Source organism: Diadema setosum, chromosome 2, assembly GCF_964275005.1.
Source record: "Diadema setosum chromosome 2, eeDiaSeto1, whole genome shotgun sequence".
NCBI lineage: Eukaryota > Metazoa > Echinodermata > Echinoidea > Diadematoida > Diadematidae > Diadema > Diadema setosum.
Window position 1 is genome coordinate 35,300,574 of NC_092686.1, and position 70,576 is coordinate 35,371,149.

General features: G+C 38.8%; 3 protein-coding genes and 1 long non-coding RNA gene across 4 annotated transcripts; 2 read left to right on the forward strand and 2 right to left on the reverse strand.

The window, feature by feature from the left end:
* Positions 1–24,039: 24,039 nt before the first annotated feature.
* Positions 24,040–25,471, forward strand: LOC140246118 (uncharacterized). Its single transcript, XR_011902433.1, has 3 exons — positions 24,040–24,157; positions 24,552–24,645; positions 25,335–25,471. It is a non-coding gene; the product is annotated as an uncharacterized lncRNA (long non-coding RNA).
* A 14,979-nt stretch (positions 25,472–40,450) lies between these two features.
* On the forward strand, positions 40,451–42,332 carry LOC140244474 (uncharacterized). Its single transcript, XM_072324110.1, has 2 exons — positions 40,451–40,526; positions 40,996–42,332. The coding sequence occupies exons 1-2, from the start codon at positions 40,451–40,453 to the stop codon at positions 42,330–42,332; spliced, it is 1,413 nt and encodes a 470-aa protein (XP_072180211.1).
* Positions 42,333–45,761: 3,429 nt separating this feature from the next.
* Positions 45,762–58,877, reverse strand: LOC140244485 (G-protein coupled receptor moody-like). Its single transcript, XM_072324118.1, has 3 exons — positions 58,832–58,877; positions 53,268–53,313; positions 45,762–46,758 (listed from the first exon to the last, which is right to left on the reverse strand). The coding sequence occupies exons 1-3, from the start codon at positions 58,875–58,877 to the stop codon at positions 45,762–45,764; spliced, it is 1,089 nt and encodes a 362-aa protein (XP_072180219.1).
* Positions 58,878–62,548: 3,671 nt separating this feature from the next.
* LOC140242140 (uncharacterized) lies at positions 62,549–67,290 on the reverse strand. Its single transcript, XM_072321908.1, has 3 exons — positions 67,101–67,290; positions 65,774–66,026; positions 62,549–64,044 (listed from the first exon to the last, which is right to left on the reverse strand). Exons 2-3 carry the CDS (start codon positions 66,024–66,026, stop codon positions 63,725–63,727), a joined length of 573 nt encoding a protein of 190 aa, XP_072178009.1. The 5' UTR covers positions 67,101–67,290; the 3' UTR covers positions 62,549–63,724.
* Positions 67,291–70,576: the final 3,286 nt, after the last annotated feature.

Below are 70,576 nucleotides of genomic sequence, written 5' to 3' on the forward strand. Positions count from 1 at the left end.
TTTTTTTTTCAGTAAAATGCAGATGGATTTTCTGGTTGACTATTATTACCTTCATCATGTACATCAAACCCCCACCCCGCCATTAGATAGTGATGCAGTCAGAACTATGTTTAATCTAAGTAAGGCAAAATGAAGAAATGTTAAATTCGCTTTGGGCTCGCTTGGAATAATCAAAGATTAATTGGACGCGAGGGCGACGAAGTTTTAGAAGATCCACTTTGATTGATCCACGCAATTTCATTTGCCGAAATGATGTGACAGTTTTGTTACCGATTTCAGTTTTTGGGGTCTCTCCATTATCACGCTGACTTTTGGAAATATCATGTCTATGCTTCTACAGCTTGTTCCCAGTGCCCCCCTGACGTGGACGAAGTGTGTGGAACAGACAATGTGACGTATTCTAGTGAGTGCGCCCTCCAGCGTCGAGCCTGCCAAGAAAATACACCGAACCTCATGGTTGCCTACCGCGGAATGTGCCTCGCTGACCAAGGTAAAGGTGCAGAGAAACCGTGAACAAAATTTTGTTCTTGCATGCAATTACGACACTATCAATCATATCTATTCAGATATTTTATCATCATGAGCAAAGCTAAAATACATCGATTAGCAGACCTCCAGTGCATATCGGCAACCTATCTTTTATGGCGCTAAGCAACGACAGTATAACCAAGGAAGTGCCATAGTACATTTAGTACCTCCTTGGTATAACAGGGCTATCCAGATAGAGTACTCACAGTAACTAACTACTACAGCACAGCCATCGTAAAGTATAATAATAGGATAAGAGGATAATTATGTGAACCGCACTTAAGATATCACAGAATTGTCAATCGTTCACAGAGTGTGAAGTAATTGCTACATAAGTCCATTGTCGTGATTGTTGCCAAGAGCAGAATTTCAAAACAAAAAGTCGAAAGGACTGACTGGAGAGACTATTTGAAAAGTTTATTTAAGTATTCCTTATCATCTTATATTCAATATTCATTTTAGATTACATAAAAACGATGTGTTAGTACTTTGTGCTGTAGTTTTGCAATTTTCAACATTTATTGTAACCAATGTAAGTGTTTTAAAAACGGTGGACTCGTTTTTTCTTTGTATACGCATCATGTTTAGTACCTATTGTCTTGAGTTTGAATAAAGTCATGGAGTGCTTACAGGGTTATCAATTCTCTTCACATCATGCTTCACAACATTCCACAGAACATTCGTTGTGACATCTTAGTCCATTGTCTCTGTCAATTCCGCAGTATGCCCCGACATGTGCACCGGCGTTGTGGACCCTGTGTGCGCGACAAACGGCAAAACCTACATCTCGCTTTGCTCCCTCTCCGTCGAGGCGTGTCAGAATCCAGGAACCTCCATCACGGTCGCCTACAGAGGGCAGTGTGCAGGCGGTAAGTACTCGCGGAAGAATGTTTCTGTAGTGACTGAAAAGAAGAAACATTTACAACAATGAACGTAACTCCACTATTTGTCTACCACTGTCTTCAGGGAAAAAAACAGAGTCTAAAATATCATCTTCATAAACAGATGATAAATGCGTCTCAAACCTTTGGTTACGCATTGACATTTGTAGGTCTGTGGATGTAATCAAAATAATGTTTATGTGGGCCCGCTTGCTATACATGTTATGTCTAGTTTGATAAATGCTTGTAATGATTTTCGTATTTAGTCTGTATACTTGTCAAATTATCTTGAGGCTCTACACTATGTTGTTTGTTCTAGTCATTCGTACAGGAGGGGGGAGTTGGTTTGTCATTGTTTTGTTGATTTATCATAATTTTCCACGCTACCTTGTTAGTTATCACTGCATGCATTTTTTTATTTAGTTTTAGCTCTTTGCATCCGTCCTTTTTTCTTTTTTTATATTTGTGCGTAGTACAAGATCATTCAGGTATAATACTAATATGCAGAAATTATTTTGTTTGAAATCTGTATCTGTCCATTGTAGTTGAGCTGTTTTCAACTTCAAAAGCTCACGGGTTTACTTATGTTTATTTGCTTTCCTAAATTTTCCCGCACAGATGTGTGTAATGTCGAGTGTCCGGACACGTATGAGCCGCTGTGTGATAACAAAGGGACGACGTACCAAAATGCGTGTTTTCTATGGATCGCCATTTGTGAAGACCCGATGCTGACTAGAAAGTTGGACCAAGACGGCTGCAATCTAGCCATTCCGTAGAGGGGAACTGATCACTACTTGTCGCTGTTGATAGGGGTGTGCAATCTTGTTTTTACAGCAACGATAATGCCGAGAGCTGCTCAGGTTGTGCGGTGAGCATTATCACGTCGGAGGACTGACGAGATGTGAGAATTTAGTCTCAAACCTTGTGAAAAATGGTGGAAATCCGGCACTCGCTTGAAATCCTGTCCCTTGAACAGTCATGACTGATATTCTATCATTTTTTTTTTTTTGGCTTGTAGATGTGTGTATTCGAAGCATCTTGCATATGCATATGGATACATATGACTTGCAGTCTTACAACATGGATTAAAAAAAAAAAAAAAACATAAGTGGGTCTCCAGTCGGAGCTTACACTCCCATAGCTTTCAAAGGACTAGCAGCATTTTACCCACGCAAAGTTGGTGTGCGATGTCCGGAGACGATTTATCACTTTCACCACACTCGCCTACTCAATCTCCGCTTCATAGGATAATCACAAGCAAACTTTTCGCCCACACTCAACTCATTTTAGCTGAGATAATGTACAGCTCTCACAAGACTCACCCACTCAAACTCGACTTACGGGAGGAGAAAACATTTCGCCCACGTCGAAGTCGGTTGAAACACTGCAGAGATTGTTTCTAAATTTGCAATGCCATCTAAAGTACGGCCAACATGGATATCTCGCTGGACAGCCAAATTTCAGAAAGGATATTTGAGTTAGTAGTTGGCTTGGACACTACAAGAGAACAGCGTGAATGAGAGAGGAATGAGAAGTTGCGTAAAGCTTGACTACAAACTTGTGAAGTTCTACATTCATGACTGTGTGGCTAGGAAGTAGTACATTATAAAACATCATTGTCAAGAACTCCTTGTACAATGCATTCATTGACTCGAATCTTATGTTCTGACTAGCGTTCCCAATGATGTGTTGCTGAATATGCGCAATCTGTAATAATTCTAGTTTTCTCCCCATCTGTAGCAATGTATTTGCAGAGAAAAAAAAACACAAAAAAACTCATGGAACTATAGTCATGATATAAATGTTGCGTTCATTACAAAGAGGAAATCGGACACGTTTTGTTTTCATTTTGTTGACTGTGGGATCGATAAGTAATGTTGCAACATCTTAACGGCAAAACAACGTTATATAATAATTGCATTGTTTATCTTTTGTTGTTGTTTTTTTCTTTGTCAGCAATGTTCACAGAGACATGTTTCATATTTCCTTCCGTCTTCCACTGTTCTGATAACCAGCCATCTTTCGAGAGGTTAAACCGCCATGGTTGTATCCTGCCAGCATACTGTTGCCAGTCATGCATGGGTATAAGCGCATTTCATGTAATAGCTTTCATTTCTAGCGACATGTTACCTTTTCCAAGAGATGGTATAGAACACAATACCAGAGTGTGACAAATATTTCCCACAAATGGTTAATTGACTGAAAGATTGAAATATTTCCGAGTAAACACCCAAAAGAAAAAAATCTGTAGAAGTAGCCATTCGTAGACAGTAGCTCGATTTTGGTCACTTTGGTGTTGCGGTGTTGGTGTTAAGGGTAAGAATTTAATCTACAATTTGTATTACACAGATAGTGCAACTGGCGCGTGCATACACTTAAATTTATTTGGTTGTCATTCTGGTGTCTGCATGTCTGATATTGTGTAACCTATGCGTGTTGAGTGCAAACTTTTGATGAAACTTCTATTATACTTTTATGTATTTCTATGTACCATGACACTCCCATAATATTGCTATGAAGGAATACTTGTCTGTTCGTTTGGTGTGTGTTTTTTTCTTTTTTTCGAGACCACCGGAGCCTTATTTTGTATTAGACGGATAAACTTCAATACTGTGTCATATGGTACGTGGTTTATTCGACAATGTGCAATCATTCCTGTTTTGGCCTTCTCATGCTATTAAAGAATCGCAGTGCTAAATTAACAAAGATGTGGTGTTGCCCTGTACTGACAACAATATTTAAACACCATTAATTAGTGGCATGCATGCTCTTTTGTGCAAACGTCATTAAAATGCCAATGAATTTTTTCCAAGATTGATTAATGTTGTCGTCTCTTTTTGTCGGGTTTCTACTTCACAATATCATTTGCCTTCAGAGTTTTATCAGGGGAATTATTGATAGATAAAAGCATACGAATGTAAAGATATGTTTTTGTGGAAGGGGTGGGATGGTGCATGTGTGTGTGACCCGTCACAGAAAACTGAACAGAACACAGAACACAGTCGCCAAAAAATCGATTTTTCTAATTTTGAAAGTTACTCTTTCGTCAGCTATGACTAAAAAAGGTGAGACACAACATTATACACAAATTGAAGAAAAGTTTAAAGTTTGGATGCAGTCAAACGTGCTGAGGATTTAAAACATTTGGAAACAAGAAGTCAATTTAAAACGCCATTGAAACAACTGACATCAGAAAGAAATAGACTGACAAGATTACGCACTAATGTATATACTATGTAGACATTGCAAAGAACTTACTTTATGTGCAAACCCTTCCTTGTTGGAGTTTGAAACTCTTGTCAGAATGTTCATTAAACGAAGAACGTTACTGGCGTGTTGAAATCTGATGTTTATTGAGCGCGGAATTTTAACTAGTGCTTACGTCTTATCGTCGAAAAAGAAATAAAACTGCAGATGCAAGATTATAACCCGTTTTCTGCTGTAGACGTTATACGCAATCCCATTTCAATCGGCAAGGCAAAGTGAAGTGTAACATGCGCAGGGATACGAGAACTGAAAGTCATGCTTGTGTACTGAAAATAAGTCTGGATGAAAGTGAGATCTACAGGACGTGCGCGAAGACGTACGAGTAGTACCATTCACTTGTGCAGCAAGATCGTGACGAATCAAAACGCTCCATAGCTATCATGTGACTTCCACGGCGCATATTTATTGCTGTCGATCAAGGTCGGTGACGATGAGTCAAGTTCAAAACGGATGCGTCATGTATTAGCGTCAGAATGGAAGTCATAGGACGAGGAAAGGAAGGGGAGGGGAGGGGAGGGGACGTCACTTGTGCATCACTCGGGGCTCAGGGTGGATCAACTAGCGTGCCATTGGAATAAGGTCATCAGAACAGATGTGGATGAGGGGGAAGATCCCTATCTGTGGGGTCGCTCGAGGGTCAATGATGAAGAAAGAAGGATGCCGATTGGAGGCTGAATCAACTTTTTAGTTTGTTTTTATTTCTGCCGAATGTAAATATGTATCACTATAAAGTTGCCAAAGTGTAGGGCAAAGGAGAGCAACTTGTCACTTGAAAATCATCTTGAAGATGTGCATTTGTTGCAGAGTGAATGTTTAATAATTGATGATGTCTTGGTATATTTGTTGTGTGCACTAGCCATAAGACCCGTCTAAATAATTTCATGATCATTGTATGATATCTTTATGTGTTTTTTTCTTTCTGTTCAGTTTTGAGAATCTGACATTCCAAATTCAATTCAATAATTCAATCACTCAAAGGTAGAAAAGTATGTGTGAATTGATATGTGTATGTCTGTTTGCTGTTCGGTATGTTTGTGCCTGAGCAAATTGAATTATCTCGAATCATTTGATAGCAGTAAAAAAAAAACAGAGTTGATGAGAAACTTGCAAAAAAAAAATTATCATGCTGTTATACTTATCAAATAATTTCTATATTAAGTATTACTTGGATATTATACATTATTATGTAATAAATTATAAATTACATATACCGCACGTTTCGTACATGTATATAATGCATATATATATATATATATATATATATATATATATATATATATATATTATTTATATTAATATATACTTATATTCATAACAATTTCCACTTCCATAATCTACATTCATTTTATGTAATAAGCATAAACACATGCATATATCCATATATCTTTTAGTTCAGTAATCCATTAATATGTTACATGTACATGTAGGATGCACTGGAAAGGGCTGCTGTTTTAGAGGCTTCAAACTTCCATGATGTCTTGATAGCTCTGTCAGGGCTATTACATTATACATTTGGCCTTCTGCAGTTCTTAAACATCACTGATCGATATCAAAGAACTTGACCTTCAGTGAACCCTGGAATATTGTGATCACGCGCTGACGTCAGTGATGATCACGTGATGAATCGATGATCAACGTAACGAAACTAAAAGAAATATTCCTCATCTTCCTAGACGGCAACCGCCGTCTGTTCCACAGATGACCTAACTTAGTGTGGTATTGATTTGTCCCTCTCTGACACGAAATAAAGTGTTCACACTGCGCGTGCGCACACACACATTCACAAGCATACACACTCCACAACATATTTTAACATAAAATCACAATAATCGATAATGCATTATCATTATCACCTGTATATATATATATATATATATATATATATATATATATATATATATATATATATATATATATCATACGAAACAAAGAAAGGGAAAACTTACCGGAAACAACTGATCGAGTTTCTATCCCGAAGGAAACCCATTTTTTTGCTCAAAGTTTTCACTATATATATAAATATATATATACATATATATATATATATATATATAATATCGAGAACCTGGTTTATTATTCATCTGTGCTGAGGCTGAATGAAAAAGGAAGTATTGAGAAGAGTAGAATGTACATCATTTAGTCATAAAGAAAGCATACAGAATAAATCTAGTTAAACAGAGTATAATCTCAGAATAATAATACTTGGTAGTTTGCAACGCCTGGACCTCTTATTATGAAGAGATTCAGATTCAGATTCAGAGATTCAGATTCATTTTATTGTCCAATGTAGTAAATTCTGTCTGTCGGCATTTATACAAATAAGGACATCTACATGACTGTGTGGTTACAAGAGATGTATGGTGTCATCATAGAATCATACTTCATGCTATGGTTTATTTATTTTTCTGCTATTCTTAGGATTTTTTCGCATGTTTTTCTCCCCCCTCCCCCCCCCCAAAAAAAAAAGAAGAAGAAGAGAATATCATGTACGTCGGAATGTTTGTCACAAGTATAGTGAAATATACTTTGATGTGATGGATGAACTCTAGACTTACAAATAGATTTTTGGAAAAGCATTTTAGTGAAGACGTGAAAAGATCAATGGTGTTGCCATAATACAGTGCATACAACGTATAGCTACATTTAGTTTTTATCACCCAGGAAGACAGGTAGAATTTGCATATGCATTCTTGCAAAGTTTGAGACCGTTACAATTGGGTGCTGGTTCGTTTACAGTCACAAAGTGTTGTATTTCAGTCGTATCAAAATATCAAGGACGATTGGAAATGGGCTCTCGGTTAGAAAATAAAAGTCATGTGACAGTTGTTTGGACGATATCACAGCAATCTTATATATATATATATATATATATATATATATATATATATATATATATATGTATATATATATATATATATATATATATATATATATATATATATATACATACATGATTTCATTTATTAAGTTTTCCTCACAAGATTAAATTTGTAACATACATCTACAAACATTTGAAAAATGTATATCTATATATATTTGAATATCATATTTACGACGATAACCACATGATGTCTGCAGTTTGTCACAGCATTAGACGAGGCCTGTCGATGAAATAACACTATTTCACACCACTAAGTTTCTTGCAACTGTTCAGTACAACGTACAATAGAGAACACAATTCATTCTGAAATTTGCCAAACGTACATCGCCGTCAAAACTTTGTAGTTCACTGAGCCCCGCAGAGATATAACTTCACGGTCAACAGCTGTGAATCTTAGCTCAGTGCCTCGCAAGTTACGAAATCTTGCCTAAGCTCCCTTGCGTACGTCTCTAAATTAACTTCACAGAGCGATATTGCTCCGATAGAATCGCAGTTAAAACGGTTTGTTAACCTCTTTGCCTGAGTGTGCTTTGTGTTGATGAACAAATCGATATATAGATTCATTATTTATTATTATTATTGTTTTGTGCTGTAATGTTGTTCCGAGTGGAAACTGGTTTTTGTTCAAAAGTAAGAAACGTATAGGCGAAGCTAATCCTCACAATGGTATATATACAATGTATATATATATATATATATATATAAATACATCATCAATATTATTATTACATACATATATATATCATTTTATAATTTCTTATACGTCATTATATTACATCATACTATATTACATCATATTATATTACATTATATTATATCATACTATATTGTATTATATCATATTATATAGGTTTTCCCGGCCAATTTCGCACTTTTGTCAGTCCATTTGATAAAAGGTTCATTCAATTTAGCGAAAATCCTCGTCACTGCACATTCTGTCATTCAAAATTGCAACTTGTTCGTTCAATTTAGCATTTCAATCAATGATATTCGCACATGTGCCTTTCGAATTCGTAAAACGGGCATTCAAATTGGCACGTGCTCTTCAGTCATTCAAATTCGCCAGCACTCGCGGAAAATGGTAATTCAGTCATTCAATTTCGCGTATGGGCAGTCAAATTCCAAACATGTTCATTCGAATTGGCGTAATGCTATTTGAAAAGGTGAGAATCGTGATTTATTCGTATTTAAACGTGAATTTTTGTTTCATCCACACACTGTTAAGTATATAGTAAAGGTATCTTTGACCCGATAACTCAATTTTGTTGTTCTGTAACGCCCCTCTTCTTTCATACATGTTATCAGAACTATGCATGTACCAGTACCATACATTCACTTCACTTTCTTATGTCCAGTTATGGCAGCACAAGTTAGATACAGCCGTATCTCTCAAGAAGACAGGGAAAGAATCATAGAAGCATTTGAGGGTAATAACCTTGACAAAGTGATGGCTGGAGATGATCCAAGAATCGTATTCCTAGTGATGATTAACGCAATATAGCACCCACCAAAGGAAAATAATGAAACATGCAGATGAAAGAAATAATGACGATGTAAATTGAAACCTCCTTCTCCCAATTAATGTCAAAACAAATTTAAAGTCAATGTATCTGTGAGTGAAATAATGCTATCGAACATTATAAACACATACACATATTTTAAAAGTACTGTTGCAAAGATGATATCAGAATAACGAATGAATACGAAAATATGAAATGTTATGATTCTTGCAAACAATACCTATGATGAATGAATATGAAAAAAAGGAATAAGAGCATAAACGTGTCTGCTAAATTGACTGCAGTAAATGCGAAATTGGATGCCCAAGAATGAATTCGAATGAACGAGCGCAGCGTATACGTGATCACGTGACTATATCATGCTAAATTGAATGAACGATTTGCGAAATGGTGCTTGTCTTACGAATTTGAACGGAAAAGTGCTGATTCGAATGATGTTAAAGGTAATTTGAATGCTCCAAAATGAATTTGAATGAAAAGATTATAAAACTGAAATACCGAACATGCCATCTAGGCTAAATTGTGCTAAATCATTGAATGCAGCAATTAGGAATTGGACTGAAAAAAGTGCGAAATTGGCCGCTATTATGTATAATTGTAATTGGTTATTTTCATGTTCATGTATCATCTCCTCACATATGATCACATGAATATTAAAATGAGATGCACATCCTATATCTAATTATAATATGTATATATATATATATATATATATATATATATATATATATAGATATATATATATATACATTGTATGTCATATTATATACATATACATATATGATATATACCTGATGATATCTCACCTTAGCGTTATTACACGATGGGCCAGTATATTCAGGAAGTCAATTGCATATTTCATGTACGATGGACATTTGCAGTAGAGTAGTGCGCCTATACTTGGGGGAACTGAATAATATGGTTAAAAATGTTGAAAATATTAATGCTGATTCCGGGGTGTTGGGAGGGGATGGCTTGCTGCGTATACTATGTATGGGTACATCAATATAGCTACTTAGAAAGTAACTCGTGGAGGTGAATGTTAGGAATTACGATCTGTCTGGATACCCTGACGGTTCCATGACATTTGCTCCTGCGACAATTGCTCCCATGAAATATCTGTAGGCTAAGCCCAACATGTAAAACCTACTCAAACACATAACCCTCACCCTAATCCTAATCCTCACATCAAAATAAACCTGAAACCCTATCACAACCCTAACCCTAAGCCTATTAGTCCTTGGAGAAAATAAGACGGGAGCAATTGTCGCAGGAGCAAATGTCATGTCACCACCCTGACAGACAGACAGTTTTTTTTTTTTGGTTTTTTTTTTAAGTGAATAACAACTAAACGATAAGTGAACACCTGAGAATATAATTCTTCAATAATTCTAGTATGAGGGGAAAAAGACACTTATCGGGTACTCTACCCCCCCCCCCCCATACATTTTGTCCCTCTATCATAATGAAAATCGGTCGATCCACTCCATAGTGAAGAGATGGACAAGCAAAAGGATCCATAACGAGTCAGCATAAACCTATGTTTTCATAATATCTACCAGTTTCAGTACCTCCATAAATCAATCAATGCACTCATTCACAACTCGACATGGAGATTGGCATCTAATCCACAGTGTATTGTTCCTTCGTCCCTCTACAGTACATCATCCGGGATATTTATCAAAGATCAGTATGATCTTTTGATGGAATGCTATAGCTGTTTCTTTTAATAGCGTTAGTTTCTTTCTTCGTCTTAGCGCAGTCAGATGCGGTGGTCGCTGGGACTGTGAAGCATGGTACTAAACACACAATTCGATTGATTTTTGTAATAACCATTTTTTTTTCATCAACAATGAAAAGTCAATCTCAGCCTACGTGTAAGCCCGTCACCCATGTCCAAAAAAATACACTGAGAAAGGTGAAAACGTAAGCGATCATAATACCCCAATGTCTAAAGTCAAATGCATTCGTATTTCAGTTGCATTTACACTAGATTGCAATTACCATGCACGAAAAATTTCGAATTTCTGTGTCGAAATAGGCACAGGCACAAGTCATGCTGCATCAATTGTTTTCAGCTATGTTTATTGAGTAACCTTTATGTACGTTCTTCGACCATTTTAAAAATGTGAGTTTGAGGTTTATGGCAAAAGTGTATTGTTTCTTTCCGTCATAGGCAAAATCATACTGAGTTCAGATTTTAAATGTGCATGGTTTAGAGTTTCACTAGTTTAGAATTAACATTCAAGTGGACTATTTTGTATGCTCTAATTTTCGTAAGAATTCACTTAAGCTCGTATTTAGATATCAGTTAAGAGCCAAATTACATCCATCTCTTTCTTAAAAAATCAATCACAATGTTTAATGTGAATATTCGCAGGAACTTTATGTCTTAATTCGGCAAAGAAAACCCCTTAACATAAAGACACCAATCAATCGAAGTCCACCATGTGATTCAAGCAATAATGGACTGGTTTGAGATCTCATTTATGTTAAAGAGCCTCCATTCCCCGTAAACTGTCTGAGGCAAAAAGAAAAAGAAAAAGAAAAAGAAAAGACACACACATACGTCTATACCCATCCACTATAGTTTATATATCTCATGTAATACGTGGTGCATTCGTTTTTATATACCGACTTAAATGTCGGGTAAGCAGACTGCTCCACCTTGATAGTCAAGTCATTTTGAGTTTTCAGTTATTGGCGTGAGTACACCATCACGACCATGGTCAAATTTTCGCATCATAGTTTACAATGATGTGACAGAACCATGTTAACTGAAAAAAAAAGAAGGCTGACTGGGTATTTTCACAAACTTAGTGGTATAAATGATTACATTTGATACCTGTTGAATATGAAACAGATTTAAACAGCGCCCACTCTTAAATCATCTTTGAAGATTCGCCATTATTTTGTGCCAAGTCAATTATTGTGCAATCGCATAAAAAAGCGGCAGTGATTATACGGCATTCATTTAAACATCTTGGAAAAGGTACAGTGACATTTTTGTATTTACTTAAATTCGGTCTTCTATGAAATTTTCTGTTCCTCATCTCTGCACATGAAAACAATAAGAAACGAAGAAAAAATTGAGTATAGCCATTGAAATGAACGCAGCCTTTGTTGAATAGAAAGAAACATAGAAGAAAAATACTGCTTGTTTATATTATCAGTGACTTTACACTGGCGTTGGGGAATCATTTGCAAAGTGAGCCAAGCGCATGAACAGGTTCCTAGGCGGGGGCCGAATGGCTGGCGATTGATCCCCGGCGCATTTGTTCCGGAGGACAGCTACTTCCGTTAATTCCCCCCTAATTAAATGACACTCGAGTAGCTCTATCTTGGGTCAAGCAAAGCACTTGAGATTGCGTTAAAATTAATCAAGTGATTTCAGTGTCCATGCTGCTGTTTCTCACGATGAAATCTCAGATGTCCATGAGATAGACTTACATTGCTACTACTACTTATTTCGCAAAGAATCACAACTGTTTGTAATTTATTATACTGTCAATCAAAAGGACAAACGTCCCTACAATTCGACCAAAACATTTTTCTTTAATTTTGACAGAAACATATGTTCATGTTTCGACTTTACATCAGCCATTTTGATAACATGATTAATGTTTGGCTGTTAAATGAAGTTTGCAACGGTATAAATACTGGATCGGTTAGAGACTGTCTCATCAGTTCTTCAAAGAATCTGTGGAAAGGAAAACTGAAGCAGAAGGAAGAAAGGCGGCGTGATAGTGAAATACGGCATATCGGGAAGCAAACTGGTAGGTAACGCAGACTTTGTTTGAATTTATCGTTGCGGGCAGTAGTGCAGATTAATTTATGTATTTTCTTTTCTATCTAACTATACATATTGTATATGCAACAAGATATGGCAGTAAACGATTTTCAGCTGGAAAAATAAGTGTAATAACTTTTGAGTAACTACCATCAGCAGTTCAGATAGGAAGATTGCTTAAAAAATAGCTGCATTATGATTTTGATATTCTTTGTAATTATTGTAATTGAAATGAAAGAAAAACAGTTCGTTGTGATGGTTATCAAATAAGAGTCATTCATTCTTGTGACTTCGGATGTAACTATCAAAATTGTTACTTTTCTGCTGCATAAAATCACCATTGCAATTACTTGCACATCACTCTCCACTGATAATCCTAGATCTTGAGAGGTAGCTGGCAAATGCAATAAGACATCCCTCCCAAACTAATAATCGCTTCTTTGGTTTATCTTTTTTGCAGGTTGTTACAAAGATGGGCATCTCTACGAACCTGGTCGCCATAGTCTGTGTAGGATTATTCATCTCGAGAGCTCTAGCGGCCCCAAGTCGTAAGTGTCGATAATCCTTTTTAATGATCATGCTGTCTAATTTCTGTGAAATTCATCACCCTGCTGACCAGAAATGAATGTTTGGCTAAAAAAGTAATGGAGACTTTGTCACAATGAATTTTTGACAATAATTTAGATAGATATAATATCTCCGAAACCGATTAACTTTATCTCAGTGAGTTCCATCTGTGCTTAACCCTATTCTAAATTCCCTCGACGTTTCGCGCCACGATTCCGCAACGCGCAAAGATTTTGCCGCGTCGTTTCATGACTTTTTTTCATTGAAGTCTCCCGCATATTTTGAGACCAAATTTGCGACGTCCGGGTACACCGTTCTGAAGTTATGTAAGGTTTTGCATATATGCATGTCAACCCGAAAACCGCTCGAATTTATGATTTCGTGTGCAAATCCAATGCAAACTGTGTTTTTTTGTTTAATTGATATGAATTAGATTATTTCAACTTTTAACCATTGAAATAAATCAGTTCTAATGTAGATAAGCTTGAAAAAGTGCCTCCAACAAATTTTGGCAAAAAACAAAAGAAAACAAAAGATTGACAAAACAATAAAATATTAAAGAATTTAACAAAACAATAAAAAACAAAAGAAAATGATTTTGATTGCGCTATTTTTTTTACAAGAAAATTGTTTGATGTGTCTTGAGGAACTCTGACACAAAAATTTGATAATCCTTCAGTCTTTTTGATGGAGTTATAGGTGAAAATATGATTTCATGCGTTAATTTGCATAATTAATTTATTTAAAAATGTGAAATCAACATTTTTCTATTGTATGACCATGTAATCTTGTAGTTGACATCCGGCTCTATGTTCAGGCAAAATTTTGCGGCGATCGCGCGATCGGCGGCCGAGATCTGAAGGGGGGGTCAAATTGACCCCCCCCCCCAGTAAAAACTTGGTCTCAAATAGCCCAGTTAGATGAAAGGGTTAAGTGAGACTCGTATTGAAAAGTAACCAGTTATTGTATGTGTAAGGGATCTATGCTAGCTAACATTCGATACAAGCATTCCGGTGAGTTAGGTCATTTCTTTGCGAATACATTTACCACTATCTGGCTTCGCATACAACTCACAAGGCTAAAGGGAACTTTTCAGTGTATGTGTATGTGGATGTGGATGTGTGTGCGTGTATTTCGGTTTTGGTTATGTTTTGTTTTTGTTTTGTTTTTTTCATTTGTGCAGAGTTTCGTTAGTGATTTCGAAAGAATGTGCACGTTTTCATTTCTTTCTTTTGACCCTGCAACAGGCGGAAGCTGCACAGGTGTGAATCCCGGATTCGGGTGTGGTGGTGGTGGTGGTAGTGCTGCAGTGGGTGACGCAGGTGGTAGACGGGGAACTTATGCCGTGGCCGGTGCTGGTGCAGACCATGATGGACCGGGTGCCGGTGGTGTTGATGGTGGCGGAGATGGGGGTGGAGATGGAAATGGCAAGGGTGTTGCAGAAGGTAGCGCAGACGGTGGATCAGGTGGTGGAGGTGGCGGAAGCGGTACTTCTGGTTCGGGAGGGAGTTCGGGCGACAGCAGCAGCGAGGCTGGGAGCGGCGGAGACGGAGGGAGTGGGACTGGAGCGACAGAGGGCGGAAATGGAGGAGGAGGAGGAGGAGATGGAGCTGAGGTAGCAGGTGCTGGAGGTGACTGTGACGGAGGGGGAGACACTGGGTGTGTGGCTTCCGCTACTGGCGCGGGTACCTTTGCCTTTGGAGCGGCTAGAGTTGGTGGCGGCGTTGGCGCAGGATGGGCAGGAGGGGCAGGAACCTCACGAGGCGCAGGTAGGAGATCAAGATCACTCTTTCACGGTATTTGGAATTCTTAACGTACATATGTATATTGCAAGGTTGCTGTGCCTGTGTCTTATGAAAAAAAGAAATAAGTACGGGCCGATACATGACAGAATACTGAAAACAAAATTAATGTCTTTATGACATTTGGTATGACTTTTAGTACACTTAGCCTTATGGCACATGTCTGATGTTTATATTCAGTGTTCATGTACATATACTGCGCCTAACCCAAATACATTACATTGTCATTTTATATGAACTCAATTTGATAACTAAGATTATTTTCCCTCTTTGATCAGGTGGTGCCAACGGTTGCGATGCGGGTGACAGCAGCGCAGAGTGTGGTGCCACGACCGGTGGTTCATCGGGCTCAGCAGATGGACAAGGAGGAAGTGGTACATCTTGGGGTCGATCTGGCTCTGCCGCACCAGCTCCCTCTGCTCCAGTTGTTCCGGGCTCTGCAGCAGGGGCTCCTGCCGCTGCTCCTGTTCCTGTTCCGGTTCCTGTTCCCGCTCCTCGCCCACCCTTTCCACCCCGTGCCCCCTCACCTCCAGTACCAGCCCAACCGAGGGTCCCAGTTCCAGGTAGACCAGCCGCACCGAGGGCGCCAGTTCCGGGCAGGCCAGTACCAAAGGTACCTGCCTTTGCACCTGCTCCAGGAGTCCCGACTGGTGACATAAGCGGAGAGAACGGTCACGATGGAAATGGTAATGGCGATAATGGTGATAATGGTGATAATGGTTATGGCAATGGTGACAACGGGAATGGAGATGGCAATGGTAACGGAGACAACGGTAACGGTGACAACGGGAACGGAGACGGCAACGGGAAAGGTAATGACAACGGTGATGGAGGGAGCAAAGGAAGTGGCAGCGGCAGCGGGAATGGAAATGGGGCCGGGAACGGGAACGGTGGAGACAATGGAGGATGCGACGCACCCGGAAGTAACTGCGGCCCAGCGAGCGGAGCTGGGTGCGGCGGCGGTAAGGGTGGTCCGGGCTGTGCCAAACACTGACAGCACTGCCAATCACTGTCAGCTATGGCAATGGTGAGTAGTGGTCGTCTTCATCTATCTCCGATACCTCTCTGTGCCCTGAAAATATAGGCATCTGCACGGGGACATGCGACAGAGAAGACCATCAGATCTTCTCAGCATATGTTTTTCTATGATTTGTTAATAGCTGACTGTTAAAAAGATCCTCGTATGTTCAGTTCGATGAAGAAGTTTAATTACTTTTTGTATGTCTCTCTTACGTCCGGATTCAAACGCGAATAAAGCATTATAAATAATGATATTCTCATTTTGATATTCTGTTCAGCCTTTTTTGCATTCATAGTTGTATAAATCAAACTGCCGGTCAAACTGACATGGCACCAAAGATACATGGCTAAGAAGATTTGGGGTGGAGACGAATTCACTAAATCGCAATCATGGTACACATGGTATTGCAAAAACAACAAGATAGCTCCGAAATGTTTTTTATTGCAGTTGATTGGTCGTAGGTTTGAATCCTGCCCGAGTAGGTGTGCCCGGGATTTTTTTTTTTTTTTCGTGGCTACTACTAAACACGGATTGACTCGGTGCCTATTTACGTCGATGTAGAGCAATTTGTCATAAATTTGCAAGAAAAAAGCTACATGAATCAAACGTTTTAATAGTCCAGTTCCAAATGTTTGGAAAAGAGTACTATCATGTAAGATTGATATGGCCATCTCATTATGTCATCAACATCTCAAGATGTATGTTCGTATCTGTTGTCAGGATTATTAAATTGGTATTATCAGAAGTACAATTCTTGAAACGAGAAACTATGTCATTCAGTGATACTCATATAGTAGCTAGATTATATTTCATAGGTCTGTATACTCTGCTTTTCTTTTTGACTCGTATATCCTTTCACCAATGATTTAGAAACACTGCTACTCTAGTATGACAGGCTGAGACACGTACAGTCTGTATAATTGTTTCGCAGTAAAGTGAAAGAGAACTTCAGAGAAATAAGAATATTATGGTATACTCTTGTTTTGTTACAGGTGCAGCAAGGATCACGGGAGGAGCCCCCAAATAAGGTGCAGCGATGTGTACGGGGGGTTGACATGACATCCTTTGATTGACGAAAACCCCTTGGTGTGGCGTTCTTTGAATTTACTTGGTTTTGTTTTCAGTGCTCTCTCTTTTTTGTTTTTGCTAGTGAAATGTTTTATTTTGATGTATTCATGTCACTTTCCGTTTGTTATTTATTTGTATAGAAATTCGTGATGATTCGTATTATTTGTTCTGTTATCTCAGTGAGCAAGACTTCTTAGAAGAGTCGATATTCTTGCTCAGTCTGACATTTTGCCAAGTTGTCACCATTACTGTATGGATTCCTTTAATAAAACTATTATGTCCTGAAAATAAATGTTGTTGTCATATTTCTTTACAATTAAGATGTTGATGGGAGAGAGAGATGGGGGTGGGGGTGATGAATAAGAATTGAATGTCTCATCTGTTGGCTGACTGTTGTTGTGTTTGTTTGTTTGTTTGTTTGTTTGTTTGTTTGGGGTTTTTTCTGAGAGAATGGAGGGCAGTATGAGTGATGGGTCCTAGTTTTATTTCACCTAAGAGTTCTTGTTATTTAAACAAGTTCATGTGTATTCTCAAAAGAGATTTACATAAAGATTAGCAGATTGACAACACACCAACAAAGCACAGACGCATATACATACATACACACATAGGCATACACATGATTATACGTGTATATATGTGTGGATATACACATATACATGTATATATGCTCCTACCGTCGAAACAACTTTAAACCAGAGGTATTACGCATAAGTGTACACATTTGTTTTGTCCTCCAAAGAAAAAAAAAGTAAAAAGAAATGCAAAACTTGACATGTTGCCATTCATAAATACCTTTCAAGATAACAAAAGACCAATTTAACACAATGAGAGACATGAATGAAATAGCAAAAGTAAGCTTTCGTTATCCTTCATCTCTTTACTGCCTTCAACAAAAACAAAATGGGAAATTAAGGGGAAAATAAAGATTTTCTGTCAATTCCAAATGACATAGTGAGTAGAGACAAAAAAGTGATCAAATGGACAGAATTTCTTTATTTCATTATTTTAGTTTATGAATTTAAGAATTTATGAGACAAATTCAAGAACCAAATATTATTTTCAAGTTTTCTAGTTTAAAACAGCAATTAACATTTCTACCATTTTTTCTTCTCTCACGTCATTTGAATTTGGATTTGACAGGAGATTATTCATTTTCGTCTATTAGTTTTAGCCTTTCTTCTCTATCTTTGAGGCTACGAGGACATTATAGAAATCATAGGTTTATTTTCGCAAATTAATTCATGTTTCTTACTGTGATAAATCTGTCTTTTGTTTTCATTGTTTAGGAAGATCACTTATGCATGAATAACAATCTTTACTTTTGTGCCTTGGAAGAGAAAAACGAAGTGTTCACTCATGCGTAAAGTTTCCCCTTTCATTAACCTATAACGATAGCCAATAAAATTATCTTTAAAATTATACCTTTGATATGCTATCAATACATCAATTTTTAGCCAAATATTCTATGAGAAATATTAACTTGAAACAGTTTTTACTGTCTTAGTGCACTCTGTTTTACAGAAGATAAGTGAAACGCACTCCTCGTAAACGTCTAGCATGCCCATGAGTAACTGTACACAACCAAGTCGCTGTAAAAACGCGACAGGGCTGTACCAGGATGGAGACAACAACAAAGCGAACACAAGGCGAACATGCCGATCGCGTTGAGTTTTGATACTTGACATAATTTTTTTTTCACCTCAAACTCATTAAAGATAATCTTCATTAATTGAGTATATGAATATAAGAACGACCCAAGTCCATGGAAGACCATTTCGAGTAAACTTAAAAAAACTTCATATCTTTTTTATTTGTCCAATAATATTCTATTTAACTGTGATGGGAAGGCAACATTGTATATACAAATTAGAACATATATTGTTATGACAATTAACGTTTACATTAATTGTGAAGAGGCCATTTTGTGTGGTGGACTTGGGTCGTTCTTTGATTCATATGGACTTGGGTCGTTTTTTGATTCATATACATGATATTCTGCTATTGAGATGAGAGAAGGATGGAAAGAGGGCGCTATAATATGAATGTAAGAATGACCCAAGTCCTTCATTCTTATATTAATATAAGATTTAACTCATTCATTTCAGGCACTTCCGGGGGTAATTAGGATTTATCATTTATACACAAGATGAGTCCATGCATAAGCTACAATTTCGCATGTTAAACTGAATTTGGCCAAAAATTGGACTTGGGTCGTTCTTATATTCAGGTCTTCAATTATAAACTTCATGTCTATGTTATCGATATTGACATACACAATTCACAACTTACCGAAAACGAAGCTATTATGCAGCGTGTGCGAACGGTAATACACTGCAGTGCAGCTCAGATCGCGTGAACTCCCGATGTTCCGTTCGCACACGTTGCATAATAATCTTCGTTTTCATAAACATGAAGTCTGATTAATGAAGATTGTCTTTAATGAGTTTGAGGTGACAAAAATGATGTCAAGTGTTAAAACTCAACGTGATCGACATTTTCGCTTTGTGTTTGCTTTGTTGTTGTGCACCATCCTGGGGGGCGTTTCATCAACGAGTTCGTCGGAGGTTTTCACCGACAAATTTGCTATCAGCCAATCAGACGCAAGGATTTCAGTAGCTTTTAACAGTTGTCAGAGTAAGTCACTGACAAAAAGTTTCATGAAACGGTCCCCTGGTACAGCCCTGTCGCGTTTTTACAGCGCTGGGCTGTTAACGTTGCAATTATGCGAGCACGGTTTCCCACCGTACAGGGATGTCTAAGCTAATCCCTTGATTTGCAATGGATTACGGGATGGGAATCCCTGTTATCACGGACGAAAAACAGACGAGTTGCTCAAAGATTTGAGGAAAAACTAATAAATGTAGGATGCTCTTCTCACTTAGTAATTCACGAAAGGATTTCTTGAACTTTTACTACTTTACCCGTTTTACCCCTATGTCGTCGTCATAGTGGGATAGAACTGAATACCTCCTTGGAGTATTAGTATCTAACTTTCTCCTGTTAACTAATTCACATCTTTACGTCTGTAATATGAAATACCAAAATAAAAACATGTTTAGTTTGACGTTCATTGAAAAGTTCTTCTTCATTATTTTTGTTTTCACATTGTTGATATAAGATAATTTCGTCGAACAAATCCAGGAAGGTGACATTTTTCCCCTTTGTTGTGAAGAGTACAGGGAAACTCTTTCACAAGTTTTTCCGGACTCTCTCTCTCTCTCTCTCTCCCTCTCTCTTTACATCTATTGGACATCTATCCGACTTGTCATATGAAAATTAATCAAATTTAGCACTCGCCAGGTTAGAACAGAATTTATGTGACAAAAGAATACAGTTCCAAAGAAAAAGAACAATTTTAGAAGTGGGATATAACTTTACCATCATGGTGTGTGCACGTGTGTATTATGATATTATTGTTATGACAAGGTGATACAGTTTGGAGGGTACATATCAGTGAAGTGAAGTAGGGGTTGGCAAAGAAAATGCAAGGCGTCTCTCAGCTTTTCCATATAATTTCATTAAGATTAGATATCTGATTTTATGTAGGTCGGTCAGGAAAATGTATTTTAAAGAATAGACCACAAAAAAAAAGTAATAAAAGTGGAATGTAAACGTACAAACATACACTCATACACAATAGACATATGAATAATGTGTGAAAATGATATATAAAGAGAAAATACACATACATCGGACTAAAATGGAAAACAGTTGCAGCTGATATTGGTACCACGAATGAATAGAATGAATTAAAGGGAAGGTAAGCCCAAAGAGCAATGTGGATTGAATGAAAGCAGCAATATTAGTAGAACACATCAGTGAAAGTTTGAAGAAAATCGGACAATCGATGTAAAAGTTATGAATTTTTAAAGTTTTGGTGTTGGAACCGCTGGATGAGGAGACTACTAGAGATTATGACGAATGAGTGGACAACAATATAAAGAAAACATTAAAAAAAAATTCACACAAATTTTTCATGAAAATTACGAATTCCATCGACATGATACTAACATATGTTAAGGGTAGCAATTATTCCCCCTGCTTTCTGAAAGCGGTTAGTCAAGTACTCTTTCATAATGCTAGAAAAGTTAATTTTTGTTGAATTTCCCTCATACTTTCTTTGTATTGTTGTCCACTCATACGTCATAGCCTTTAGTAGTCTCCTCATCCAGCGGTTCCAACACCAAACTAAAATAACTTTTGCATCGATTGTCCGATTTTCCTCAAACTTTCATTGATGTGTTCTGCTAATGTTGTTGCTCGCACTCAATCCACATTGCTCTTTGGGTTTGTGTTCCCTTTAATAAGTGAGTGAATGAATGAAAGAAAGAAGGAATGTATGCATGAGTCAATCAATAACGCTTGTCTGTAGCATAATACGGGGTTAACCCTATTGCTTTACCATCGACATTTTGACATGAAAATTGAATTGAATTGAAAAACAAATGAATTGAAAAAAGGATCTGAATAGGACGCAAAATATCGTGTGAACGAATGGATAAAGTGAATGAATGAGAGAGATTGAGTGAATGAACGAATGGATGTATGAATGAGTAAGTCCATGACACTTTTCTGACACATACATGTAATATAAAGCTAACCCTATTCATAGGCACAAACCGTTGATGTTTTGGATGAAAAAAAAATGGATATAAAGATTGTAAAGGTAATTCACATTTCTTCCTTCCATTATCCTTCTTGCAATATTAGGCACTAAAGAGTACAGTTTCTCTTTTTTTAAAAGCATGTTGGGTAATAAGTTAGTTGGAAACAAAATGTTCCCCCTTAAACATGAATAACCATGCATATTAAATGAAATATGAAATGTCCTACCAGGGGCCGAGGAACGTTTGTTTTAAGTGAGCATGTGAGTTTTGTGGGGAGGGAGGGGGGGGGGGGTAAGAATCAATGGTGACTTTTTTTGAGAAGAAGGGAAGGTGACGGGTGGGGATGCCCCCCCCCCCCCCCCCGGCTGCGCTGCACCTGCATACGACCCGTCCCCTTTGTTACTTACTTACATTTTGATATTCATTTCAGTTAAAGAGACGTTGTAAAGTACGTGAATGACAAAAGAGGTAGTTATGACTATGATTACATTGAGAAACCATTTCCGTGCTGCAATGATACAAATAATAAGAGCTTTTTACATAAATATTTTTTTCTGATGGTTTGTTTACAGTTTACTCTACGAGAAAGATGTTTCCAGAAAAAAAAATTAACAAAGGCATAATATTTTTGTCATCGCGTAAAAGGGGAAGAATTATTCATTTTTGTTTCTGTCATCGCTGGACTGCCGAGGACCACACACCATTTATCCTATAGGCAATAACAAGTCACGTTTATGTGGAAATCGATATTTATATTCAACCACAGTAGATTATAAAATGGTATGGTGACGGTGAAGACTTTGATTTCTCACCCTCACTACCCCACCCCCCCAAAAAAAAGACAAAAAAAGACCAAAAAAAAAAACCCAAAACAAAAACACACACACATCATAATTCTCTTTTTAACATATGACAAACGTTATTCTGGATCTTCTATCATGAACAGACATTGACACATCCTAAACACACCTGACCCATCGTTGACAAATGGTTCATCAGATTGTAACAACTACAATAGACTCAAAGTCTCCAGGTGACAGAAAGAGGCTATGCAGGTTTGATCATGGAGGAATACGAACATACATCTTTTTCCGTAACTCGAAAAATTGCTCAAACTTCCTTTCATTTACATCGGTGAATTAATGATGACTTTTACCAGTACTATTTTGTTCTCGTAAAATAAGGCATCTGAACAAAGCTCAACATTTTTTTTTTTTAGTTATTCAGGTCTTGTTTTTTTTTTTTTTTTTTTTTGGTGGTGCAATTCAAATCAGGGTATCTATCTATTCTTCGAAATCATTTTTTTTTCAACTCACCTGCGTCGAAGTAAGCTTTAATCGCTGACGTATATACCACCGACTATGCAACGGAATTCCGCAGGTGCGACGTTTTTTTTTTTTTTTTTTTCCTCTGGACAGGTCAGCAGATGGACATACCTTTCCTAACGGATATTGCAAACAAAATATTTCGCTCTTCCATATCGCACAATCTCTCTCCATCTATCTGATACCGTCTCCAAAGTTCACTTGGGGCCTGACCATGTCAACATGATATCACTTTGCAGATTTCAAGCCAATGTCATTTTGACAACAATTTAAGCTCTGCTGAGGGTATTTCTTTAATCTTGAATCGCCCCGTAGGCGGATTAAAAGAGGTGCAATACGGACTGCTTGAGTGGATCGCCATGAGATTAGAACAAAGACTAAACTTGACGATTCGGCCCACTCGACCAGGCGGGACGAACACGTGTTCAGTAGTATGGCATTCGCAACGCCTTGACATTGGGTGTGGTGTTTAAGAATCAAGATATTCCATAATAGCCACAGACCATGCAGGGTCAACAAGAGGTCAGACGTTGTTGTCCCACCCGCCAATCACATGGCCACATCTAGATTATGACGATGTCATTGATTTATACTGTTTTTTACTCAAGTAAATCTCGACCTCTTTTTCTGACGTCACAAATAACATGCAAATCGTTGAACAAACATTTCATTGAACGTGATTGCTTTAATTCTAATGATTATGGATGACAGCTTTGTTTGTGATAATGTTGCGCGAAGTCGTTTGAGGCTGGGGAAATTCAAATAAATACGGGTAATGATTTAGATGAGGGTATCACTCGCTTCGAGCGAGCAGTTTCAAGAGGACCTAAGAACAGAGACCACAAGAAAGGATAGAAGAACAAGAGAATCAGTTTTTCAGTTTGTCGGCTAAAAGAGGTAAGCAGATATTTATTTCACTTGTAGAATGTTGATCACAAAGCATGGCCGGGCAAGTGAAATTTCACAGATGCCATGGGCTTGCTCAATGCATCTCAGGAGAGTACAAAAAAACAACCGCAAATGAACATTGAATGAACACTGTAGATGCAACCAAACCTTTACAATTGTTTAGGATTTCATTTGCTCTTAACACCATGAACAATGTCATTAACTTTGCTAACTTTTAATCGTCTCTCTCCATGTCTCTTTGTCTGTTTCTCACACACACTTTTCTCACGTCAGAGCAGCTGTATTCTCGACTGTAACTATTGGATTTCATAAGTGATTTTCGGCCAATTTACCTCCTTTCAGACCAGTCACCTTCTTTATTCTTTTTTAAATTCTCCTTCAGACGACTACCAGGATGAAGCTGGCCAAGGTGCTGTCACTCCTGGGCTGTCTCCTCGTCGTTGTTGCCCTCATTGAGGCTGCACCACGAAGCAAGAGTGAGCATTATTTCCTGTTTTGCGATGTGTTCAATGTAAGGTGTGTCGTCCGTGATAAACCCTTAGAGTTGAGAAACACTCTAAGTGATTAAAATCCAAGAGAGGAAACCTTGCTTTGGGACTGAAGGGAAACAGAAATCAGATATCCGATTGCATCTCACTAAATTGTTGTATCATTGTTTTATCATGCACAGTTGCCGCGGAAAGAACAAAGTTTTAAACTGGCACCAAATTCCTGTCTACATTGTTCTTGCAATCTAATGTTTGTCTGTTTTACAGAGGGAAAGAATGTAAAAAAAAAGTGTAGGACAGACGGTACAATCTTGTTGGGTTTTTTTTTTTTTTCAAGATGGAGACAAGTTTGTTCTCTATAATGCTTAGATTTTGTACTTTCACAGAAATGTCCCCCTTTCTAATGGGTGTAACAAAAGTTAACTCAATCAGGAACGTGTAAGTTATTCTTTATCACAGTATGATTTCTTGTTTGATTCCACTCATGCGCAGACAGGACAGGTGATATAATAGATAGCATAGAATGACGTTATTCTTTACAAACAGACAAATTTCTTCGATGAGATGATACTCTACGACCGATCCAAAGAGAACTCACTTTGGTCTTCATTCCAGTTATTGACGTCCTTGTCTTCTGCAAATAGATCTTTTGCTTGTTTGCGTTACTTGTACGACAGGGGGAAGTTCATGCAGTGGCTCAGACTGTGATGGAAATGGAAACGGATGTGACGGAGGAAACGGCGACAACTGTGATGGTGGCAACGGCGATGGCGGAAATGGCGACGGGAACGGTTGCAGTGGAGGTGGCTGTGACGGCGGTGATGGCGGTGGAGATGGTGGTGGCGGTGGTGACAATAATGGAGGCGGTGGAGGAGGATGTCAAGGAGGTGATTGTGGAGGCGGAAATGGCGGTGATGGTGGAAGCGGCGGCGGAGGAGATGGTAGCGGCGGAGGAGGAGGTGGTAGCGGTGCAGGTGGAGGAAGCGGCGGTGGTGGAGACGGCGGTGGAGATGGAGGCAACGGGTGCGACGGAGGGAATGGTGATGGCTGTGGTGGAGATGGCGGTGATGCAGGGGGCGACGGGGGTGAAGCAGATACAGGCGGTGGGGCCTCAGGTGGTGGAGGTGGTGGAGATAGTAGTAGCAGCAGCGAAGAAGAAGGTGGTGCTAGTGGAGGTGGAGGCGGCGGCGGCGGCGATGGCGGAGACGGTGGATGCGATGCCGGCGATGGTGGCTGCGGAGGAGGCGACGGTGGTGGAGATGGATGTAGCGGAGGTGGTTGCGGAGGAGGCGATGGAGGAGATGGAGGAGACGGAGGTGATGGTGGTGGAGACGGTTGCGGAGGCAACGGTTGTGGTGGAGGAGACGGAGGCGGAGATGGATGCGATGGTAATGGATGCGGAGGAGGCGATGGAGGTGACGGAGGTGGTGATGGATGCGGAGGCGATGGCTGTGGCGGAGGAGATGGCGGAGGCGATGGTGGCGGAGATGGTGGCGGAGATGGCGGCTGTGGCGGCGAAGGTGGATGTGATGGAGGAAACGAAGGTGGTGACGGCGGTGGTGATGGAGGCAACCAGGGAGGAACGTCAGGTTAGTATCTCACTATTGTTCTAGGACAAAATATACTAGGTCCCACTTTCATGATATCTTGTTCAACCTTACACTGAAATGTGTCTTTGGATATTTCTTCTCAAGTAGAGATGGATTTTCTTTTTACCTAAATCTAAACATGCCAGTATGAAATCTATTCTAATACGCCTACAGTAACTACAGTGCCTTGGCAAAAAACTCATTTTCATTATAGGGCTACCAATCAGTGATTTATTATCCATTGGTGATGTGGTTTTCTTGGAATCTAGGAGGGGATACTTGCGATGGAGGCGATAGCAGTGGCAGTGGAGAGTGCGATGCCTCATCTGGTGGAGGAAGCGGTGGTGGTGGCGGCGGTGGTGGAGGCGGTGATGGAGGCGGCGACGGTGGTGACGGCGGCGGCGGAGGTGGCAATGGAGGTGGAGATGGTGGCGGAGACGGCGGCGGAAATGGAGGCGGCAATGACGGAGGCGACGGGACTGGAGGCAGCAACGATGGCAATAATCCATATTATAGTGGCAGCGAAGACAATGGCGCCGTCGGTGCCTTCAACCCATCGCCGAACTTTGTCCCTCAGTTCTACCCAGTTCCAATCCCAATCCCACGACCACGTTTCAGAGGTGGTGGAGGCGGTGGTGGTTTTAGCGGCTGGGGCGGCGACTTTGGCGGCTGGGATGGCGATGGTGATGGTGGAGATGGCAACGGAGGTGATGGTGATAACGGCGATGGCGATGGAGATGGCAACGGAGGTGGATATGGCGGCGGTGGCGGCGGCGGCGGCGGCGGCGGCGGCGCCGATGGTGATAATGGAGACGGCGGTGACAACGGAGGTGGAGGCGGAGGTGACAATGGAGGTGGTGGTGGTGGCAACGGTGGTGGTGGTGGTGGTGATGGTGGCAACGGAGACGGTGATGGTGGAGACGGTGGAGACAATGGAAACGGCGGCGGCGGAGGAGGAGGAGGAGGCTGGGGAAGAGGTGGAGGAAGAGGTGGTGGTGGTAACGGCGGCGGCGGTGGCGGCGGCGGTGGCGGCGGCGGTGGCGGCGGAGGTGATTTGACTCCTAATGCTTATCATTTTCAGTTAACATTCCGTATCAATCATTTTTTAAGACTCTTCCATTTAATAGGAAGGTAAACTCGAATGACTTTTTCTGAAAGGTGTTATTTACCTCGTTCATATTAATTGTCTTGTTTATTGACTTCAAAGACTTCTAAGAAGGAAATAGACTTTGCCTGGAAAGGTAATTTTATTGTGGCTATACGCTTTCGTTGTATATACACAACATAATCATAATATCTTACGTCCATGATGTGTATATACATAAAATATCTATAAATATGTACTTAAACATGTAAAGACATGGCACCTAATGTTTGAGGGTTAGGTGTTACAGCAAACATGAAATAAAGATTTGATGGTTTCTATCAACTCGACACAGGCTGCACCCCGTGTTCTTCTGACCTGGGCACCAAGTACAAAGTTTGCGGAACTGACGGGCGCACGTACAGCAGTCCGTGTCACCTCCGGTACGCCGCCTGCTCCAGAAAGAGCAACAAGCTGAAAATGATGAAGCCGGGCAGCTGCTGAAGGATTGGTGAGAACATGACCACGAGAATAAGAGAAATATTTTCCTATCAATTTCCTTAGGACAATCTCTCTCTTCAAACATAAGCTAATACGAACTTTGATTACTAGTGTGCCATATTATTATGTGACACAACATAGTGAATTCTTTTAACTGAATTAGCTGGCAAATTGCAACTGAAGGCAAGTTGTGCAGCCTTTGGATACTAGGTCTCGGAATTCATATTAGTCGTATCTAACCAGCATCATGGTCTGTGATTTGGAGTCATGGTAACTGGAAAGAGAGCAGGGAGAGGTTCGGCGGGCAGGTGATAACAGGAGGTTTTGCCAACATTTGGTGCAAGCAGTTGGATGGCCCAAGTCATTCAGGATTTGCCATCACCATTGTGTCCCCTGTTGGAAAAAAAAAACACACACACAAACAAACAAACGTACTGCCTTTTCGAATGAACGAGACATTACCATGGGTAAATGATATAGGGAATTATATTACTTTGCCAACTTTCGTACAACTGGGGTTGTCTTTAAATGTGTTCCAAATCATCTTAGGGAAACAAGAATCATACACGACCTTGTTCCCCTACCCATCGTCTTCACTATGACAGGGAAATCAGTTATATACAGCTTTGGATATTTTCATCATACGAGAACCTATTTTGGTTCCATCTTTAATCTCCCAACCGTGACAAGATCCTTCCTCCCGAAGTCTCTAAGTGTTTCAGCAGTAATCACACGACCGTCGTGACATGTTATGTTTTTGTTAAGATATTCAGTGTTCATGCCTTGTACACCTCCACTGAACTCTTCCAACCATACAATGGATGCATCATGAGATAATAGATTGTATATAGGCATTATATGTTTCTAACACTGATTCTTAATTTATCTCTTCCAGGTGGTAATGTTCTTCTCGTCTTTCAAAATTTGGTGGCAAAACCACAGATGATCCAATTAAGACAGCGACGCTCACTTATGAGTGCAGTGCCCCGGAACAGAGGATAACAACTCTTCGATTCTCTCCACGTTATGAATACTCTACATTCGTCATGTATCTATCAAGTTTATTGAAGTCTTTGAAGACACATCTTTTTGAATAACAAAGTAAATTCCGAGAAAAAAAAAGACCTGTGGTAAATTGTAAGACGTTCATTACATTATCAGATTCCATTGCCCTGTTTATCAAAGCACTGTTTTTGTAATCTATTGTAATTTATTTTCCATATTTTGTTTATGTGTTGATTTTTTTTATATTTTTGTTTGTATGATTTTGTTTATAGTTATTTATTGCAGCGTTGCATCAAACGCTCGCCTGAAAATTAAAGTTCGTTGAAACGAAAACCATTGTTGCCAAGTGAATTTCATTGCTGTTTAAAGTACCTTAGGTTTCTTAAAGCATTCAATTAAATCAATCAATTATTCGGGTGCAAATTCGGTCATTCTTGGTGTGGGTGTGCTGTCTATGTAAATGGCTGTGTTCAAGTACGTAAGTCTTCTTCGGGTTTGTTGATGTGGATGTGTTGGACAAACAGATTAACTCATAATCATTTGTAGCTCTGTAGGATGTAATGACAATGATACACCCTGTATTGTCAGGTTATGGTCCTAAAAGACTTTAGCTGCAAGCTTAACTAAATGAATGAAATGAAGCTTCAAGAACCCAATCTTTGAAACGAAAGACTTTATTGTATGATATTCTATTATATGTATTTTCCGTCATAAAAAGATATATGAAAAAATACATTCTGAACTTCCCTAAAAGAGATTCCAAATTATAAAAAAAAATATTATGTAACTAAAAAATGTCATGCATATCTTATTCTAAATTCACCGTGTAGATACAAACACTGACACACTCACACACACACACACACATCTATACATATATACACACGTTTATATTCAGATACTTATATATATATATGTATATATATAATATACATTTATATATATATATATATAAATAATATATATATATACATACATATATTAACCGTAATAAGTGATTACAACATCATATTAAAGTAATTAACGGGTCCCAAATTCTATGCTCTAGACATTACTAGAGCTGTTCATGTGTTTGTTGGGTGTATTTTTTTCCCAGTGTATGAAAGTATGATCATACTTTTTAACACAAAACATGCACATTACATTCATTTCTATAAAATGGTGCTGTTCTCTCAATAAATTAAATAACAGAGGTATTGTTTCTCGTCAAAATGAAGAACTAAGAATGCGACATAGAGCCTATCCTTTTTGCATAATCTTTTAAATACATCATTTTGCGTATCTATTTGCTAACAGAAAAAGACTACATCCTTTTGCTATCTCCTCGAAAGCGATTTTTTTTTTTAAATCTGAAATTCAAGTTTGCTCTTCATCTCTAAACTTCTTTTAGGGGTTTTCCATTGATAATGGAAATACAATTACATCAATACAAATACATCCAAAGAGAATCATACACAACGTAGGGCCCTATCGTATTCACCTTGGTCAACAGGCCGTATCAAAACAAATGCAGGCTATAATCTTCTTTCTTTTTTTTTTATTCCTTGACAAGATACAACTTGTCAGTGACTGATGAGGAAAAAGCCAGTGATAATTGACGGACTCTAATCTCAGAATTCTTGGTGTAGATTAGTGAAGTATTCAGCTTCGTTTTAGGACTTCCTGCGATCTTCGGTTGTACCCTGACAGTGAAACAGAACAGAGATACAGAAGCACAACGACTAGAATACAGAGACTGATATTGACACCGACGTCAATATTACTTCCGCAATGAATGTGATTATCGCTATTACGTCACGAAATTAATCATATTCTGTCAAGATGTAGGGTGCTCGCGATTAACCTTTTAATGCTGACAGTGATAGATAACTCATAGTCAAGATTGCTTCCTAAATGTCGAGGTATCTCCTTGTGTAGATGGAGACTGTCTGTCAACGCAGTCCGAGGTAAACGTCAGGGAAGACGATGCCATTCCTTGAGATATTGTGATAAATTGCTGCAGTAGCAGAAACTTCAGTCAACCACACAAAAGAATGATTGTATCAAATCTTAATCAAATGTCGTAACTTCTATGCATTCAAAGGGACTGCCGGAATGCAGCTCCAAAATGTATAAAAACGCTCGATTTACAGCTAGAAACCATCAGTCGGTCGGATTCGAAAAGCGAAAGAAAGACCACGGAAAGAAAGGAATATTTGTTGTGAACTCGTATTCTGAAGAAATCGCATTCTCGAAGAAATCGTAAGTTCATGCATTATTCACATAATTCACTCTTGCATTTTTAATTCTCTCAGCTAACAGAGAGCATGTCGTATTTTTTGGTACTTTTTTACTCCCCTTGCACTCATTCATTTCCTTTCTGTAACACGTGACGTGCATTCCACATAACACCCAATCCTGATAAACTATTGAAAATAAAACTTACTGAATACTTTGAAAGGTGAATGTCTGTAAGTTCTCTTCATATCCAGTGGTTTTAAAATCATTTCAGCAGCTTCGTTTTGATTGTTTTAATTTATGTAGGCTTAAATCAACGAGATGAAATTTTTGTTCGCATCTAAAAGTTCACTATCATTTTTATCTTGCATTTCAGGGTAACTTTCGAGTCATGGAGTCAACAAGGATTCTTGCAGCACTGTTTGCTCTCATGTGCACCTTGGGCGTAGTGATATCAGCTCCAAGAGGTGAGATATCGTCTTGTTTTCAAGAGTTCTAACAATCAATGGCCACTTTTCCTTTCATGTTAAATCACTATTTACAGATGCGCTAACAACTACCAACTTTATTGATGATTCCAACCAAATAATTATCACTTTGCTGTCACCAGAACGACGAGATGACAATGACTGCAGCAACGGTGATCCTGGATATTCGTGTGATACCAGCGGAGGATCCTACGGCAGCGGGTGTGGTCCGGGAGGATGCGCTCCTGCAGCGGCTCCAGCACCAAGAGCCCCTCAGCCACCTGCACCACGAGCCCCAATTCCTGCCCCAAGGGCTCCAACACCATCTGCTCCGCGGGCTCCTGCTCCACGGGCTCCTGCTCCACGGGCCCCTGTTCCACGGGCTCCTGTTCCCAGAGCACCAGCACCAAGCGCCCCATCTTTTGCCCCAGTCCCACGGGCTCCAGCAGTCGGCTTTCCGGCCAGCGCACCTGCGGTTGGCTTCCCTGCAAGAGCCCCAAGTGCTGCATTTCCCGCTTTTGCTCCCGCCCCGCAAGGTGGCTTTTTCGCGGCCTTCGATGCGGCGGATGGAGTTGTCGGTTTTGATGCTGGAGTAGCAGGGGGTAATTATATCCCTATTCAGACTATTAACTTGATTTTTAAAAAAGAATAAAAATACATTTTGTCTGGTACTTGCTCAAAGTATTTTGGAAAAACACTTTCAAAACTCCTAAATTTCGCTAGAATGAATTAGACTTCTAGTCAAGTCATCATGCGGAATCTAGATACCACTAAAAACAGAAGTTAAAAAAAAAACTCATTATAAAGTTCATGTAGTCCCTAGCTGTTGAAAACTTTGTCTAGTGAAACATTTATCTGGAGGCAATGGAAAACACACTATGATCATAAAGTGATTTTTTCCCCTCTTTTCAGCTGGCTGTGACAGTGACAGCAGCGAGGAGTGTGCAGGGGCAGCTTTTGCTGCAGCTGCGTCGGCTGAAGAAGATGCATCAGAAGGGGGTGATGGTGGAGAAGGGGGCGATGGCGGAGAAGGAGGTGTATCTGCAGCTGAGGCTGATGCCGCTGGTGGTGGAGTGGCTGCTGCTGCAGCTCCGGGATTTCCTGCCGCTGCCCCTGCCCCTTCTTTCCCGGCAGCAGCTCCTGCTGGATTCCCTGGAGTCAGCGCGCCCCAGCCAAGAGCTCCCGCTCCAAGAGCTCCTGCTCCAAGAGCTCCTGTGCCAAGAGCTCCTGCTCCGAGAGCACCTGTACCGCGAGCACCTGTTCCTCAGGCCCCCGTTCCTAGGGCTCCTGTTCCGAGGGCTCCTGTTCCGAGAGCACCAGTACCAGCTCCCCGCGCACCAGTTCCACGTCAACCCCAGCTTGTACCAGTACCACGACCAGCAGCTTCTGCCCCAGCCCCTGCACCGGCTCCAGCTCCCGCTCCCGCTCCGGCCCCTGCTCCTGCTCCGGCCCCTGCTCCGGCCCCTGCACCGGCCCCTGCACCAGCTCCGGCCCCTGCTCCTGCTCCTGCTCCTGCCCCTGCTCCAGAGCCAAAACCAGAACCTGAGGCTCCGGGCGAAGGTGATAACGGAGATAACGGAGAAAATGGAGATAATGGATGCGACAACGGAGAACCGGGTGGCAGTAGCAACGGTTGCACCACAACGTCTAATTACGGTAAGTTCAGACATGTTTGTCTACCCTTTTAAGATTATGATTTTTCAAGAGTAAATACCAATCCTGAAACTTCCCTTCACTGAGGCAAACTATGTCCTAATGCACGACAGCCTTAATTAGGCAATAAAACTTATTATTACTGCTTTTTGTATATAAATTGTGCAAAAGCAAACAATAGCTAATTCAGATGGCCCTGCCTAAGAGAGTTCCAAATTAGGCTAATCAAATAGTTCGACAATGACAAAAGCGCAATTTTTCGAAACAATGGGATCAAATTCATAACAGAATAATCTTTGACGGGTTTACTGCTTAACAGATTAAATAGAGCTAGTCAAACCATATCCACCATTTCCAAAGTAAACGTCTGCAAAGGAAAGGACAAAAGGAAAGGGACCCCTCGCTGACTAGACACATCACCTTATCCACAGCTACTCTCTTTGGGTTATTGAATTGGATACTCTGTCAAAAGACAATGCTTTCTACGTCGATGGGGTTACCCAATTTAAAAGAGAAAAACCTCTTTTCCTTATTACCACTGGTGTCCAGATGATCTGAAGAAGACCTGTGACCCCTGCCCCACCAACTATGTTGCCCAAACCATGCAGGTTTGCGGGACGGACGGGCACACCTACAAAAGCCTGTGCGACCTGCGATACTCCGCTTGCATCAGGGGCGATCGCCAGCTCGCTAAAGCTAGGGATGGCGCCTGCTAAGACATTGTGGGTATGTCGTTGTTTGTTTTCTTTTAAGCTACAGTCAAAGTCAATTAGTAAGAGTATTTTATTAGTAATCTTATATATCACGAAAGATATTGGCAAAGGTCTCACAGGAAAGGAGGTGGAAGGATTGTTCATTACTCTTGCTATGGGTTCTTTCTGTATGAGAAAAAAGGGTGTTACGAAAATTCTACTTCTATTTCAATTTTGTGTGTTCAGTGCCACGTGAGCATTTTCATGGTTTTTGTATTACTGTTTAAGAAGTTTGTTTGTTTATTTATTTACTTTTATAAGAGGTGAAATCAAGGGCAATCACACAGATTTGTAACTTCATGATCTCTAACTTCAACTCATGCCAAAACCTGTGAAAGACTGCCAACGACTTAATGGAAAACGATACTTCCATGAAATGAATGTTTAAATCATAATCATTACTTATGCTGTACTATGCATTGCATCCTTCTTTACGCTTGTTTTTGCCCTCAACACTTGCATCATCTTTCGCGTCAAGTCACGTGCTTCTTAACATTAAAGCAATGATTCTCATTATGTTCAAATGCAGTGACTCTGTACAAAGACGTTCATATGAGCCGACATCAAGACCAGCAGAGAGGCATTCCGATCGCAGGGAGCGCGGCGGGAAAACTAGGGCATTGACGTTAATAAACGCAGAAGAGGCGAAGCGTCCGAACATAGATGCAGACGTCCCTTAGCTGTTGAGGCGAATAGTCCGGGATCTGAAATTCAATTACATGCCATTAACAATCTTTTGTTTACCAGTAGACATGAACAATTCTGTAACAGCTATGTGCATTAATGTCATTTGGACTTATATACAAAGCAATTAAGGAAGTTTCCCATCCCATTGAGCGGTACATTTCCCCGTACACATTGGCTTTTAGCAACGTCCTTGACAACGTTACTATGACTTCTATTTATACATTGTTTTCTCTCTTTCTTCGGCTCTTCCTTTTTTATTGTTATTACGACGTACATGTAAGAGGTGATGTATTCATTATTTTTTTTTACATTCCTTTATCTATTTGTTATCATCCTTTTGTTTACCATTGTTCTTTTTTAATCTATTTATTGCGAAAAATAAAATCACCACCAACAAGGATTCAGTGATTCTTGTCTGCAGTGAAGCTTTGAGTCATTGTACTCTTAATGCGTGTATGTACGTGTGTGTGTGTGTGTGTGTGTGTGTGTGTGACAGAGAGAAGAAGTGTTCTGTGTGCGTGTTTATGTGTGGACGTGTAAGACGGGGTTGTACACAGTTGTATTTGTTGAGTGAATTCCCATAGAATTCAATGGCGTATAATAATGTTCTTCAACAATGATTATACATGTAGTTCCTTTTCCTTTTTTTCAGTACTTGTCTCTCAGTGATGACACACAAACAAAACATAGGGAATACACAACAAACATCATGAATAATAGCAGATATAGAACAAACCAGGACAATCATGTTCAAGTCTAACAACTTTAAAACAGGCTCTAGGGGGTAACTGAAGAAAAATCTCAGAAAACACAATGATTGAAACTTAAAGACCTTTACCCATAAACATAAGAATAATTTATCATTAAGTTACGGTTGCATCACAGAGAGCTTTAAAAGAAAGTGGTATGAAATACGGCACGAATGGAATGAAATACTGATGGCAAAGATAATATCATCCCTGACATGACGCCATGGCAGCTTATACTTTAACCCTATAAAGCCCAAGCTATTTTGACCCCTTCCAGGCCCAAGGGGGGGGGGGGGGCACATTGTGCCCCCCCCCCCGTATAACTTCTTTATTATATGATGTATGACCGTCATATTTGGCACATGGGTAGAGCAACTCATACTCTACAAGACCCAACATTTGAAATTTCCCAAGGTCATCGACTGAGGGCGCTATTAACCAAAATACAAAGAAATACATAGGAAATATGCTAAAATCGTGTTTTTTCTTTGTATTTCTTTATCCCAACTATATATGTTTTTATTTCATATCAATCATTTTCATATTTACCACAAAGGAAAAGCAAGTCAACCTTCACTATTTGTTACTGTTGAAATTTCTCAAGGTCAACATGTGGGGGCGCTATTCAATACAATATAAAGAAATATATGAAACCTATGATGTATTGCTTGGAATGGGTACATATATTGGTATCATATTTCATATTTCCAAAATATTGAAATTTTAAGTTTGCAGATTGATAATATGATGAAGAAATGATATTACAGGCAAAGCTTGTGTGAAGATAACACAAAATAAAAGGGTAGTCTTTGGAAAATGCTGTATTTTCGATTATTTTTATTATGTCTATTGTTTGATGCCTATGTCATATAAAAAATAAAGAAATAATAAGAAGACCATTTCAGGGTAATTCACAACCATAATAACTTCACATTTTGGTCCTTCAGCAAATTACAGCCAAGAAAACCCCCATTCCATCCATTATTATTGTTAACTGAAATTTGAACAGAAAATCATGCAAAATCTGACGAACATGGTTGTCAGTTTACGGTTGCCATGGCAACCAGCAATATCGGATATAGCTAAATTATATATCAAAATGTTTGCAATAAGATTTTAGGAAAAGTCACCAAATTTGGTTGAAATCGAGTAAAAGGTGTAGGAGTGGCAAACGAAAATATGGTAGGGGGCACAATGTGCCCCCCCCCCCTTCGGCTTTATAGGGTTAAGAAGTCAGGTTTTTTTTTTGTGTGTGTGTGTGTGTGTGTTTTTAAAGACAAACAATAGGTGTTTTGTCAGTAGTGGCATGTATGGGACACAATATTTTCGTCCACACTCTCTTTCACACATAATATTACACAAACACATGTAAATTCATCATCGTGTATAACTAAGTAATTGGCATAACTTCATGATATTAACAATAATAACTGAACATCGCATTTATCGACGAACAAAAATTTCAGCTTGCCTTTTTCAGTCCAATTACAATATACATAATTCACTGCATGGCCATGCATACCAATCAGTATATCACAACAGTTATGTCATTGTTTGTCTCCGCCAAAAAAAAAAAAAAAAATCCACTAAGTTAGTTTGTGGATACAAATTCGTTCACAAATAATTTTTCAATTCTGAAGCTTATGCTCGGACTTTCTTCTAACGTCAAGAAAGCAGTAAATGTTGTCTGAATGATACTACAATCATTGCTATGTTATTTTCATCACAATCTCTCTGGTAATCGCCCAAGACATCCCAAGCAGCTGCCAAGGATGGCACAGCAAAAACAGAAACAAAACTAGAATATATCCTAAATGGAAAGTATTCTACTTTAGTGGTATACAATGCCAGTTTTGTAGTAGAAGACCAATAATCGAATTTGAAGATTATATACATGTGCAGCCATAATAATGATAATATCATTAGTATCTCCTGTTACCTTGCTTTAGACATGAAATATACAGGAGACTGCATTGACATCATAGCTTGTTTTTCGTCTGATCATGCAAAACTCATAACGTTATAATGAACTATAATGTAACTATAATAACTATGATAACAATAACAATGAACTATTTCAGTAGTTGTGATCAGAAGATTTAGTGCCTTCCATTCACGAGTGCATTCCCTAATACTGTTTTGCTACTGTTTTTTTTTTTTTAAGGCAAAGAAATAGTTTGAAAATACAGTCTCGGCTATGAAAAGTGATAATATCAAAAGAGGTGAGTAGGGCAGCAAAGCTCACGTGCCGTCAATATTTTGCCAGATATCTGTGAGCTTCTGGAAAGGAACATGAACGCATGCGTAGCCCAAAAATAGGACACTTCCGTAACTATTTTCCAGGTCCCGAGTAAAATCAGGCCAATGTTTTACTCTAAGTGTAAGGCAGATAGAATGTAACTGACGGCATTATTCTGTTGGTATTCAAGATAAAGGACTGGTATGAGCGTGCTGCTGACCCCGTGACTTCTTCTGTTGCTCTTTTCCCCTTTTATATCTATTAGTCCGGTTGCTCATTTTCTCATATATTCGCAAACAAAATCATATAAGATTACACATCACATAAATACATTTTTTATACATAATATGCGTACACACACACACACACACACACACAGATAGATACAAATACACACATACACGAGTACAGACACGTGTACATGCCACTGCATGAAGTTATAAAATGCATATAGATGCACATATTTTTCATATACTTTGTTAGCAAGGGAATGATGTTCTAATGATTGACTCTGAACTCCTTCGATTATGCAACAATTCATTGCAACGCCACAAAGAATGGGAATGTTTTCGTAATACGTCCCCCTCCCTCTCCCTATCTCTCTATCTCTCTCTCTGATTCTCTGTACCTCTCTCCCTGTCTCTCTCTTTCTCTCTCTCTCTCTTTCTCTCCCTCTCTATTGAGAGTGATGGATTGGACGTTTGTCTATGTATAACCTTATGCTATGTGTAACAGGAATGTAGGTGAAACAATGTATATACCTTTTTTATGTTTGCTAAATTTTCTTCTTCAATTTATATGTAATCGATTTTGATAGTAAGTACGTCCACTAAAACCGAATCCGACAAAAGAAACGTCTACTAACCTTAGAAATTATCGGAATACATTTCACTGAAATATAGATCTTACACCATGCATAAATCACCTCAAAGATATTCACACACGAACTAAGAAAGCACATTGACATAGAACAACAAAAGTTACAATTGACACTCCTACAATATCGATGAAAAGAAAACAAGCTATCAATCTGTCCGTTAATGACACAGACCTGAAACTGCAGGACCACAAATTTTGTGTGAGTAATTTATGTACAATTTCCCTATCGAGATAAACGCATGCACCGCGTATGTGTATGTGCATTGTATTGTTGTATACACATAATTTTAACGTGTACATAATGCATGTAATTGCGAACGCAAAATACTAAAGTTCGAGCATTTTCAAAGAGGAGATCTTTGCTTAGCTGATAATGAACAAAACAACAACAACAGCAACAACAGAAAACTGGGTCGACATCTTACAGGCTAGGCCTCAACATCAATGACAAAATCCGTTTTCTCCCATCTTCTGGGAGACAATCCTACTCTTTTAGACTGATTAGTTCGAAGTTTTTAGACGCAAACATGATCCTAAGACGTTGTTGACCGTGAAATGTTTCACCAGCTGTATGTTTTTCACGAGCATGTCAATCATCTTTTTGGGTGAACCTCTCGTCAGGCTGATTATTATCTCGTCCTATACGTTTCCCTCCGAACAATCCTCAGAGTTAAACAAAATGATCCATCAAACTTTGAAGAGCTCAAAGTCAATCACGTCTCGACTTTACAGTAAATCACGGATTTTCACTGCGTTTTCCCGACAGGAAACAATAGTGGAATTCTCAATCAGAAAACAAGCGCTGTTTTTGAAACCTTAAATATTTGATAGGGATCGGAAGTAGCGCGGAGCTTGCATAGTCTCCTAGTTTCCGAACCTGAGGATGAATCACTCTTGGAGCTCGATGTATTTCTATGACAATGAAGGCTGAGGAGAACCCCTCTCTCCCTCCTTCTAGAGCGATACCAATCAGATGGATTTAATAGAATGACAGCTACTTCATGCAGCATCTTGACCCAAGTAAGTGTATCGGAATTATGACATTGAATGCTAGTACTGACATATATTTTTCTTGAAATGAGATTATCAACTGGCGTATATCTTGTAATCTCTCTTGGAAAATTTCATTTGTTTACTCACAATGACCATATTCTATTCGGAAATTGCTACTGTGCACGCAGCTTCTGATGGATTTGGCATCCCTGAATCTTTGATGCAGTGTCCTTTGACTGCAATCTTTGCTCCAATCTGTACCATGGGGTTGTGAATAAGCATATTTCTGGGAGGAAAATGGTATATATAGAGGAATTTCACTTCAGAGCAGCATCACTTCGGACTGCTCGAGTCTGCTCCACAACAACGCCACAGCACCCAGAGAGAAGAGACATCCTTTCAGCTAAGAGTCAAGTTTTTTCAAAAAGAAAGCGTTAAAATCGTGAGTATTGAACGTTTTGTTAAAAGTTCCTTGCACTTTTTAAATGATTAGTCAAATTTCCCGATTATGGATAACGCGGTAAGGGTGATTTTGAAAACATATTTCATTGTTGTTCATATTTTTTTTTTAATGGAATTATATTTTGCTGTTTGACAACACCATGACAGGTATGCAGAGTAGTGCATTATTCTCCATATCACGTGCAGAGTGTAACACACACTGTCACTGAGTATTTGCATGTATAAATATGAAGTTAGAACATACTAATGAAACCTCTCAAACTTCACGTCGCTCGCTAAACTTAGGAAACTTTAGCAAATCATTGTCATACTTGACATGATGTCTAATTACACACGTATGAATCGATTAACGGATAATTTAAAAGGGAAGGAATATCCCACTGGTTGAACGTTGGGACAATTATTGTTGCAATGCTACCTACATCAGCAGAATCGCATAATATACGCCATCTATAAACATTTTCACTTGTTTTGCATCTTTTCTGTTCCTTTTTTTTTTCAGTCACGTGATTCATCATGCGAGTGATTTCAAGTCTAGCCGTGCTCGGCTGTCTCGTATCTTTAGCGACGCTGTCACTAGCTGCCCCAAGAGGTGAATTTAACAAGCTGCTGACTTCTTCTGAATCAGCTAATTTGCAAAAGTCAAATATAATCCATTATGAGATAATATGTCATTGTTCAAAGTTGCACCTTCTTACAAGATAGTGTGATAAATAAAATCACAATCCTAGTTTTCAAGCATGAAAATGTTGAAACTATGATGGAACACTCTCAGTTTTTTTTTTAATGCATTTTTTAGAGTACATCAGCTGCAACACTTAAGATGTCTTCAAAAAAAAAAATGATGTCATAACTTAACTGCTCATGAATTGCAAGTCCCAGACATACCGAAGATCGGTACATGTTCACGCTGAAGCATGCGCCAAATTCAATCGATAAAATTAATTGACATAGACTGAAAGCAGTGATGAAACATATTAAGCACTCATACAAGATAGCATGGGCATGTACATTTACATCTACGTTTTTACATCAAATTGTTAAACTTCTTGTGTCCACAGTGCCAAGGGACTCGTGCGAAAGAGGCCGCTCTGGTACTGTGTGTGGAAGCAATGGCAAGACCTACAACGATGAGTGTGACATAGAGGCTGATGCTGAGTCCAGTGGAACGACGATCACGGTTTCTCACTCAGGAGCTTGTGGTCGGGGCGGAGGCCCTGGCGCGCCTATTCCCGCGCCTCCAGCAGGACCGGCCCCGCCTGCAGCACCTGCGCCACCGAGGGCTCCTGTCGCACCTGGACCACCTCGGGCTCCGGTCCCAGTACCTCCTGCAGCTCCTGCAGCGCCAAGACCTCCTGTAGCCCCACCTCAGGCACCTCAGGCTCCCCCTAGAGCTCCGACTGCGCCTTACTATCCTCCCCAAAGGGCTCCTACTCCTCCTCGTCCAAGTGCTCCTGTTCAACCACCTAGAGCTCCTGCGCCACCTGGTGTCCCAGGATACGCTCCATCATCCCCTGGTGTTCCAGCATACGCTCCATCATCCCCTGGTGTTCCAGCATACGCCCCTGCATCTCCTGGTGTTCCAGCATACGCCCCTGCATCTCCTGGTGTTCCGGCATTCGCCCCTGCATCCCCTGGTGTTCCAGGATACGCTCCTGCATCTCCTGGTGTTCCAGCATACGCTCCTGCAGCACCCGTGCCAGGTGTGGGATTTGCACCAGGAGACGGCACTGTCTATGCCGCAGCTGACGCCGACGGGACGGACGCTGCTACAGGTGCTGGAACAGCGGGCAGTGATGCCGACAGTGATAGCAGCGAAGAGGAAGTCGACACCAGTGAAACCGCTGCTGCTGACACAGATGCCGCTGATACGGGAGATGGGGCTGATGGAGTTGATGGAGCTGCTGCAGCAGCTGCTGCTCCTGCTGCTGACGCAGCCGATGCTGACTCCAGTGGGGAGTCAGATTCGTCGGCAGCAGCTCCTGGTGCTCCAACGGTTGCAAGCATTCCTGGTGCAGGCATTCCAGTCCCTGGCCCACCAGCTCCTGCGCCACCTGCTCCTCCCGCATTTTCTCCAGTGCAACCACGGGCTCCCTCTCCACGCCCAGCTGTACCTGCCGCACCACAACCAGCTGCACCAGCCCCTGCTGCACCGCGCCCAGCTGCACCGCGCCCAGCTGCACCACGCCCTGCTGCGCCACGTCCTGCTGCACCACGCCCTGCTGCACCACCGGCACCACGCCCAGCAGCACCTGCTGCACCACGACCTCCAGTCGCACAGGCTCCAACCGTGCCTCGTGCCCCCGCGGCTGATGCCGGCACTGGCACCTGTTCCCAGAACGATGCTGCTTCCTCAGGCTGTGATGCAAACGGTGGTTCATCTGACAGTGGTGAGTAAGCCCCTATTTTCATGAGACACGTTTTAATTACCTTCAAATCAAATAGATGTGGCAGCATTGTTTCTTTGTGATAGTAATACACATGCCTTTGTCTCGTATCATCTTTATTGCATGTGCCATTGTATTCCACACATTGTTTGAAGATTGCAAAATGGATTCAAGGCAGGGGACTCGAAGCACTGCTATTATTTGATAGATCGTTTACATATTACCTTCTTATTCAGTGAAAAGGAAATTTGCTGTCAATAATTACAATATTATGTCATAAACTCATTTTGATTAATTTCATGTTATCGTCGTTATGCAAAGTTTAAAGCGATGTTTCGTTTGATATGGGGCATGAAGTGTCCGCTGTTTTTAATGAGGGGTTTTTTGAGGTAATGAGAAACTTCTTTAGATATGAAATATGAAAGAACGTATTAGTAATTCTAAAAGCATAATACTAGAAGTTGGAACCCACCTTTCATTAGGATTGCGTTGCTGCTTTTGGATATCTCAGCCATTTTAAAAACCAATTTAGTCATCATATAAACTTTGAATTCCTCTTGTTTGTTTACATTTCATAGAGTGGTTTATAAGTCTTACACAAGAAGTTAAAAGCTGAATTCTCACCTAAACCAATACTAAATCGTCCCTTTAAGCAGTCGTTACAGCTCCCCCCCCCCCTTTATTTTCTTTCTCGAGATACGAACATACGTGTTGCCAAATACTACAGTCATGTATTTCTAATATGTTCTTGCTTACAGATGATCTCAGGGTGGGAACTATTGCATAGAAAGCCTTTCTACCACTAGACTATGCGGTCTCTGCAAAAGCTAGGTAAGTACATTTGCTATATAGTAAGAGACTGGAACATGCGCTTAATGTGGAATCATTGATCCTCAATATGCGAATGAAATCAGTCAAAAGGCTTTTTGAATTAATGATCTCTACATTATCTTTCTTACAGAACTATGAAGCAGTAAATCATTGCAAAGATCAGAAAACAAAATGGTAGCATGACCTCTCTATTTGAAGAGCTTGCTTCCAAAACGCTCTAAATCCATTGAAAAGTGATGGATTTAGCGCCTTGTGGAAGCAAGCTCTTCATTTGATGCTTACATTTCTACATGATATCGCCCTTGCTTTAGAGTTGGGTTTCTCTGCAGTTTATGCAAGAATGCAAAGGGTAACACCTGCTTGATCGATCTCCAACTCGTTTGCTTTGTGCATTTCAGCTGATGTATACACTACCGTAGACCTTAGATTACGACAGAGCATACTTTGATGGAGACGTCCTCGATTGTCATAATGTCAAAATTGTTTAATATCATTTTCAGCATTAATCAGCATTAAAATAGTGCAATCAAATTCATGAGATGACTGTAGTGACAACACAATTCTATAGTTGTGTTTTCAAATTTTTCATTGATTATCATGTCAAAAGATGTTCTGCCGTTTAGCAGGTCTTCACTATTGTCCCAGTTTCTTCTCGTTGACCGATTTGATGACTTTTTTTTTTTCTTCAAATAATTAGTAACAATCTGGGAAACTTGATTCTGCTTTTCCATCCTAACGTGGTCTCCATTGACAAATTATACCGGGCTATCGTTACAAACATAGTATCAGTGGTTTCTGCACCAAACCGACACTGATATTCATTTTACGTTTCAATTATGAGGAAAATTATCTCGAAAAGAAGTAAGTACTGATCGCAAATGCCATGGTAATTGAATCTACACTGTTTCATTTAGTTCAGACAATTTCATCAATATCGACTTCTTATTTACCGGGTTGCTTTTTGCACGTATTTTCTTTTAAAATTCACCCTGACAGGTGGCACGCACGATAGCTTCACCTAGGCGACGCTGAACATGCTGAAGATCGTCCTCTTCGTGCATCGTTGCTCGGACAACGTATTTATTTATTACGAAAAATTCACTTTTCAGTTTGTCTTTTTCACGTATTTTCCTTTTTATGTTTGTTTGTTTGTTTTGTGTTGTTTTAGTTTACAAATCAACGTCAGGCACATTACTTTCTTTCTCATCACTGCTCATTGCTTGTACTTTGGAGACTACCCACTTCTAATTTTACAATTAATATTCATGTACCGACAGCGTACCTCAATGTAAAAAACACACACGCCATTATACACAGTGGCATCAATCTTCGTTAGTGATCTGGATCGTTCAGGTGCATGACAGGTTCAATGACATTTATTTCCAGCAAATATACGTACATTGTACAAGTAACATGCGATCAATTTGAATATGCCGGAGGCACATCTCAAGAAGTCGCTTGTAAATTCAGAAGTTTAATCTAAGTGGAGTGATATTCTAGCAAGGATTACAAGTTTTATGCAATCTTACTTCAGGAAGAAGCATTCATATTTGATGAATTGAATGCAAGAGATGTTAATTGTGTGAATACATTATCTAAAAAAAAAAAAAAAAATCAGTGTGAAGCTATCTCCAGTTTGAATCCCATTTTTGTTGATTTATGTTTCGCCAGTTGTTTTGATATTTTATTTATTATTTTGAGTTTTATTTACATTTGCATTTGCAAATAAAATTCAGAATCAATTGAAGTTACAGTTGTTCGGTTATATCTTCTTATTGTTGTCACTTATTATCATGCCCATTTACTGAAATGAAATTACATAACACAGATCTACTAACAAATACCAGCCTATTAGACTCCCTTACAAGCGTTATATGTGTTGGCAGAGGGAGAGAGAGCGAGAGAGACAAAGAGAAGAAACATACATATGCATATGATATATATATAATTGTTTATATATATATATATATATATATATATATATATATATATATATATATGTATATATATACATAGTTTAAATCATGACGAATGAAGACAAGGGATGTTGGAGGATGCCAGCTGCCAGCTTTTGACGCTTGGTCTTCTTGGTCAGCTTTATCGTCTATACACAAACGTGGTAGAGAAATGATCAAAGACCGAGGTGCATGCATGGGATAGAAATTATGTAGATACACATACGCACGCACACACACACACACATGCAAATATATGTATATGATATATATATATATATATATATATATATATATATATATATATATATATATACATATATGTATGTATATATATATATATATATATATATATATATATGTATATATGTATATATATATATGGCATGAATCAAATCTTAGCTTGATGACTGTCATTGATATTAAAAGATATGGAAACAGTTTGATAAGCTGAAACCTCAGAAACTAGCATACGTGAAGAGAGCAAAAGTATAATTTATACTGCAGCACACCAGTCCTGTTCACTGCCGTCGGTGTCATTGCACCAAGCGGGGATGTATCAATAATTACTGGGGTTGCTCCTAGATGAGAACACTTAATAGATAACACTTATTATTGTTGACTTGTATCGCCGGGCAGGCATTTTTGACAAATTCATTCCAAGAAGACTCTTATCCAGGAGGATGGATGCGGAATGTCGTTGTATTTACATCTCAGGAGAGCGCGAAACACCTGCTTAAAGTGTGGATGCTTCTGGGCGTATATGAGAGGGTTGATGCAGCAGTTGACGGACATGAGGATGAAGGTGTAGATGGAGGGGATCTCGTGTCCCGGGGTGAGTACGCAGAGACTGTGGGGCATCACGCAGAGGAAGAAAGCGCACACGACGAAAAACAGGTTCATGTTGATCTGGCTCGCTCTTTTCCGCACTTCTTTCTTCGGTGCGGCATCGAATCCGTGAGGACGGTCAGAAGTTTGATCTTGACCAGGCATCTCGGAGGGTTCGGCTGGGCGGTTGGCTGTGACGACGGAAGTGGGCGCGACGTCGCTCTGCGCCAGCACTTGCTGCTGCTGACGCACCCACATCAAAATCTTGACGTAACAGAAAATTATGAGAAGGAACGAGAAGAAGATGTTCACAAAGGCGATTGATTCGTATATGCCAACCGGATCCTCTTTACTCAACCAGCTGCACCACCGCTGTTCGCTGGAGTAGCCCAGCGTCTCGATATTGACAACTTCTGGTACAAGCAAGCAGAGTATTGACTGGAACCAGGCAACGGCCAGCATGAGGCACAATCGAAACGGTTTGTAGAGCCATTGGTAGTCAGCTGGTCTTCTCGTGATCAGATAGTAGCGGTTGAAGGCGATAAGAGCGAGAGTGAGTACGCTGGTTATTGTGGAGATATAGACAGATGCTCCTACCACCTGACAGAAGGTGTGGTTCAGGGGCCAACCTGCTGGGTGAACCAGTCCCAAGGACTGGAAGGGTAGCAGGGCGCACGTCAGGAGATCAGTAACGCTGAGACTCAATACAAACACGTTCGTTATCGTCTGCAGTTTTCGCGAGACAGCCATCGCGACGATCACGAGGCTGTTGCCGGTGATGCCGATGACGGCAACGACTACCAGAATGCTTGCTCCGATGGCGCGGTGGACGAAACCGACCTCAAATTCACCCTCATTAGATTCATCGACGTGTGGAGTAAGATTCTGCATTGTTCCGCTGTTTTTGCATTTGTGTCTGTAAAGAACTTGTATTGGCTGAGAATGTATCAATAATCATTTGAACGAAAGTGTGATCCGCAAGCTTTGAAAAAGAAAATGTTTTCCTTGCAACTTCGATGTCACGACACAGAAGCTCACCTGGTGAAATAAAAAGTCACAATGAAACAAGGTCATTTACTAAGCGCGAAGTATAAGAAATTCGTCACATTACTGGAACCGTCATTTCCGCTTAAAATGGTCTTTCGTCTTTTTCGCAAAGTGTATTCTTTTTCCCCAAGTCTTCTTTGGGCAAATAAAGAAGAAAAGATAAACCACTTTCGCCGATGAGCCACATTGCAAGTGCAAAAAAGTGCGCGAGTGTCACATGACAATTACGCGCACTAGATCACTTAAGAGTTATCGATACCGAGGGCCTCATTCAACAATCATGTCTTGATTGATGGTTGATCACAGCTAAACCTCATGACTCTGCAGCAGCCAAGATAATGTAAGTGTATTCAGTGGACATCTTGATTTGTGCGGACACTACTGCGTTTATATGAAATATGTAATTAACAATGTGCTCGCTCTGGATCCCTGGTGTGTTTGCGTACGTGCGTGCGTGTGTTCTTGTTCGTGTGCGCGTAAATGGCACTCCTTGCCTTGTGAGCACTCTTCGGCACTACCAGAGAGTGTCTCTCACCTGACCTCTACGATTCAATCATGCGAATCGCTTTATCGGCGTAACATGATCAGGACGCAAAATATCAACAATACCTCCCGACTCACGTGATCATTAATTCATACCTTTTCTTATGAAAGAACACAGCAAACATTTGCTAAGCCAAGCATGATGCCAAGACGCCTGCTGCATTAGCAAATGAACCATAATTTGATTAATCGCAAATCGTGAATTTTGTACGGGGATAGTACCTTACATTTTACTGCTCATTGTCATTTCAAAGAAACAACATTCTACTGGTTTCCATTGTGAAATTAATTGGGAAAATTATATTCACGGTCACCATCCCCCCCCCCCCCCGCCCAGAAAAACGCACTATCTGACACTTTAGTCGACCTTCACTTTTCTTTTCTGTTTTGCATACAAAAAATATTCAATAAACAATCATTTTCCTGTGATAAACTTGATTTCTGACAAAGATGTAGGAAACCCAATTTCATAACTGCAAAGTGCAGTATCTACAATGAACTTTGAGTTTCCCAAGGAAAAACGCAGCATATACATTCATTTCAAGGAAGAAATGCAGTATATAGAGAGCCATTTAGTCCGGTGGCAAAGAAATCGGTGGATAAACTTATCAAATAGCACCAAATTTGGCAAATATCCAGACTGATTATATTTTAAGTAGATTTGGATATCAGCCCTTTCATTCAGAAGGTCTGTCATTGGACGTCTTCTCCCGTTGCCATGGCAACGAATTATCTTTTTGAAACAACACAGATTTCAAATTATATCAAACTAGAATGTAGAAAAGTGACTATATCCATAGATTTGGAAGCAATCATTGAATCGGTTATCGTTATTCTTATGTGTTCAATTGTCATGGTAACGAATTATTTTAGAAAACTACATATATTTACAAGTAAATGATACTAACATGTGACGAAAGTGACCTAATAGCTTTAGAATTATTCATTTAATTGCAACTGAAGTCTTAGTATTCTCTGTTGTCTTCTCCCATTGCCATGCTGACAAATCATTGCAGTGCCAAAAGTGTGAAAAAAGTGACTACATTCAGACTTTGGACGAATTAGGTTCACTTCATCATTTCAATCAAGTCATTTTTTCTTTAGAACATGGAACAATTATATGTAAATCTTTTTTATAAGAGAAAAATAACCTGTCAAACACAAGTCCTCCTCAGATGTTCTTGTTATTGTACGGTATAATATGTGTCTATTCTCTCCTTCTTTTATGTCCGCTGTTCTGCTTTTTACCGATATATGTACACAATATTCTTTGCGATATTATTCGATCCAGCTTGTATTTTTGTTCTTCCTTATTTGATTTCATGCCAGTTGACAGTGGGTTCCTTTGATGTTGTTTCATATCATTATATATTATTTCATTAATTCATTATGTATTTTCTGAGGGTTCCATATCGTACCAGCTTTGCATTTCAGTGGGATCCCCATTTCCATTTCAATCCTTATTTAATTTGTACTATGCATATGTATAAACCATATATCATATTCATCACTTCGCCGGTGATCCCTCGCATTTATCCCCAAGTTGAATTATCCTTCGGATTTATGACAGGTTTAAGTGTGTGTGTGTGTGTGTGTGTGTGTGTGTGTGTGTCACACACAAACACACTGCCATAGCTTCTGACCATCCGAGCATTGAGAATTTAGGGTTTCTGGGACGAACACTGAACTAGGGCATCTTTAGCTGTTTAGCTTTAGCAATCCGGAGGTTTCGGGTTCGAATCCCGATAACTCCCATTTTCTTTGCTCATTTTTCCACTATTAAAAAAAATAATACAGTTATGTTTTCTTCATTTTGTTACTCCTTATCACACGTATTTTTGTTAATTAACATTTTTGTAATGATTACAAATATGTTCTGTTTATGACTTCTCTGTTTATCTTACGGAAATGAAATGAAATTTGAATTTGAATTTGAATTTGAGTTATCCGCTGAAATGCAATCAAAATCATAGCCGTTCAAGGTCATGAGAATGATATAAATGTCCATTGCCACGGTAACAGGTGAAATTCCAGAAACTAACATAATTCATAATGGAATAATGTAAAGCCATAATAGAAGTGTCTGAGAATGTCTTTGAAGTAAAAACTTCGTTCGCCATTAAAATCTTGGTCATCTAAAGTCACATCCTCTGAAACATGGGGTTGTTCTGGCAATGATTTTGCAGAAATTGTTGTTGGAAAAATAAGAGCATTTCTGTATTGAAAAATATAATACAAATCACAAAGCACGTACATTTCCAACTCTGACTGTTACAAGGTAAAGGTCATGTACGATGGAATAGTGGTCATAGTAATACGATGATGAAAGCGTTTCGGTACGTATGCTTGGTATACAAATCAATGGAAATTGCATGTGCTAATATATTTTGTAAACGTAGCCCCTCTCTGAAACACGATCATTCCATGTTCTCTCTCCCTGTTGACTTGGTGGTAGGCAATATCCCACAGCTGATGATGCCATGACAACATAGTAATCAAATGATTTGATTTGATTTGATTTGATTTGATTAGATTTGATTTATTTATTCTCCGTATGGCACCATTTACATTTTTTTCAACATAATCAAACATAATGATATACAAATATGAAACTCATTATAGCTAGTTTCAACAATTTCAAAAATTTTGATTATAAATACATTTAAGACAAAATTACAATACATGTGTTATGAATTACCGTACAGAACGGTCGCCAATAATATTATAAGCTATAAGCTTGACCCTTTGGCAACCGATGATACAATACGTTAACGCAATAAAAGAAGGGGGTCCAACATGATGCTCGTGATGAATGATGAATAATTAGAAGGATCCATCTGTGTACTTGTGTGATATTAAAAAGCAAATAAAAAAAAATTAATATCTCAGTTTGTGAAAATGCTGATACCTGCCGCACAGCCATTACTGTTACTGTAAATCAGTAGCTGATCCATAATATGTTATAATTGCAAGAGTTACGATATCTAATCATTACTTTCAGCATCTTCATTATTATCATCATCATGAACACTGCTGCCAACCATATCATGTGTTTGTAGTTGTGTATTGATTTTCGAAGACAAATAACTATTGAACAATCTATCTGGCAATGAGGATCATTGTTGTTGTTTTCTACAAGAATCAAAGCCTCACATCGCAGAAGCCTCCACAACATGTTATTTCAAGCAAACAGCATGGTGAAATATTTTTTTTTTGAGATCACTTGGTTTGAATTATCAAGATTTGTCTTCTCCGTAAGAGGTGGTTTTTTTTTTCAGATCCTTTGTGATTGAAATTAGAGGAGAAAGGTCCCCTGATGTTAAAGCGGAACTCCGGACCTGTTAAATGTTAGTCTTAAAAGAAAGAGTCAAATTCTATGAGCACAATAATGAAAATTAGACCAAAACAAAGGAAGTTATGAAATTGTGAAATTTTCGCTAATTTTCAGTAGCCATTTCTGGAACAGGCAGTATAAATATGCAACTGAGCGAGTTTATGATCTTATCCACTCAGAATTTGCCACATAGACTGAACCAGAATCTTCCAATTTTCAGTCTTGTTTTTGTTTGTATTTGTTTGTTTATTCAAACGCATTTATGCCCGAGTTTCAAATCCTAAAGCTGGTATCTCACTGAGCGGCGAACGTTTGCGAACGTAGCGAATTTGAGATTCGCCAACTTTTCTGACGAACGTTTGCGAAAACTCTAGGTTCGCTTCTGCCATAAGCGACAGTTAGCGACTTTTAGCGATGTTTAGCGACAATTAGTAACACTTGAGCGAACGTTTGCGAAAGTGTTTGCGAAACACAGATGGCGACTATTAGCGAATGTTAGCAAATGTTAGCGACAATTTTGCAAATGTTAGCGACAGTTTTGCAAATGTTAGCGACAGTTTCGCAAATACTAGCAACTGTTTGCAAATCCTTTGCGACAATTTTGCGAATGTTCTTGAACCTAGAAAAGTACCAGGCGATTATGTATAGTCAGACCCATAAAACGAACGTAAAACCTTCCACTGAATTCAGATCTCTTGTGACAACCGTTCAAGATGGATTTCCAGTATATGGAAATAAATTTCTGCCAAGAAGAGGCTCAAGGTGTTGCTATCCTTGAAGAGCTGCTTCGTCAGGCTGCTGCTACAGCTATTGTGCAGCATAAGAGAAATAAGATAAAGAAAAACAAGAAAGGAAGAAGAAAAGAAAGACTGTTTGGGTCAGAGAGTGGTTGCAGAGGACAGACTTGCAGCAATTACATGATGGAGATGTCAAGACCTTCAAGAACTTTCTTAGAGTGGAACCATGTCTGTTTCAGAAGCTTTTATATAGGAACCATAATTTATGGTTACTAGTTCGCTAGCAGTGGCGAATCAAATAAAAATGTTAGCGACACCGTATTACGACCGTTTGCGAATTCTTACAAGTGTTTTCCGAATGTTTGCAACTGTTAGCGAAAATACAAATTCGCAAAGGTTCGCAAAGAAATTTTGAACATGTTCAAAATTCCTTCGCTACAAGAAAAACTGTTTACGGCAATAAAAACCGTTTGCGAACTTTCTTGCGACTGTTAACAAACTTTTTGCAACCCTTTACGAACCCTGGCGAAATCCCAAATTCGCTACGTTCGCAAACGTTCGCCGCTCAGTGAGATACCCCCTTTTACCCTTTACGAACCCTGGCGAAATCCCAAATTCGCTACGTTCGCAAACGTTCGCCGCTCAGTGAGATACCCCCTTTATGTATATTAGGATAATATGCCATATTCCAAATGATCTTTACTGCGAAGTTATTCAGCCTGGAATCATGACGGTGATGTAAATGTATTAAGTTTTTACATGTACTTCTACAGCAGAGAAGTTTAATTTTTGTCAGTTTTTGTACACGATCAGTTGGTAAATTGTGAGGAGGTGACATCGTGAAGTCACTCATAGGCCCTATGCATATGTGCTACTGATCCATAGGAACTCTAATGAACCGAGTGGGCACTTGAGAGACGTTCATTTTTTTTTTGTTATGTTTATCACGTTACCCCGGATAATCATTTGTTCTTTAGAGACCGTATTATTCTCCATCACAGTACGTACGATCCCTGGATTCTGTGAAAAGATAGATTTCATCAAAGAAATTCACACAAATTCACTCATTATCATAAGACTGACTACTCTGACGAGGTTATATATTTTTCATGACGATTATCGAATTGTCAGTATGATACATCGCCAGATTCACTGATTACACTGATCCACTTAAAAGCACTCACCGTTTCCATGGAAACACCAGCGGCTGACGGGTAATCAACGGGAGTAATGACAGGTAGAAACGGACTAAGCAAATCCTCCCCTACAATAATGACTCTAGCAGAGGACTTTGTGCCGTGGCGGAGGCGTAATTCTCCAGATATCAATCCCACCTTATACTTTAACCCATCTAGTCTCAGAGAATCACTTTCCCTTTCTAGGGTTGAGTGTTTCTCCTCTTGACATGATTCTTCCTGTGACTGACTAATATTATAAGGGGGATTAAAGCAAACAAACAACGTATCTTCCTTTTAAGCCATTCGTTGTTCACATTAGTTGTTTATGTCCGTTGCATAATCTGTAACTGATTAGTAAATAGGAAACTGAGTCTTGGATAGTTGCGTTGCGTTATACGTTTCAAAAATGTATGATTATGTAGTTCGTGATGAGCTTAACAGCATGACTGATTCGATTGAATCTCTTTTTATTGAAATATCCGTTCCTGGCAGTAAGAATATTATCATAGGTGTAGTATATAGACCTCCAAATGCAAACACTAAATCATTTTTAGATTATTTTTCGGATTTGGTGAAGAACCCAATTTTTCTTCACAAAAAATGTTTCATAATGGGAGATTTCAATATAGACTTATTAAAACAAAATAATATGTCACAAGATTTTTTGGAAATATTTTTATCTGCTTCTTTTTTGCCTTTGATATCTAAGCCCACACGAATAGTTAATGAATCTGCCTCCCTTATTGATAATATTTTTTGTAATATTCTTCCTCCTCCCGATTCCCTTATACTGCTTTCAGACATAACAGACCATTTCCCCATCTCTACTAGTTTCTCTTTAAATGATACTATTGATAATAAATATGGTTGTTTATTGAGACGAAGAATCACTCATTAAAATACAGCCAGTCTAGGTGCTAGTTTAGACATGACAGACTGGTCTTGTATCTTTGATACAAATGATGTAAATTTGTCTTTTGAATACTTTATGCAAAAGTTTCTTCGACTCTTGGATATCCATATGCCAAAACGTAGACAAAAACAATCTGATTATAAAAAAATACCTAGGCTCCCATGGATCTCTAAATCACTTTTACGTTCAATAAACAGAAAGAATAATTTATATTATAAATTCAAAATGAAACCTACTGAGCAATCGAAACTTAAATATACTAGTTATAAAAATACGTTGACGAAAATTATACGCATAGAAAAGAGAAAATATTATACCAAGCAGTTATATTTGTATAGGCACGATATGCAAAACACATGGAAGGTTTTAAAGCAAGCAATGAATATATCAAATGATAAATGTAGTATTACTAAAATTAGGTTTGAAGATGAAATCATTGAAGATTCTCATCAGATTTGTAATATTTTGAATAATCATTTTTCTTTAATCGGGGAAAATCTTGCAAGCGATATACCCCATCCAACGAAACAGTTTTCTGAATTTTTAGGTCCACCAAATTCTAGTTCAATGTTTCTTAGTCCAACATATAAGCAGGAGATAATTAATATTGTTTCAGATTTTAGTTCTAAAAAAAGTGCTGGACATGATGACATCAGTAATTTTCTTTTGAAGGGGGTAATATCTTCAATTGCGGATCCTTTAGCTCACATATTCAATTTATCTCTTTCCAATGGCATTGTCCCTGAGAGCATGAAAATAGCAAAAGTCATTCCCTTGTTTAAAAAAGGCGACAAATTAGATGTTAATAATTACCGATCGATTTCTTTGTTATGTACATTGTCCAAAATTCTTGAAAAAATCGTTCATAAAAGAACTATTACTTTTTTAAAATTCAATCATATACTTTCAAATTCTCAGTTCGGATTTAGAGAAAAACACAGCACAACACGTGCATTATTAAGTTTTGTAGAAAAAGTGGCACACGCTATTGACAGATCTTCGCATCTAATAGGTTTGTTCCTGGACTTCTCCAAGGCCTTCGACACTATTAATCATGATATTTTACTTGATAAATTACATCATTACGGAGTGCGTGGGAAGGCCTTGGAGTGGTTCAGGAGCTACAATTTGTACCTCATGAACAGGAAGCAATATGTCTCTTTGAATGGGTATAATTCACAAATGTTAAATATCAAATGTGGGGTCCCACAGGGAAGTTTATTAGGTCCGCTTTTGTTTCTCGTTTATATAAATGATTTTTGTAGGTCATCAGATGTTCTTTCCTTTATTCTCTTTGCGGATGACTCAAATGTATTTTTTTCGCACAATAATCCTCTTACACTTGTAAATACAATAAACTCTGAATTAGAAAATGTCGCCCAATGGATAAAGGCAAATAAATTATCTCTCAATCTTCAAAAAACAAAATATATGTTTTTTAGCAACTCTATAGAGAAACCACCTGTTGACGTTGTTTTTGATGGGACTCCACTGGAAATTGTTTCCCATATTAAATTTCTGGGAATAACGGTTGATAATAAGCTTTCATGGAAATTCCATATTGATAGTATATGTAAAATTATTTCAAGAAATATTGGTATAATCAACAAGGTTAAATTTTGTCTTCCTTTGTCGTCCCTTATTACATTATATTCATCTCTCATATTGCCGTACTTAAATTATGGTATTCTTGCTTGGGGAAATACATATCAAACATTCTTAGATAAATTACTTTTATTACAAAAGAAGTCACTCCGTATTTAAATGTCATACTGCATTTCTGTCTCATACCGACCCGTTATTTTTTGAAAACAAAATATTGAAAATCAAGGATTTGTATCTGTATAACCTAGGACAATTTATGTTTAATTATGATAAAAAAAAATCTTCCAAATATATTTGAAACAATGTTTCCAAGAAATCAGTCCGTTCACAATCACCCAACAAGGCGTTCGAATGAGTTTCATTTGCCCTTTTTCAGAACTCTGCTGGCTCAGAACACCTTTATTTACGATGGGCCAAAGTTTTGGAACTCACTTCCTAATGATATTGTAACAGCACGAACTTTGAATTCTTTCAAGAATAAATTGAAATTATTTTTATTGAAATCTTATAACATATTACCGGACTAGGTTTGTTTCATTAGCTCAATTAAGTTATCATATATATATATATATATATATATATATATATATGCATTAATCATTACACATCAACTATTTTCTATCATGAGAGTAAAATAATCTGTCGAATATAAGTTCTCCTTAAATATGACAGTCATCGAACAATGCATCATTGTGTCTATTCTTTGTTTTCTTTGTTTTAATATGTCCGCTCTTTTGTAGTTTTTCGGGTATATGTACCCAATCCGTATATTCACAATATCATTCAAGGGTGCGTCTTATTACTCCTATACATCCTGGAAATCTGTTTGCTTGTGTCCACGATGGCGTGTGTTGCAGTTTCATTTTCTTTTTTTTTTTTTTTTTTTTGTTCTTTCCTGTTTTTTTCATTTCATGTCAGTTGACATTAGTTTCTTTGATTTTGTTTCATATATTTGTTTGTAGTTTCATGAAGCCATTATTTGCTTTTTATGTATTTCTGAGGGTCCCATATCGTACAAGCTTGGCTTTTTAGTGGGACCCTCCATTTCCATTCCCATCCGTGTAATATGCATATGTATATACCTTATAAATGCAATTATGTCGTTAATCATCATCACATGTATCTTGTTGATGTACGTTTATCGAAATTACTACAAATTTGTTTTGTTTATGCATTCAACATAATTTCTCCTTATTTAATGGAAATGAAATAAAGTTGAACTTGAACTTGAATAGTTTTGACCCAACCCATCATTGTAATATTGAAGTGATTGGTTCAAACACACACCATCCCCGACTCCACTTTACCCCCTTTAAAAAAGTAGACATACACATAATTATCACAGAAAAAAATAACAAAAAAAGTCTTCATCAAATATCAAAAAAAAAAATCAGTGCCCACTTGTGAATAATAATGCGAATAATATTGGAAAATTGTGATGTTGATACTTTGTTAAAAATGCAGAAATAAATCAATCAAATCAAATAGCGGATGGATTTAAACCAAAATTATGTGGAACAACATTGATTAACCTGCGTGAGCAATATTTGCTTACAACGGAAAGGGGGCTCTGACTCTTTGAAATGGTAAACCATATCTGGGCCCCGTTTCATAAAAAGTTGATATGATAGCAATTCTTGCTGGGATGGCAATTGTCATAGTAACGGCAAGAATCCAGCTTCCTGATTGGCTGTTGCTATTGGAAGTTGCCATTCCAGCAAGAGTTGCATCCTAACACCTTTTATGAAATGGGGCCCTGGTTTCCTACCTCCGGCCTAACGCTTTGCTCAACGGTAATGTAGACGTGAGATTCGACGTAAACAGTAACTTGTTGTGGGAAATGTTCACGTTACGTTAGTTACGTTTAGGCGGTGATCCTTTACTTCGAGAGGGGCCCTGAAATCCAAATGCATGTTGATTAGTGTTGATTTATAAACCCTCAACATCACTTTTGAGGTAAAACAAATATCTAGAAACATTTCATATATTTTTAACGATTTTTTCTTCTATTCTTCTTCAGATTACTCGGGAACGCCCACAAAAAAAAAAAAATCCTTCCAAATCAATCAATATTAATATTCTTGAGATGACCTCATCAGTCAATCATTGCTAAAGTACTGAAATGTTAAATAAAGACATTGGAATGCACCTTCCTCTCGACTCAGCATAACTTGCATGTTTCTGTCATATTTATGTGACTAACAAAAGACATGGCCAGGGAACATGCATGTTTCATGTTTGTAGATATTCGTTTTACCGCAAAAGTGATGTTGATGGTATCATAAATCAACACAAATTAATGTGCATTTGGATTTCAGGGCCCCTTTAAGTATGCGGCGCCAAGTGTCGCATGGTCGCTTTCGCCAGGAAATCATCGGTCATTTCGTCAAGGAAATGACAATTTCATCACGAAATTGTTATTTCGACCACCAAATAACAAATTTAGTGACGAAATCGCTAGCTACGTTGTTATGCCATATGTTGTAGATGTAGCTATATAGATGTCAAGCTAGATGTAAACACAGCATTGATACAGGCAAAACTAAAAATGTCGTAATGGCGTTTTTAATCCTCTTTGGAATCTGTCGTTATGTTTACATTATATCCACGACGGTTTGACATAAAGATGGTTGTAGCGCTCTGCAAATATGTTTAAATACAGAGTAATTGTATTGTTTAGTTATTCGCACGGATATTTCATTTCTTCTTTGGAATGAGGGAGTAGTGCAAGATAAGAATTCTGAATTATTAGAGTGCTCTCTACACAGAATAATTAAAGGAGCACAACATTATGATAATGATCTGCAGTCGGGAGAAATCATATATCATACATCACAATCGTGGTTATCTAATGTATAATATTCACACACACACACACACACACACATACACACACACACACACACACACACACATATACACACACACACACACACACACACACACACACACACACACACACATATATATATATATATATATATATATATATATATATATATATATATATATATATATAGTCGAGACAATGTAGATGACAAAAGATGTCGCATGAAGCCGGCTGTTACAAAGCTTTCGACCTTGGTCTTCCTCAGCTTTATTATCTGTTTATGAAATTAAATATATGTTTTAAGCATGACAGATCTGGAGTCATGAACATAATACACTAAATACAAGTTCAGCATGAGTTAACAGCTTCATAGCATACTTGGCAATATTTTTGGCAATTGTGAAGCAAACAGACAAAGGGGATCAAGCAAATTCAATGCCAAAAAATGTTGTATCTGTCCACTGATGGAGAACACAAATAAATTCTCCAGCAGCGTCACTGGAGAGGAGTTTCACATACTGCAACATATTGACTGCAAATCGAGTTACGTAATCTACTTGATCATCACCCTGGAAATTTGATGGATGAAAGGTAATATCTCACTTATCCAGGTTAGTGAAGATGAAACGCCTCATTTCTCCCAGCTATTTTACAGAATTTTTTTGAAATTTGAATTTTAACACACGTCTCTATATGGGGAATTATTTACCCGTGTGAGCCCTATACACACGCTTGAACAACACCCGCTCTGACATTCGGAAATATAACACAGAAGAGCGTAAGCAAATTCCGGTAGCACAGCATTTCAGCACACAAGAACACACAATCGAAGATGTACGGGTCACGGGCATTGAACTCATCCACAAAAAATCAAATCAAGTCACTCTGAAGCGGGAATCATAATGGATTTTGAAACTTAAAACACTCACACCGTATGGTATTAATGTAGATGAGTAATACAGAATGTTATTTTGGTAATGTACAGCTGTATATGGGTTATTTTTTATGAGATGAGATGAGATTGTATTTATCGGAAAAGATAGAATGTTTATAAAGGATTGATTTTTTGATGTTGTATTGGTTGATATATATATATATATATATATATATATATATATATATATGATTATAACATGGGTGTATTGAATATATATGACCTGTATAGGAAGTGATAATTATGAATAGATAGATAATTATGACAGATAGAGGTGTGCACAGGAAATGCAACAATACTGTGCGACATAGTTTTGTTATATTATGTGGTAAGAGCATGAAGATTTTGTCAATAATAATTTTGGCATATATTATATATCTGTATATTGTATATTTCTGTGTTGTGTGCCTACGGACAAGTGGCAACACACCATTCACTCTTTATATGTACCCGGGTTTCATGCAAGATGAGATTGTATTTATCGGAAAAGATAGAATGTTTATAAAGGATTGGTTTTTTGATGTTGTATTGGTTGATTGATGGGTATTGTTATATTCCAGTCATCATATAATGTGTATAGAGATAATAAAATATATATATGTATGTATGTATATGTATATGTGTATATATGATTTATGTATATATATGTATGTACGTATATATGTATATGTATATGTATGTATGTATATGATTATAACATGGGTGCATGAATATATATGATATGTATAGGAAGTGATGATTATAGATAGACAGATAGAGGTGTGCACAGGAAAAACAACATACTGTGCGACACAGTTCTGCTACACACGTGGTAAGAGTATGAAGATTTTGTCAGTAATAATTTTGATGTATAATATATATGTGTATATTGTATACTTCTGTGTTGTGTGCCAAGGGACAAGTGGCAACACACCATCCACTCTTATCTGTACCCGGGTTTCATGCCAGCTATTGTGACTGTTTATAAACAAGCTGTAGGGGGGGGGGTTAAAGACCAGCAATGGCCACAAGAATGCTCATTGTATCGTATTTTTAACAACCCTCCACTGACGCATTTGTATGAGCACTGAACCTAATTCTTTTATCATCGGACCCTACTCCTGCCTGACATGCACCACCGCACACACACCTTCCCTCCCAATACATAACATGATCACTCTCATCCCGCCACAAGACAGCCACAAGACACCCAAGTAACTAACACGTCTGCTTAGCAGGTAATTATAATAGAATTGAAGTTTATTTGATATGTGTTTGATATTTTTTATTGTATGATATGTCTGCATGTTACATATATATACTCGTTATATATTTATTTACAGTTATACATTGTTGAATACTTCACAATTGCCAAAAATGTTGCCAAATATGCTATGAAGCTGTTAACTCATGCTGAACTTGTATTTAGTGTATTATGTTCATGACTCCAGATCTGTTATGGTTAAAACATATATTTCATTTCATAAACAGATAATAAAGCTGAGGAAGACCAAGGTTGAAAGCTTCGTAACAGCCGGCTTCATACGACATCTTTTGTCATCTACATTGTCTCGTAATTCATCCTAAGATGACAGAGGCGTACGGTACGAGTATCAGCATCATCGCACTATTATATATATATATATATATATATATATATATATATATATATATATATATATATATATATATATATATATAATGTATATGTATAATGTACTGTTGCACACTCAATATGATTTATGTGTGTACATACATAAATAGGATTATAAATTTGCATGCACGCAAATGTGAGACTTAGCTGTGACGAGAGGTAGCTAAGCATATTGTGTGATTCTGAACAATGCTCTTCCCATCATTCTCTTCTTTCGCTTTCATTCTTCTCCGCAATTCTTCCACCACATTTTCCATGATGTTTGAAACCTCCGCGTCAACGCCATCAAATATAGTGAGCTTTCGCAAGTACGACGCGGCCAGTAGATGAGCGTGCCGTGTGCAAAATTGGTTTCTGCGCATGAACAAATCCGAGAAACGCCCTCGTCCTGGGGAAAACGAGAACGGTCCCGATATTGGGAAGGATTGAGCCAGTCAGCCAGCAAACCAGCGATCTTGTCGCTACGCCTCCGACGCAGGGAGAGAGGAGAACGTCCAACGCACTCATCGTCTCAAACGGCCACGCCACAAATTTAAAGCTCCCGATTATCAACATCACCAACTTTTGCCAGCAATCACCTTTTTTCATCGCACCGTTTGTTGCCTCGAATGAGGGCGGACAGAATTGCAAGCGTAATCTGTGAAAAATCACTTTGCAACCTTTCATTTATTTCTAAAATAAAACCAAACATAATTATGATACTATGTTATACACACAAAATACGTTTGTAAGCGAACGAGAATTCAAACATCTTGCCTCCGTTTCCTTGTCATTCGAAATAAAAAGTCTCAGATTAATCAGTCGAAGAGATTTCGTCTTCTTGTTTGTCGAAAGCGAAAAGTTTCATGAGTACTGACGGAATTAAATAGATAAATGTTAGCAATTATGAGGTTACAAAATAACCCTTGAAGAGGAAATCCAGTCCAATTAATATAAGTTAGTCTGATAAAAAGAGAGTAAAATTTAACGAGTTCAACAGTAAAAATTTTACTGAAATCGGATGAAAAATAAGGAAGTTATGAAATTTTGAAGTTCGTAACTTCAGAATAGTGATCAGTTAGATGGAGGATTTGAGCATCAGGCATAATTACGTTTGAATGAAAAACTGGAAATTTCAACATTTTATGTACAGACTACAGTGTATATATGGCAAGTTGTGGGGAATGACATGCTCACTTTTCCATTTGCATATTTATATTGACTGTTCAAGAACGGTTTTCCCCCAAAATAGCGAAACTTCAAAATGTCATAATTTCTTCTCTTTTTTTTTTGTCCGATTTCGATCAAATTTGTACCGTTGAACTTGTGATATTTTACCCTTTCTTATCAGACTAACTTATATTTGGACTGGATTTCCCATTTAAGGTACCACTGTCATCAAAAGAAAGCAAGTGTGTATGCGATAATGATCTTAAGAGAAAAATTCATCAAAATTTCATAAAGAGAGTAGAAAGAAAGGTAGGGGAGGGAGAGAAACAAATTATGACCAAGTGATTTAATTTAAAAACCAATTTATACTGATCTATACCAATTTATACTGATCTAAACTGCGAAATTTTAGTTATCAAACTTTATTTTTAATGATGAAGTGCGATGATCGATCGTATCGATGTAAAGTCATCAAAGTCTATTTACATAGAATATTTGAATACTTGAATACAATAAAGACCCAAGTCCATTAAAGCAAAATCTGAAGGAAAAAAACCCAAAGCAAATAACATTCTATTATTCTTATTTTTTCAGTTATGGGAGTTATCAATACAAACTGAAATGCAAAGCCTTCATTAAAATGATAGTCATTCGCATTACACACTCGGATGCAAGTCAATGAACGGAAAGTAAAACATCACATGTTTTTGATATATTGAGTTGGCTGACAATTTTGAAATAATCACAGGCAACAACGTCTGTTTCGCACAAGCAGAAACTGTACGCCATATCAAGAGCTTTTGACATGATAATTATGTTCACGAAAAAAAAAATGAGTGGAAGGTTTACCTATTGGTGAAGTGATACATTTCGGCAGAATACACACAACATGAATGACGCATAGCAATTTACATTCTTATGGGACAGGTTGTTACTCTAGTAACCTATCGTTTACAGCCGCCGGGTCCACATGTATCAAATTAGTGAGTGATCACCATAGCTGAGGCAAAGGGCAAATCAATTTTCCTCACGAATTTCATTTCACGCCATTGTATGTCCGTAGATTCAAAAGTATTTTCGTTTCACCTCATAACTCAACCGTGATAGCCAAGGGACATGTATTACGTACTGTTCACACAATAATGCATTCTCTCTTCGACTAATTGAACCTAATGACACGAGTTCGTGCGATTGTAAAACATGTGATTATGAGCGAAACATATACCAATGTAAATGATATCAAAATTCTTCATTGTCCAAGAATACTGCCGATAGTTTCACGAATATTTTTTTTTCCACCCAACCTGGAAGAGCGGGCTCAACGGTGATAGCCAAGGGACATGTATTACGTACTATTCACACGATAATGCATTCTCTCTGCGACTAATTGAACCTAATGACACGAGTTCGTGCGATTGTAAAACATGTGATTATGAGCGAAACATATACCAATGTAAATGATATCAAAATTCTTCATTGTCCAAGAATACTGCCGATAGTTTCACGAATAATTTTTTCCCACCCAACCTGGAAGAGCGGGCTCAACGGTGATAGCCAAGGGACATGTATTACGTACTATTCACACGATAATGCATTCTCTCTGCGACTAATTGAACCTAATGACTCGAGTTCGTGCGATTGTAAAACATGTGATTATGAGCGAAACATATACCAATGTAAATGACATCAAAATTCTTCATATGTCCAAGAATACTGCCGATAGTTTCACGAATAATTTTTTTCCCACCCAACCTGGAAGAGCGGGCTCTCAATCAAAGTAACGTTCGCAAGGAACCAAAAGAAGCAGGCTAAAACAAACCAACTTCAAAATCTTTGAAAGATCAACATAAGCATGGCTGCTTCATGGATAGACAAGTCCAAATCTACTAAACCACGTAGTAAACGGGTTCACCTAATCGGTAGACCATATAACCGGTATATAGCAGCGGTCTCTCCCTCGATGCGTCCAGCAAGCCCGGCCCAAGACGAATGATGACTACGTCGTCATGCTCCAGCTCCACCAACACCGACGCGCTGGCGAAGTCCAGGGGGTTTGCGATGCTCGGCACGAGGGTCTGGTTGACCAGGGAGGTGGCGAAATCGAGGCTCTTACCACTTTTTAGTTTGAGCAGTTCCACCTGCGTGGTTGCTTCCGTGGTCGTGCTCGAGAAGCTGTAGTAGAACGCGTAGACGCCGTGCATCGGTGCTGGAAGAAGACATTTCATAATGCTTACTTTCTTAGTATTTACACCCTCCTACGTGTAATCATAATGATATTGGTACATACATCATGTTTGGCTGCGTTTAAAGCCATGCAAATTGATTCTATGAATTAAGAAAGGAGTGTAAAATAAGTTTTTATTTATGCATTCTCTGCTGTCTAATGTTATTCATTTTTGAGGAGTTGAAATAAACGTATCACAATATACATATCCCTTGGATCAGCTTCTCAACATTCGAAAGAAATCTAACTAGAGTAAACGCGTACAGACACATAACAGTGCTTATCTAAATTATAGAGTGTTTGATGGTTGGTCACAGTTGATTTATTTTATTCAAAATTCGAGTCATATTTACCGATACGATAACATCACTCTACACAAATCAAATGACAAGTATGTTTTGATATCAAGGGCGCCTGAAGCGGGGGGGGGGGGGGGGGGGCAGGGGTGGCACTTGCCCCCCCCCCCCTCCCCCCCCCCCAAAATGTTGGGGGGGAGGCAAAACGAGTTGCCCCTGCAACAAATAATTAATCGCAGATTTAAAGACCAAAATGAACAATAAAGGTATATTTCTTGTCTAAATGTTGTAATTTCATAACTGAAAATGCAAAAATTTTCGCCCCTAACGGGGCGAAAATTATAATACACTAACAACATACATTATTGTATATACACATTGTAACTTATGAGTAAATTTAGTGTATACGTAGATGGTAGCCTCGTGTCTTCTAGTGTGCCCGCTGAAACATACCTTCTTTGCTTTCTAGCAGTATAAGAATATTTTTTATTGTTCGAACGATGCGATCACGTTTAAGCTTTTAATGAGTACATTTCAGATAAATTGCAAAGTGAAAGTTGCTCGCTCGTTCTGCTTATCGTAAAATGAAAAGTTTTCATAAGTTATTATGTTAGTCCTTCGCAGTGATTTCTTTTACTATGTTTAATTCCTCAGAAATTTAATTTAAAATGCTCTACAAAAGCGACTTTTATACTCTGTTTTTTACAAAAAGTCCCTACCGTGGGAGGGGGTATCCCCTCCCACCCCGCTCGCCGCCCCCCCCCCCCCCCCCCCCCCCGCTGGGTCGCTTCGCTCCCTCGCCGAGGATCTCACACCATCACATTATTAATGTACTCCGGTATGTTATGATCATAGTCCTTCTAAATGATTTTTTTTTTCAATATGTTAATTCCCTAGAAATTTGCTTTAAATTCTCTATAAACGCTACTTTTATGCTCTGTTTTTACAAAAAGTCCCTACTGTGGGAGGGGGTCTCCCCCCTCCCACACCCCCCCCCCCCCGGCTTGGTGGCTTCGCTCCCTCGCCGAGGATCTCACACCATCACATTATTATGTACTCCCGTATGTAATAATCATAGTCCTTCGCACTGATTATTTTTCACTGTTTAATTCCTTAGAAATTTGCTTTTAAATGGTCTATAAACGCGACTTTTGTACCCTGTTTTACAAAAGCTCCCTACAGTGGGGGGATCCCCCTTTCCACACCCCCCTCCCGCTCGCTCGCTTCGCTCCCGCGCCGAGGATCTCACATCGTCACATCCTAATGTGCCCCCGTTGAGATTTTGCCCCCCCCCCCCAAAAAAAAAAAACAACAAAAAAACAACCAAACAAATAAACCAGAAGTGTTCCTGCGCGCTTGTTTGATATTGCCCCTCTTTATGTATTTCTTTTCTTCATCTTTCACTTGATACTAACCAGTAAAGTGGCCAGTGCTCGGGTCCAAGGCCTCGCCAATGTTGAGGTAGATCGTCTGCGAATTCTTCTTGAAGCCACCGATCTCGCGTGTCTCAGTCGACGTCCCCATGGACGACGTCCGCTCCGTGCTGAAGGCGATGCTCCGCTCGTACTTGTAGTCGGCTGCCGCCGGAGTGCACAGCGTCAAGACAACAACAATAGCGGCGGAGAAAATGCAGCACATTGTGATTCCCATCGATAGTGCCGTAGCCATCTTGGAGAGAAAAGGGCAGGTTGTGATACTGAACTGATATAAATCTAGAGAACAGGATTAGCAGTCTAATTATTGGTTAAAATCTGGGAATTTTGTGACAATCATATAAAACATACGAAATACCGGATAGAGTTCCACAAGCAGCTGAGAAGTATCCGATTATTAAGTCAACTGTAAAATCCCAGAGCCAACCCAACCTCAACCCTTTTACTAGGCCTATATACCCCGGTGCTCAGGCTAACTGACTTTTTTAAATCAAATTTTGTGTCATATTACTACGCCAAATATGCGACGTCTACACATTGTAAATTTAACCAGCATTGGTTAAATGTTCATAGATTATGTATGTGTTTATTCATGGATTTATGGTCTGTTCTGAGTAAACATTAGAGGGGTTGCATATTCAACTCTTGCCAAAATGTTACGCGTGGGACAATGTAATCTCAGTTGTGGCATGTCTAGTTAGTCCCGCACTTGGTACCAACTTTAGAGAAAGATATGACGTAGAAAATGAGAACACTATCTAAGACTAGTGGCAGTAATGTATTATGGCTATTGCTGAACGCTACAGCCTATTTATGCTGAGATAAATGCAACAATAAGGATGTATCGGCACCCGCAACAAGGTTCGACCTCCCCTGCCAAGGGTCGACAGTGCACAAAACACGTCATGTATTTATACGAGTTTAGGTTCTTACATAAAGCAAGCAGTGTCGAATTGTGGGTAGATTTGTTACTTAAATCATAGTCTAGACAAGTGACTTGAAACGTAGCAAGCCAAGGGATTGCTTCCTCCCTACTGTATGTAATTTATATCAAAACAAAGGGGCTGACACGAGTAACCAGCCGCCAAAAGAGACTTAAATATAGATTACAGTGGGCGTGACCCAGAGTAATCTATATCGTGTAAATGCTCTAAAATCGTATGGCAAAAGCACTGCGTCCTAAGTCACCCAACTAGCCTTGGTCTAGACCATTTAGATACTTTCATGCCTCTAGTGACTCTCCAACAATATAGAATTATTTGAATGATATGGCATCTTCCCCACTTGTTCGTATCGACATATCACTAACCTTCTTTCAAATGATTCCCGGCGATTCGGCAAAAGAATTAACTTGTCTCCCCAAGTCTCAAGTTCCAGGGTTGACTAGTGGGACAATGATATCCGTTTCCAGTCCACACGGCACATACAAGCACTATGAGCTAGCAGCCAACACCCTTAAATGAGAAGAGAAGCTTGGTCCTCGACAGTTAATTGCAGATTCGCCGTATTCATATCAAAACATTCCTCAAACACACTCACAACAGGACGGTTTGTAAATGTATGTAAATCAATACATACCTTTATGCCAAAGACTGTTCCCGGCAACAGGCTACGTAAAGCATGCCCGACACAGGTACAAATTGTAGATGCAAACTGTATTCTAAGTATTTATCAGAGGCAAGTGATTCAAGTAGCTTGACACCAGGCGTTTTCACATCAGCCCGATGTTTCGAAATATCGCGCTATTTTCTGACTTGGGAAATTAACCCGATCATGAAATAGCTCGCTATTTTCTGACTTGGGAAATTAACCCGATCATGAAATAGCGCGCTATTTGATAATGTGAATACAAATTAGCGCGCTAATTGATCGAGGAAATTTATCGAGTCCAACTCGGGAAATTTCCGAAATAGCAGGATAATTAATGCGAACTAGCGCGCTATTTGACAATAGGCGTTTTCACATCAGCCCGATGTGTCGAAATAGCGCGCTATTTTCTGACTAGGGAAATTTTCCCGATAGCGAAATAACGCGCTATTTGATAATGTGAACACAAATTAACACGCTAATTGTATCGCTCTGATCGAGAAAATTTCTCGAGTCCAACTCGGGAAATTTCTGAAATAGCGGGATAATAGCGCGCTATTTGATAATGTGAAAACGACTCGAGAAATTAGCGCGATGCATCCCATTATGCCAGAGTGTGTGACCCTATCGATCGAGGCAAACTGCACACAAATCACGAGGAATTTTTTGAGAGGGCACACACATTACTTATGCTGTTTGCACATACTCAGCTGTCGAATTAGCTCGAAAAAAAAAATTCGGGCTAGTTCTCTTCGGGCTGATGTGAATAAGAAATGAAATAGCGCGCTAATTCGCAATCGCGAAAAATATTTCGAGCTTGGATTTTTATCGGGCTGATGTGAAAACGCCTACTGTTCGGGCTGATGTGAATAGGAAATGAAATAACGCGCTAATTTGCGATCGCGAAATATATCTCGAGCTCGGATTTTTATCGGGCTGATGTGAAAACGCCTATAATTGTCTTCTCAAGGACAAAACATCCAAAGAATTTGAGTGCACATTCAAGTACTGGTAAGCTTTTCTGTTTCCTTCGTTCAGTTCATTTACCTTTCAATTCACTCATGGCAATTTGTATTCCAATTCACAATAGCATGGACTAGTTCAATAATACATTCAAATATTATGCATATTTGTTGCTTCATACAGTCTGTTCTCAACTTCTCACCTACGCTTGTACCTCTGCGTTGCCTATCCAAGCAACGGGGAACTTTTGCTACACGACGGGAAGACGAAAGGAATTGGATAATGAAAATATAGAATTATAATATGGAAGATAGAAAATAATAATGAAAAAGTAGGGTAACAAGCAAAGATATTTGGGAAAATATTCTCATACAGGAGGGATATAAAGATTTTTGTTCATCTTTATTTCTCCTTTCTTTCTATTTGATTTTCTTTCTCGCTGTGATTATTTGTATTTGATTTCACTTGGCACACAATTCATGTCCTTCTCATGTGACAAATTGTACAAGTGAATAGCAGATATTCATCAGAAAGTCCCAAAATCTATGGTTTCACAGTTTATCATCACAAAAGTGCCGGACTTGTGAATCTCGCGGTCGTAGTTGTTGAAGTGGAATCATCGTCATCGTGTGCGCGGTTGCCCTCTCTAGGCAAAAGCCTTGTTGTTGTTGATAGGCAAGGAGAGCACAATAACATTGCCGCCCTCTCTTGATCAAAACGTGTTAGCCGTCCTTCTGCACTTACGGACTCCTAATTCCAGAGCTTACCTGGCTCAATTTCCTAGTTTTCATACATGAGTGAGTGAATTGTTCTCTTAATGACAGAGGAATAATTCATTATTTTCTTCATGTGTTCATTTATGGAATGGACATTATTCTTTCAAGAGCACGAGACAAAGAAAACAAGGACCGTGTTGGATTTTCATGAGGTATATTGCGAGATTATCGAGAAAACGTATATTTCGTCATGACACCGGATATGATTTAAATAAAAAATGAAGCATTATTTACCTCTCATTGACAATACGTATTATTCACGTCTTATGTGGTCCTCTCCCCCACCTAACAAAATGAATTACACATGCGTTGAACAGATGTGATAAATGAACCATGTTCTAATACTAGCAATTTTATAATGAGATAGGCCAATATTTGATTTAAAATATACATTTTTTACAACATTCCATGTTTACTTCTTTCAGAAAGTGAAAATGTGCAGATAAAGGGAGTGATGCGAATACACGTGTATTTCAGTAATGTTTCTCGTAATCTAGGATTCTTAAATGCTGTAAAAATTATAGCTGTTTAACACCTCTTTTGATTTCAAGTTTCCGCACAAAAATATGGGTATCAATCAATGGAAATAGTAAACGGTCTAAAAACTCTTTGTCGTGGCTTAACATCACCTCTCAATTCATAACTTCAATTAGAAGCAAATTTACGTGAAATGAAATGGAAAATGGTTTCCGAAAAACATTACTGTACATGTTTGTTTGTTCAAATTCTATGAATCTTGAAAATTTCAATGAACCCGATAGGATTAGATCAAACTGATGAAGACAAAGACAGGATGTTTTAGCCCAAAGGGTACTCTCGATGAGGTACATACCGCTTTAAAAATATAATCGGATAAGTGAACCTCTAAAAGTGATTAGTGTTGCGTTGATAGCTACGACTGGTGGCATCCGTGTCTGTCCGTTCTTTTCCATCATCCGCTCTGCCCATTAACCCAAACGATCGACTCGGGCAAGTATCCCCATGTCATTGCCCTACTTCTTCCGAAGGACGGCTGCTCCTCTAACAAGGATTAGATTTCGATCTCGGGATGCAAGCCCAGCCATATTTTTGTTGGGGGGATTCCACAAAATGATGTCTCGAAATTTGAAGTATCTTTAGACAGCAGATTTGTGTGGGAATGAATATTATTTGCCCTCGAGCTAAGATGAGGGGTTAAACGTCACCAAATGCCCATGACACTGATGAATCTAAGGCTTCGGATTTCTGACGGACGTAAGGGAGCTCGTTGAAGACGTTTCGCCAGGTGACGGACGATATTGGAAGACCGCTTGTGGGGGGTCTGCGAATCACACGACTAGCAGAAGTCAAGCAGAATGAAGTGGCTTTTGCGGCGCTGATGTTGTGTACGCGGCGTTAAGTATCATATTAGTTCTTTTTATGCCTGCATAATGGTTACAATTGATTCCGTTTAGAGTTATGCATAACTGAATGGGTGAAG

Bases quoted from the DNA above. Each gene is read 5' to 3' on its own strand.
- LOC140244474 (XM_072324110.1), top strand. From the start codon at position 40,451: ATGCGAGTGATTTCAAGTCTAGCCGTGCTCGGCTGTCTCGTATCTTTA. The intron at 40,527-40,995 runs GTGAATTTAACA...TTGTGTCCACAG, and splicing joins GTCACTAGCTGCCCCAAGAG to TGCCAAGGGACTCGTGCGAA.
- LOC140244485 (XM_072324118.1), bottom strand. From the start codon at position 58,877: ATGTCAGAGCGGGTGTTGTTCAAGCGTGTGTATAGGGCTCACACGG. The intron at 53,314-58,831 runs GTAAATAATTCC...AAAATGATTTAG, and splicing joins TGTGTATAGGGCTCACACGG to TGTTTGCATTTGGAGGTCTA. The intron at 46,759-53,267 runs ACTGCCAGGAAC...TTTCGTCCACCG, and splicing joins ACACCTATGATAATATTCTT to CGCCATCGGAGCAAGCATTC.
- LOC140242140 (XM_072321908.1), bottom strand. From the start codon at position 66,026: ATGGCTACGGCACTATCGATGGGAATCACAATGTGCTGCATTTTCTCC. The intron at 64,045-65,773 runs GTTAGTATCAAG...GTCTTCTTCCAG, and splicing joins GAGCACTGGCCACTTTACTG to CACCGATGCACGGCGTCTAC.